The sequence below is a fragment of the Dendrobates tinctorius genome, unplaced genomic scaffold (genome assembly GCF_039654945.1).
Source record: "Dendrobates tinctorius isolate UK_male_01 unplaced genomic scaffold, ASM3965494v1 ptg000192l, whole genome shotgun sequence".
NCBI classification, from domain to species: Eukaryota; Metazoa; Chordata; class Amphibia; order Anura; family Dendrobatidae; genus Dendrobates; species Dendrobates tinctorius.
Window position 1 is genome coordinate 441,934 of NW_027361859.1, and position 72,089 is coordinate 514,022.

The 72,089-nt window shown below is 44.4% G+C and overlaps 2 pseudogenes; one reads left to right on the forward strand and one right to left on the reverse strand.

Annotated features, from left to right (window-relative positions):
- Window positions 1-2,160: 2,160 nt before the first annotated feature.
- Window positions 2,161-54,989, reverse strand: LOC141055924 (fibroblast growth factor receptor substrate 2-like; annotated as a pseudogene).
- Window positions 54,990-56,300: 1,311 nt separating this feature from the next.
- On the forward strand, window positions 56,301-57,176 carry LOC141055925 (uncharacterized; annotated as a pseudogene).
- The last annotated feature ends 14,913 nt before the right edge of the window (window positions 57,177-72,089 follow it).

Here is a 72,089-nt window from a genome sequence, read left to right on the forward strand (position 1 = left end):
AGAGGTCATGGATCTTCCAGCAGGACAATGACCCAAAACACACTTGAAAAAGCACTAGAAAATGGTTTGAGAGAAAGCACTGGAGACTTCTAAGGTGGCCAGCAATGAGTCCAGACCTGAATCCCATAGAACACCTGTGGAGAGATCTAAAAATGGCAGTTTGAAGAAGGCACCCTTCAAATATCAGGGACCTGGAGCAGTTTGCCAAAGAAGAATGGTCTAAAATTCCAGCAGAGCATTGTAAGAAACTCATTGATGGTTACCGGAAGCGGTTGATCGCAGTTATTTTGGCTAAAGGTTGTGCAACTAAGTATTAGGCTGAGGGTGCCAATACTTTTGTCTGGCCCATTTTTGGAGTTTTGTGTGAAATGATCAATGTTTTGCTTTTTGCTTCATTCTATTTTGTGTTTTTTCATTTCAGACAAATTAAATGAAGATAATAATACCAAAGAATTTGTGTTTGCAATCATTTTCAGGAAGAAACTGAGTATTATCTGACAGAATTGCAGGGGTGTCAATACTTTTGGCCACAACTGTACAGATGTCTGTCCAGCCTCTGTTTGAAGACTTCCATTGAAGGAGAACTCATCACCTATGTGGCAGCCTGTATCACTCGATCACTTTTCACTGTCAAAATGTTTTTTCTAATATCTAATCTGTATCTCCTCCTTTTCAGTTTCGTTCCATTGCTTCTAGTCTTTTCTTGTGCAAATGAGATGAAAGCTGATCCCTCTAAACTGACAGGGATCAGCTTTATTCTTATAATTCGGAATATTATCAGCTGAACTGAATCATGAAGATAAATCTTGGGGTAAGTTTGTAATTTCATATGCTGCCAAAGATGTTGATGCTCTAGAGAGATATTTTATTTACTGATTTTCCTCTTCTGTAGCCCTTTGTCTCATACACTCCTCTTTTTCAGCAAGTCTTCTATCTACTCCAGCTACTGTAAGTTACTGGGCCAGCCTGGCTCCCTCTGTAGCTGCAAAGAGATCTTGTCTTCTTCTATTTTCAAAGTCTGAAGTGCATCGACGTGTGCAATGTCAAATAGATGATCCAAATTGACTGAAAACTCTTCTCTACAACGCTCGAATACGTCATGCATTTTCTTTGCATATTTTTGCAGTCCCTCCAAACGTGATGCAAATTCACTAGCTTTTTTACACAATTAAGTAAATATTTTGTAAGTATTCTTGCCTTTCCCCAAAATATAATATACTCGCGAATAGCGAGAATTGCGCCTTCACTGAAAATTTACTTAACTTCATGAATATTATGAAATAAAACTGTTAGAAGTTGAAGCTTTGATGGTAGTTTTGATCCCGCTATTTGATAACTTACATCCCCCAATGCGAAATCCATTAGCATAATGTTTCACTGAAAACAATCTGTCCTCTATCAAAAACACTTACAGTATAATTAAGAGGTATGGCCGGGGACGCGCGCACGTGCTCCTAAGTATGCAAGTACTAACATGTTTCAGTAGAACTCTGGGTTAACGTACACTAAACATCATGAAATTTGACTTCTTTGTGTTTCAATATTAGATGAAAAAATTGAAGTTGAAAAATAAGAAACATCCTAATTTATATAGTGAACAACAATTCTAGTCAGCACTCAAAGTTCATGGTACTCATGTCATGGGTTGGCATCTTATTTCAAGTAGCACAAGAAGACCGTGTTAGGGTTGGCGGATTACACTAAATAAAAAAAAATAATAAAGTGTGATTTCAACCCGGGGTCCACCGTGCAGAGATGTTAACCTGCTGCTAGTGAGTAATGGTGGAACTTTGCGGCGAACGATCTCTAAAAATGGGGTTAAACGTCACCCCGTGTGGACAGAAAGGTAATTACCCAACTCTGATGACTTCTAAGAGGGGTGCACACGGAGATAAAGTCAGAACGATGCAGCTTGATGCCAAGTCAATAGGTATGGCACTAGATTCAATCCCCTGTTAACCTCAGAGGGAGATGCACTCCTCACACGGGGCAAGGAGGCGAGCAGTAAACACACTACAGTGAATGCACTCAAACAAACTCCTTTCCGAAGGTCCCAGAATTCTAAAGGCTAGATGCTTGCCCTGAATTCACACAATCTCTTCTCGGGAGGTGCCGGAATTCTAATGGCTTACTGCCGACCCTGAGCACATGCTGACAATTTCACACTGCTAATGAACTACTGTCTTCCTTCATGAAGGCCATATTTTGCTCAATGATAGATGGAGACGATGCCTTGCTATTAACACATCCTCATATATCAGGTGTTAAATTATCACTGCTTTGTGACTCGGAGCTACTGAACGAAACCAACATGCTCCGGGACCTAAGACACACTCCTGGAATAGCTGAAACATTTTCATACCCCATTCTTCTCTCACAGGAGGATTCATGACGGTAATCACTGTCATAACCAGTGTCCCATATGGCTCCATTTAAATCTCCAGATTGTATACTACTAAATGCTTTTATTTCTTCACTTTTTATTGTGTTCCCAACCACACAGGCTTGGCCAAGTCCAAGATGCTCGTCTACATTAAGATAGCTTTGCATAGACATGTGACTCATGCCACAATCTGAAAGCTTATGGTGTATCGGTAAATTGGATCTTTTCGTATTGTTAGAATCAGGAAAGTTGGAATTTTCTGATGTTCTTGTGTAAGATGAAGAAGTGGTACAAATGGTACAATCTCTGCTACTGCTACAATCCCTGCTTGCTGTCATCTAGTGCAATATTTCCTTTAATGGTATATAACAGTGCCTACTGAATGTTTGCTAAATTCATTTGTTGCATTGAACTCAATACTTACTGCTGTGTACCCATGTTGGGGCCAGCAGAGATGTTATCAGGTGCAAGGTGTTACTAGCATATGGATGTAGTCAGGCCCTGTGCCTTTGATTGTGTAACCTCCCCTGGTGTGCTAGGCAATTGGTAATTTATCCCAAATCAGTTCCCACAATCCCTCTTACCTGATCCTCTACTCAGTCCTATATATTTAAATGCCTCCTAAGGGGGGCACGTGTGTGCGTCAGGCACGTGTCTCCCTGCAGTAAAAGTATGGTGAAGATGCAGTTATTACAACGGCAGTTAGTCATGACAGGAGTCAGGACCCCACACTATGCATCTGTCTCTCTTGGGTATGTCTGCTAAGTAAGCACTTATTAATTGTATCTATCTTTTCGATTAACCCTCCTACTCCTTCACCATGTTTACATATACCCTCACAGTGTTTGCTCCATTAATCCTCACTCACCTTCGCTATCCCCAAACCTCAGCACCTTCTAACAAAATAATCATCTCCCCTTTCTTCTTTCCTCCCCACCTGACCTCCTCTGCTGAACTGCTCCTCAACCTCAAATCTGTCCTAATGAAACCTAAAACAAGCTGCCCACTCTCCTTCTCCCATCTGCTCTCCCTTTCTCTGCTTCTCATCACTGCTGGCGACATATCTCCCAATCCTGGACCACCACAGCTCATAACCCCCATTACTACCCCTTCCTACCGCTCCCTATCTAATAAAAACTACCACAATCTTTCCAACTTAAAACCCGTGCCATTGACACCCAACCCCCTGCTCCCTCTCTCTGGAGCAATTTGGAATGCAATACGCTTCATGTGATTTATTACCTCTTTCTCTCTCGCAATCTTGCTTTTCTCGGCCTCACAGAAACCTGGCTGACACCCTCTGACACCGCCTCCCCTGCTGCGCTGTGTTACGGCGGCCTTCACTACACCCACACTCCTCGCCCTGGCAACAGACACGGTGGAGGAGTGGGTCTTCTCCTTTCTTCCAACTGCACCTTCAGCACAATCCCACCTCTTCCCTCCCTAATACTCACCTCTTTTGAAGTTCACTCTGTCCACATCTACTCTCCCTCCAACCTCTAAGTGGCCATCATATACCGACCTCCAGGCCCGACCACTGCTTTCATTGACCAATTCTCTACCTAGCTTCTTTGCTTTCTTTGAACTGACATCCCCGCTATCATCATGGGTGACTTCAACATCCCCACTGATACCCTTCAGTCAGCAGCCTCCAAACTCCTGTCCCTTACTTCATCCTTTGGACTTACTCAGTGGTCCTCCTCACCCACCCACACAGATGAACATACATTAGACCTGGTCTTCACCAGCCTCTGCTCTCTTTCTAACTTCACCATCTCCCCTCTCCCTCTATCTGACCACCATCAACTCACTTTCTCATCCCTGTCCTCCTCTCCTGGCACCCATGTCCAGCAATATGCGCACCCCCCACAGAAACCTTGCACACCTAGACACCCACACGCTCTCTGACTCTATTCTACCACTGGCATCCATATCCTCACTCCAAGACACAGACAGTGCCACTGCTTTCTACAATGCCATTATCACATCAGCTGTTGACACGGTCGCCCCTCTCGTTCATGGCAGAATGCGACGTACCAACAGACAACCCTGGCACAATAACACCACTAAAAAGCTCCGGCAAGTGTCCAGGGCTGCAGAGCGGTGTTGGAAAAAAACAAATTCGCAAGATGACTTCACTGCATTCAAACAGGCAACACTCGCTTTCAAATTTGCCTACTTCACAACCCTCGTATCTTCCCTATCCTACAATCCCAAACAGTTATTCAAAACTTTCAACTTCCTCCTCCGCCCACCACTGCTCCCTCATCTCTGCTGAGGACTTTGCCACACAATTCAAAAGAAAGATCGACCAAACAAGTCAAGTCTTCATTATTCAACCACCACAACCCCTTTGTATACTAGACCAATGCCCAAACCCCATAACCTCCCTCTCCAACATCACTGAAAGGGTGCTTAATCGCCTCTTTTCCAAATCGCACCTCACAACCTGTGCACTTGACCTCATCCCATCCCACCTCCTCCCCAACTTCACCACCACACTTAACCCATGCCTAACCCACCTCTTCAACCTATCATTAATGTCAGGTACCTTCCCTTCTGCTTTTAAACATACCACAATCACGCCTATCCTTAAAAAGCCAACCCTCGACCCAACCGCTATGTCCAGCTATCGCCCAATATCACTGCTCCCATTCACTCCAAAACTCCTGGAGCTGCACATCCACACTGAACTTTCCTCCCACCTCTCATATAACTTGCTCTTTAACAATCTACAATCTGGTTTCCATCCCCATCACTCCACTGAGACAGCCCTGACCAAAATTACTAACGACCTACTTACAGCCAAAGCAAACTGACAATACTCTATACTTCTGCTTCTAGACCTGTCCTCTGCATTCGACAAAGTTGACCACTGCCTCCTACTACAGATCCTCTCCTCCTTTGGCATCAAAGACCTCGCCCTATACTAGATCTCCTCATACCTTTCAAACCGCACATTCAGCGTCTCCCACTCCTACACTACCTCCTCATCCCACCCTCTCACTGTTGGAGTCCCCCAAGGCTCTGTTCTAGGACCCCTACTCTTCTCAATTTATACCCTTGGCCTGGGTCAACTCATAAAGTCCCATGGATTCCAGTACCACCTTTATGCTGACGACACTCAGATCTTCCTCTCTGGCCCAGACGTCACCTCTCTGCTGTCCAGAATCCCGGAGTGTCTATCAGCCATTTCCTCCTTTTTCTCCTCTCGCTACCTCAACCTCAATGTGGACAAATCTGAACTCATCATCTTTCCTCCATCCCACAGATCTTCCTTACCTGACCTATCTATCACAATTAATGACATCATGCTTTCCCCAGTACCAAAAGTCCCCTGCCTTGGAGTAACCCTTGACTCTGTCATGTCCTTCAAACCACATATCCAAGCTCTTTCTACCTCCTGTCACCTCCAGCTCAAAAATATTTCCAGAATCCGTCCTTTCCTCAACCCTCAATCTTCTAAAATGCTTGTGCACGCTGTTGTGAGTTCATTCTCACCAGTTGTGAGTTCCCCTTCTGGACTCCCTCTGGTGGTGACGGGAGGTGGTGCGGCTGGTTTGATTGGTGGAGATCTGCAACATGAGAATGAGGATGACGATTGGATCTCAGGATTCTCAGATTGGATTTAAGACAGCCGACACCCTATTCAGTTGCTGGTGATTCCTTCTGGCTTGTCAGCTCTTGGTTTTCAGCTCTATTCCAATCATTTAAAGCTAAGTTTTTCTGATAATATTCACACTTGATTTTGTTGGTCTATTCAGTTTTTTGTGTGGTCTGCCAGCCCCGGCTGGGGGCTGAGCTGAATTTCCACTCTTATTTATCAGTTTTGCCAATGGGCTTTTTGTCCCTTACTAGTTCGGTCTCTTTTTGCTCTATCTCAGAATATTTCAGAGTTTCAGAGTGCTGATATAGTGGGAGAAGTCTAGTGACTTCAGGGTTAATTTTGCTATCAGAAGTGTTGGACATTATTTTTGTAGGGTTTTTTGCAGGTTGCAGACAGTGACTTGCCTTTCCTTTCCTGTCTAGTTAGTTTGGGCTGTTATGTGTTCATTTTCCCCTTCACCATTGAGGTCTGATGAACTCCCTCTTCTGGTGAAGGAAGGTAGTGAGGCTGATTACCAATCACCTGAGCTGGTAGAGGATGACTGGGTGATGGGAATTGCTGACTGGATATAAGGCAGCCGACACCCTTCTGCCTCGCTGGTGATTTCTCTGAGGGATTCTAGGAGACCAGTCTGATTCCTGCTCCTCAAAAGCTAAGTTTTCTGCCTTGCTTTTTGCATTTGTGTTTTGGTTTTATTTTGCCTTGCTTTTCTGGATTCTGCCATTCCCTTCTGGGGTGAGCTGAATTCCTTGGTGTCTTATTGCTCTGTCTTCAGAAAATTCCTGAGTACTGACATAGTCTTTTTGAAGCCTAGCGTCTTCAGGGCCTTTTTCCCTGTCAGTCTGTTGGCTCTTGTTTTGATAGGGTTTTTAGCGGATTGCGGACAGCAGCTTTTCTATCCTGTCCTATCTAGTTAGCTTGGGCCCCATCATTTGCTCAGTCTATCTTTCTATCTGTGTTAGTGTTTTTTCTTCTTGCTTCACCATCATTATATGTTGGGGGCTGCCTATTGCTTTGGGGTCTGCTCTGGGGCAGTTTAGATTTCCCTTTCTGTCTTTAGGCTATGTAGTTCTCCGGCTGTGATCGAGGGGTCTAGGGCACCGTAGGAACCCCCCACGGCTACTGCTAGTTGTTGTTGATAGGTTCAGAGGTCTGCAATCCGATAGCTGCCAACTTCTCTGGTTTTCTGGACTTAGCTGGCATTTCTGTTTTTGCCTCCTACGGTGACTCATTCATAACAGAATCACCAGCCATACCGCAGATCCTAGGGTACTGAATAGCAGGAAAGAATTGGAAAAAAAAAAAAAAGGTGTGTATATTTTTTCCTTTATATCCCTGAGGCAGTAGGGGGAATTTTTTTTTCTCTCAATGGAGATAAAGCAATTGTCTGATCGTGTGGAGCAGCTCGCTGTGGAAGTGCGGGGAATTTCCGCCTACCTTGCTCATTCACATGCTGCTGAACCAAAGATCCCTACTCCTGATGTGTTTTTTGGGGATCAGTCTAAATTTTTGAATTTCAAAAATAATTGTAAATTATTTTTTGCCTTGAAGCCTAACTCGTCAGGGAGCTCCACGCAGCAGGTAAAAATTGTCATCTCTTTGCTGCGTGGGGATCCCCAGGATGATAATGCCTTGGCAGCTCTCTTTCAGAAGGGTTTGTCAGAAGCCGTAAAAGATACTATGGTGGGATTTCCTGTTCCCTCTGGTCTTGACGATTCTATGTCATTAGCTATTCAGGTTGATCGGCGTTTACGAGAACACAGGACTGCACGAGAGGTGTTGCCACCTGTTGAACAAGTGTCTGAACCTATGCAATGTGATAGAGTTTTGTCCAGGGAGCAACGTCAGGAGTTCAGAAGGCGTAATAAGCTATGTTTTTTTGTGGAGATGCCTCGCATATTATTTCTGTCTGTCCTAAACGAGAGAAACGTTTTGTACACACGTTTTCTGTGGGTGGTGTTCAACCTAAGTATCTTCTGGCAATTACTCTGATCTGCTCCCTGTCCACATTTTCCGCCAAGGCTTTTGTGGATTCGGGAGCAGCCCTGAACCTAATGGACTTGGATTTTGCTAAACGTTGTGGATTTCCTATGACACCTCTGCGGACGCCTATCCCTTTGAGGGGGATTGATGCTACTCCTTTGGCAAAAAATAAACCTCAGTTTTGGACCCAGGTGGTAATGCAGGTTGCCCCACACCATCAAGAAAATTGCAGATTTTTGGTGTTGCATAATTTGCAAGATACCATTGTTCTGGGGTTTCCCTGGTTGCAAATTCATAATCCAGTTTTGGATTGGAAATCTGTGTCTGTGGTGAGTTGGGGTTGCACACCGCCCTTACTGAGGCTCCGGTTATTTCCACCTCTCCTCAGTCACATGATGTTCCTGACTATTTGGCGGACTTTTTTGATGTATTTAGTGAGAATGAGTCTGCGTCTTTGCCTCCTCATAGGAGTTATGACTGTACAATTGAACTGAGCCCGGGGTGTAAATTTCCCAAGGGTCGGCTCTTCAATTTATCTGTACCCAAGCACGAGGCTATGTGATCCTATATTAAGGAGGCGTTGGAGAAGGGTCATATTAGACCATCCTCTTCACCATTAGGTGCTGGGTTTTTTTTCGTGGCCAAAAAGGATGGTTCATTAAGGCCTTGGATTGATTATCGTGCCCTCAACAAATTTACTATTAAATATCAGTATCCATTACCCCTGATTTCGGATCTATTCTCCAGAGATAAAGGTGCTTGCTGGTTTACCAAGCTTGACCTCAGGGGGCGTATAATCTTATCCGCATTTAGCATGGGGATGAATGGAAGATAGCGTTTAATACTCCAGAGGGACATTTTGAGTACCTGGTGATGCCTTTTGGGCTCACTAATGCCCCTTCTGTCTTCCAGTGCTTCATGAACGACATTTTCCGAGACTTTGTGGATAAATTTTTGATTATCTATCTGGATGATATTTTGATCTTCTCCAAGGATTGGGATTCTCATGTGGAACATGTTCGGACTGTGTTCCGGATCTTGAGGGAGAATTCCCTGTATGTCAATGGATCGAAATGCCTTTTTGGGGTACAGAGGATTTCATTTTTGTGATTTATTTTGTCTCCGTCAACTATTGAAATGGACCCGGCCAAGGTACAGGCCATTTATGATTGGGTTCAGCCCACTTCTTTGAAGGCCCTTCAAAAGTTTTTGGGTTTTGCTAATTTTTATCGGAAATTTATAGCAAAATTTTCTAGTATTGTCAAGCCATTGACTGATCTGACTAAGAAGGGTGCTGATGTGTTGAATTGGTCTCCGGAGGCTGTTTCTTCCTTTCAGGAGCTGAAGCAAAGATTCACTTCTGCCCCGGTTTTGCGGCAACCTGATGTCTCACTCCCGTTCCAGGTAGAGGTGGACGCTTCTGAGATTGATGCAGGAGCTGTTTTGTCCCAAAAGGATCCTGTAACATCTAAAATGAATCCCTGTGCTTTCTTTTCCCGAAAGTTCTCCCCATCTGAACGTAACTATGATGTGGGGAATCGGGAATTGTTAGCCATGAAATGGGCATTTGAGGAGTGGAGACATTGGTTGGAGGGAGCTAAACATCAAGTCGTGGTCCTCACTGACCACAAGAATTTGATTTACCTGGAGTCGGCCAAACACTTGAACCCTATACAGGCTAGATGGGCCTTGTTTTTTACACGTTTTGATTTTGTAGTCTTTTCTTCCTGGCACTAAGAATGTCAAGGCTGACGCTCTTTCTAGGAGCTTCTTGGTTGATTCTATTGTGGTGACCAAGCCTGCTACCATCTTAGGCGAAGGGGTAGTTCTTTCTGTCATCTCGCCCGATTTGAGACGTGCTCTGGAAGAGTTCCAGGAGGACAAACCTGAGCGTTGTCTCAGTGGAAAGTTGTATGTTCCTGACCAGTGGAAGAAGAGAGTGATGTCTGAAGTTCATTGCTCTGCATGGGCTGGTCATCCAGGTATTTTTGGTACTAGAGATCTGGTGAGTCGGTCTTTTTGGTGGCCCACCTTGTCTCGTGATGTCAGGAATTTTGTGCAGTCCTGTGGGACTTGCTCCTGGTCTAAACCTTGTTCTCGCTCTAGTGGGTTGTTCATGCCTTTGCCGGTCCCCAGGAGGCCATGGACCCATATATCAATGGATTTCATCTCTGATATGCCTGTCTCTCAGAGAATGACTGTTATTTGGGTGATTTGTGATAGGTTCTCTAAGATGGTTCATCTTGTACCACTCCCTAAGTTGCCATCCTCTTCTGAGTTGGTGTCCCTGTTTTTGCAACAGGTGGTTCGCTTGCACGGGATTCCTGAGAACGTTGTATCTGACAGAGGAGTTCAGTTTGTGTCTAGATTTTGGAGGACTTTCTGTTCCAAGCTGGGAATTCAGTTGTCCTTCTCCTCTGCATTTCACCCTCAGACCAATGGGCAGACGGAGAGAACAAACCAGACCTTGGAGTCATATTTGAGATGTTTTATTTCCGCTGATCAGGATGATTGGGTTTCATTTTTGCCCTTGACCGAATTTGCTTTAAATAATAGAGCTAGTTCTGCCACTTTGATGTCACCTTTTTTTTGTAACTTTGGGTTTCATCCTCGATTTTCTTCAGGGCAGGTGGAGCCTTCTGCCTGCCCAGGTGTTGACACTGTGGTGGAGAGAATGCACCAGATCTGGGACCAAGTGGTGGATAAGTTATCTCTCTCCCAGGAAAAGGCCCAGCGGTTTTCCAACCGACATAGGACCATTGGTCCCCGGTTTAAGGTGGGTGATATGGTTTGGTTATCATCAAAAAATATCGCTATGAAGGTAGCTTCTCCTAAGTTTAAGCCTAGATTTATTGGACCTTACAAGATTTTGGAGATCATTAATCCGGTCTTTTTTCGGTTGGCTCTTCCGGACACATTTAAAATCCATAATGTGTTTCATAAGTCCTTGTTGAAGAGGTTTGTTGAACCAGAAGTTCCTGGGGTGGCACCTCCGGACCCTGTATTGGTTGAAGGTAACATGGAATATGAGGTAGAGAAGATACTGGATTCCCGTCTGGCTAGATGGAGACTCCAGTTTTTGGTTAAATGGAAGGGTTATGGTCAGGAGGATAATTCCTGGGTCTCTGCCTCTGATATTCATGCCAAAAGATTGGTGCGTGCCTTTCATCGGGCTCACCCTGATCGCCCTGGTGGCATGGATGAGGGTTCGGTGACCCCTCCTCAAGGGGGAGTTACTGTTATGTGTTCATTTTCCCCTTCGCCATTGAGGTCTGATGAACTCCCTCTTCTGGTGAAGGAAGGTAGTGAGGCTGATTACCAAACACCTGAGCTGGTAGAGGATGACTGGGCGACGGGAATTGCTGACTGGATATAAGGCAGCAGACGCCCTTCTGCCTCGCTGGTGATTTCTCTGAGGGATTCTAGGAGACCAGTCTGATTCCTGCTCCTCAAAAGCTAAGTTTTCTGCCTTGCTTTTTGCATTTGTGTTTTGGTTTTATTTTGCCTTGCTTTTCTGGATTCTGCCATTCCCTTCTGGGGTGAGCTGAATTCCTTGGTGTCTTATTGCTCTGTCTTCAGAAAATTCCTGAGTACTGACATAGTCTTTTTGAAGCCTAGCGTCTTCAGGGCCTTTTTCCCTGTCAGTCTGTTGGCTCTTGTTTTGATAGGGTTTTTAGCAGATTGCGGACAGCAGCTTTTCTATCCTGTCCTATCTAGTTAGCTTGGGCCCCATCATTTGCTCAGTCTATCTTTCTATCTGTGTTAGTGTTTTTTCTTCTTGCTTCACCGTCATTATATGTTGGGGGCTGCCTATTGCTTTGGGGTCTGCTCTGGGGCAGTTTAGATTTCCCTTTCTGTCTTTAGGCTATGTAGTTCTCCGGCTGTGATCGAGGGGTCTAGGGCACCGTAGGAACCCCCCACGGCTACTGCTAGTTGTTGTTGATAGGTTCAGGGGTCTGCAATCCGATAGCTGCCAACTTCTCTGGTTTTCTGGACTTAGCTGGCATTTCTGTTTTTGCCTCCTACGGTGACTCATTCATAACATTGGGCCCCATCATTTGCTCAGCCTATTTTCCTGCCTGTGTTTGTGCCTTCATCTTGTTTATACATGTGTGGGGGCTATCTATTCCTTTGGGGTCTGCTCTGGGGCAGTTAGTTTTCCCCTTTCTTGCTTTAGGCTTTTGTAGTCCCGTGACGAGGCATCTAGGAACATCGTAGGCACGCTCCACGGCTACTGCTAGTTGTGTGGTAAGATCAGGGATCTGCAATCTGCATAGTTACCAACCACTCTGTTTTCTGTGGCTTAGCTTGTTTGCTTTTTTCTCCACGGTGACCCATTCATAACAGCACGCCCTCACCATCTCCCACCTCGACTACTGCAACATCCTTTTCTATGGTCTCCCTGCTAACCCCCTCACACCTCTCCAGTCCATCCTTAACTCTGCTGCCTGACTAATTCATCTCCTCGCTACTCCTCCGCTTCTCCCCTCTGCAAATCTCTTCACTGCCTTCCATTCCCTCAGCGTATCTAGTTCAAATTACTAATACTGACCTACAAGGCCATCTATAACCTGTTTCCTCCATATGTCTCTGAACTAATCTCCCGATACCTACCCTCATGTAATCTATGCTCATCCCAAGATCTCCTTCTCTCCTCCACACTTATTCGCTCCTCACCCAACCGCCTCCAAGACTTCTCCCAAATAGCCCTCATCCTTTGGAATTCTTTGCCCCAACATGTCCGACTATCAACCACATTCGGATCCTTCAGACAGAACCTGAAAACCCACCTCTTCAAGAAAGCCTACAGCCTGCAATGACCCCACTACCTCCTCACCACTACCGGAGACATCACCTCAACCAACACTGAAACTGCTGCAACCCACCAACATACTGTCTCCTTCCCCTCCATCCTGTAGCATGTAAGCCCGAAAGAGCAGGGTCCTCTACCCTCTGTATCAGTCTGTCATTGTAAGTTTGTTTACTGTAAGTGATATCTGTAATTTGTATGTAACCCCTTCTTATGTACAGCACCATGGAATCAATGGTGCTATATAAATAAATAATAATAATAAGTGACAAATTCACTTCCAATAGGCTCTTGCCTTAGGGTAGATGAGATTAGTGAGGTTGCTGGGAGAGTGGGATAGGTGTCATACCGGTATGGGAAACTTTGTTCAGCATCTGCTACTGGAGAGTTTCCATCTCTATCAGAAATTACACTTATTCAATTGTTTTGCATGCATAGTTGTATCAAGTTAAAAAGCTCTTCTGTATGGTTACATCTGAACCCAAATATCCCTTCTCCAGTCTGGCATCTCCTGCCACAGACAAAGGAAAACAGATCAGTGTCATAGCCATATTTCAGAAGGCTGATGTAAGGCCATCTTACAATCCCTCCTCTCCTAATATAAAAAAAATTAGAGTAGTCTCTGTAAGCTCACCCTACAACAAAATCACAGCAATAGGATCTGTGTGCCATTCACTCGTGTTGTCCTCTTCAATACATTGCTCATGTGGTTTCCAAATGGGGGTTGAAATAGATAAATGGAGTCTAGAATGGGGGTTTAACTTATTCAACAGTGAGTTCAGATTGTATCTTGGTCGTTTGCTCTGTCTTTGGTCTTGTTTCCCATTGAGCACATGTGGGACATCAATGATGTCAGTTGCAAAGGGAGCTGCCAGCAGAGGATCTTGATGATTTGCTCATCTGCCTGCTGATGATTGATCAGCATCATACAGAGAGAAGTGCAAGCTATTGCTAACACCCATTTGAACTTAACAAAAATTTACTCATTAGGTGCCATATACTTTGATTGCTAATATCTCCACAACGGAGAGGCAAAATAAAAATATATATTTTATTACACTCTGCAGCTGCGATTACATTGTGTGTCCAGCTCGAGATGAAAAATTTGGTAGAACGTCCACTTTAAATACAACAATAAAAACATTTGCTTTACGCTTTTCACATAATGGATTGAAAGAGCAGATAATTGGGTAAGAGTCAAGAAAAAGCATTAATAATTATATGTATAAAATATGTATAAAGTAATATATTCGGATGTTTCAATAACAACTAAATAAATGAGATAAAAAACAATTATTTTGAAATTTATAACTGTTTGCACTTAGCAGAAGCATCTGATGGATTGGGGTGGAGAAGTGTGAATATATATATATATATATATATATATATATATATATATATACAGTATATACAGCAGCAATGCTGGTTATGGGCAGAGGATCCGCTGCACTCACTGACCAAAGGGAAGGGATCCTGGTGGAGAAGAAAGGAAGGTAATGATATCTATCTATTATCTATTTATTATCTATTATCTATATATCTATTATATATCTACTATCTATCTACTATCTATCTATCATATATCTATTTATCATCTATCTATTATCTCTCTATTATCTACCTTTATTGTATTTTTTACCTATCAGCAGTTTATTATAACAGTAATTTGCTCCTTATGGAATTTTCTTTGTTATAGGGAATCTGTCGGCACAATTCCCCCAATCTGTGTATATGGTCGTGTTGTGTCCTTTCAGTATTGTCACAGAGGAACACGACCATATACACAGTTGGGGAGAGGTTTGTGCTGACAGATTCCCATGAGGCATCTCCAGAAGATATTGCCCTGATTGGTTCGGGTGTTATGTCTCGTGTGATGAGTGATAACAGGCTCGGACTGTCCCATAGGGTAACAAGGGAATCCCCCGGTGGGCCCCTGTGCAGATCTGGCCCCGAAACCCACTGTATGAGAAGTACTTGGCATAATTCAATTGATCCTGTATAGAAAAAGGCAGCATCTCATCATTCATTAATCAAACTACCCAGTTTATTATTAAATAGTGATATAGGTAAATTTGTGAACGAGGGTAGTGTAATATTTGTATGCAAGTGGGCCCCCAAAGTCAGTGTTACTGGTGGGCCCTTGGCACCCCAGTCCGACACTGAGCGATAATGATAAATCTGTATGAAGTCATTCCACAGCAGATAGTGATGTCTTTATCAGTGGTGGGATACAACTTTATAATAACCGGTTCCTTTACTTGGAGACCTGTTTGCTGCACACTGTATTGGTAGATTTGTGGTAAATTGTCCCTGCCCCTCATATAAATTAAGAAAATATTAATATTCCACACATTTTCTGAGATTTCCCCAGCACCAATATTTTTGGATCCTGCTCCCATGAACTATAACTATGCAGCGTGCAGCTCATCTTACTCCAGCCGGCTTTATATAAATCCCCCCATAGTGTAAGCTGGAGCTACGTGTGATCACAGGAGCCCCCGATGTGCTTATTGTCCCCCCGTTAACGATCAGTAATGTGTGTAGAGAGTGTATTCCATTACTTACCAGCCACCTTCATCTGCCGTTTCCAGCGCTGCTCCAGTCTACTCCAACTCCACTCCACTTCTCTGTGGCCGGAGGTCACTTTTCAGTATTAGTCTATGAGACGCAGAACGAGGCAAAGAAAGCTGGAAATGGCAAAAGACAGTGACTGGTCAGTAATGTAATACACTCGCTACACACATTACTGATAACTAACAGGGGGACAATGAGCAAACAATGGCTGGAGAGCTCCTTTACCACAAGATCCTACTGCCCAGATACAGAGATTACATGGTCTGTTGTATTATTATTACTGTAGGTGACTCCTCAGAATGGAAGATGCTGCTGATGATGAATATAATTATTATTATGATAATCTGATCACATCTAATACAACTCTGAACTTCAGTTATTGGTAAGTTTATATTCCTAATTCTGTATTTCTCATGAGACATCAGAGCAGACTCCATTCTCATCTATATCTGAGCCTCCACCTCGATTACATCCATATACATGGGGATAAATCAGCTCTACCTGCAGCGATTATCCCTCCCATAATGATGGAAACTCTGGAGAACCCATCAAGTCCCTCTGCCCTCAGTATCACCCATCAGGAGTCAGTGGTGTCTGTGGGTCAGAGGATTCGGTTCTGCACTGTAGCTCCTGTATATAGTACTGTCCTGAGTGCTGCATATACATGATAGGAGACTGAGTGCTGTATATACATGATAGGAGGCTGGGTGCTGTATATACATGATAGGAGGCTGAGTGCTGTATATACATGATAGGAGGCTGAGTGCTGTATATACATGGTAGGAGGCTGAGTACTGTATATACATGATAGGAGGCTGAGTGCTGTATATACATGATAGGAGGCTGAGTGCTGTATACACATGAGAGGACGGTGAGTGCTGTATATACATGTTAGGAGGCTGAGTACTGTATACACATGATAGGAGGCTAAGTACTGTATATGCATAATAGGAGGCTGAGTGCTGTATATACATGATAGGAGGCTGAGTGCTGTATATACATGATAGGAGGCTGAGTGCTGTATATACATGTTAGGAGGCTGAGTGCTGTGTATACACATGATAGAAGGCTGAGTGCTGTATATGCCTGATAGGAGGCCAAGTGCTGTATATACATGATAGGAGGCTGAGTGCTGTATATACATGATAGGAGGCTGAGTGCTGTATATACATGATAGGAGGCTGAGTGCTGTATACACATGAGAGGACGGTGAGTGCTGTATATACATGTTAGGAGGCTGAGTACTGTATACACATGATAGGAGGCTAAGTACTGTATATGCATAATAGGAGGCTGAGTGCTGTATATACATGATAGGAGGCTGAGTGCTGTATATACATGATAGGAGGCTGAGTACTGTATATACATGTTAGGAGGCTGAGTGCTGTGTATACACATGATAGAAGGCTGAGTGCTGTATATGCCTGATAGGAGGCCAAGTGCTGTATATACATGATAGGAGGCTGAGTGCTGTATATACATGATAGGAGGCTGAGTGCTGTATATACATGGTAGGAGGCTGAGTACTGTATATACATGATAGGAGGCTGAGTGCTGTATATACATGATAGGAGGCTGAGTGCTGTATACACATGAGAGGACGGTGAGTGATGTATATACATGGTAGGAGGCTGAGTACTGTATATACATGTTAGGAGGCTGATTACTGTATACACATGATAGGAGGCTAAGTACTGTATATACATAATAGGAGGCTGAGTGCTGTATATACATGATAGGAGGCTGAGTGCTGTATATACATGATAGGAGGCTGAGTGCTGTATATACATGATAGGAGGCTGAGTGCTGTATATACATGATAGGAGGCTGAGTACTGTATATACATGTTAGGAGGCTGAGTGCTGTGTATACACATGATAGAAGGCTGAGTACTGTGTATACATGATAGGAGGCTGAGTGCTGTGTATACACATGATAGAAGGCTGAGTGCTGTGTATACATGGTAGGAGGCCGAGTACTGTATATACATGGTAGGAGGCCGAGTCCTGTATATACATGGTAGGAGGCTGAGTGCTAATGTATTTAAAACCTGAACATATGAACAGTGTCCAGACAGGCACTTCCTGGTGTGGGCACATGGTGTAAGACCGCTCTTTATGTGCATGTCACACGAGAGGGGTGGGGTCTCCCAAACCATGCATAAGCAAGGAAAAAATGGATTAACCCCTTTCCTACAATGGACATAATATTCCGCCCATGTAACCCTGGACCTAATTCCGATGGACGGAATATTACGTCATAGCGATCAGCGACGCCCACGTGGTGAGCGCCGCTGATCGCGTCCGGGTGTCAGCTGATTATCACAGCTGACACCCGGCACAGTGTCTCAGGGGTGGTCACGGACCACCCCCGACACGTTAACCCCTTGCACACCGCGATCAAACACGATTGCGGTGTACCGGGGGTTAAAGGGAAGCATCGGCAGGGAGTGGCTCCCTCCGTGCTTCCCTGAGCCCCCCACAGCAGCGCAATGTGCAGTGCTGCTGTGGGGGGCTCCATCCCTGCAGGTCCCCGGATCCAAGATGGCGACGGGGACCTTCGGGGGCCTGCAGGGAGATGGCTTCCTCAGTGCCTGCAAAGCTCAGGCACGAGGAAGCCTTGTGCTGTGCCTGTGACAGATCGCTGATCTGTCACAGTGATCTCTGATGTGACAGTTCAGCGATCTGTCACATGACAGTTATGTCCCCCCTGGGACAATATAATAAAGTTTAAAAAAAAAGTGTAAAAACAATTTTAAAAAAATCGCTAAATAAATAATAAAAAAAAATTCCCTAATAAACTCATTTTTTGGAAATAAAAAAAACAATAAAAGTATACATATTTGGTATCGCCGCATCCGTAAGGACCCGCCCTATAAAACTGTCCCATTAGTTAACCCCTTTAGGGAACCCCTTAAAAAATAAAAAACGAAGCAAAAAATAATGATTTATTATCATACCGCCGAACAAAAAGTGCAATAACTAGGGTTGAGCAATACCATCCGATATTCAAAAGTATTGGATTGGAATGGATCGACCCGATACACAAAAAAGTATCGCCGATTCCCATTCCAATACTGGAAGTCCCATTAAAGTCAATGGGACAGAAATATCGGAATTAAAAAAAAACCCCTTCGGGAGGGGGGAAGAGTGTGGGCGGACACTGTGCATGTCTGTGTGTGCGGGCGGGGTCTGTGCGGGTTGTCGGTGGTCTGTACGGGCCTGCCGGGGGCCTGTGCGGGCTGCCGGTGGTCTGTATGGGCCTCTCGGGGGCCTGTGCCAGCTGTCGGTGGTCTGTGTGGGCCTGCCGAGGGTCTTGTGTGTGTGCAGGTATCGTCTGATGGGACTACAAGTCCCATCGGGCGGTGCCTGCTACACTGACAGTGATTGACACATTTGCCAATGATGGGACAGTAGTAGTCCCATCATCCGGCTAATGTGTTGAATGTAAAAAAAAAAGATATATACATACTACATACATACTACATTACATACATACTACATATATACAACATACATACATACTACATACATACATACTACATTCATACAACATACATATATACTACATACATGCTGCATATATTTACTACATTCATACAACATACATATATACTACATACATGCTACATATATACTACATTCATACAACATACATATATACTACATACATGCTACATATTTACTACATTCATACAACATACATATATACTACATTCATACAACATACATACATACTACATACTACATACATGCTACATTCATACAACATACATATACACAACATACATACTACATATATACTACATTCATACAACATACATGCTACATATACTACATTCATACAACATACATATATACTACATTCATACAACATACATACATACTACATTCATACTACATACTACATATATGCTACATATATACTACATTCATACAACATACATATATACTACATACATGCTACATATATACTACATTCATACAACATACATATATACTACATACTTCATATATACTGCATACAATACATTCATACAATACATACATAGACATACAGTGTCATCTATGAAATAAATTAGAAAATAACAAACAAGCGATATACTCCATGATCCGCAGAAATCCACGAGGGTCCCATGCCGATTTCCCGTGGAGAACAGCAGCATCAGCTGATGCGACCGCTCTCTAGAGGGCTCCAGGAATCCAATGACAGAAGGTAGGTATCCTTCCGCACTGTATTCCTCCGCCTCTGTAAAAAAATAGTCCCTAGTCTCTCCCTAGTATGTTGTATGAATGTAGTATATATGTAGTATGTATGTAGTATATATGTATGTGGTATGAATGTAGTATATATGTAGCATGTATGTAGTATGTATGTATGTTGTATGAATGTAGTATATATGTAGTATATATGTATGTTGTATGAATGTAGTATATATGTAGCATGTATGTAGTATGTAGTATGCATGTATGCTGTATGAATGTAGCATATATGCAGTATGTATGTAGTATGTTTTTTTTTTTACATTCAACACATTAGCCGGATGTTGGGACTACTACTGTCCCATCATTGGCTAATGTGTCAATCACTGACATTGCAGCAGGCATCGCCCGATGGGACTTGTAGTCCCATCGGACGATGCCTGCACACACACAAGAACCCCGGCAGGCCCGCACAGACCACCGACAGCCGGCACAGGCCCCCGAGAGGCCCGTACAGACCACTGGCAGCCGACACAGGCCCCCAGCAGCCGACACAGACCACTGACAGCCGGCACAAGCCCCCAAGAGGCCCGTACAGACCACTGGCAGCCGTCACAGGCCCCCGAGAGGCCCGTACAGACCACTGGCAGCCTGCACAGGCCCCCAGCAGCCGGCACAGACCACTGACAGCCGGCACAAGCCCCCGAGAGGCCCGTACAGACCCCCCGCAGTCGGCACAGACCGCGCATCATGATGACATCATTTCAGCAGCCAATCACAGCCACAACAGTGGCTCATTGCATTATGGGGACTTCCGATACCGGTATCCGATATTGAAAAAATATCGGTACTCGGTATCAGAATTCCGATACAGCGAATATCGGCCGATACCCGATATTTGCAGTATCGGAATGCTCAACACTAGCAATAATGCGCGATCAAAAAGACGAATATAAATATCCATGGTACCTCTGAAAACATCATCTTGTCCCGCAAAAAACGAGCCTGCAATACAGCATCATCAGCAAAAAAATAAAAAAGTTATAGCTCGCAGAATAAAGCAATGCAAAAAATTTTTTATGTTAAATTGTTTTCATTGCATAAAAGCGCCAAAACATAAAAAAAATTACCTAAATGAGGTATCGCTGTAACCGTACTGACACGAAGAATAAAACCGCTTTATCAATTTTACCGCAGGCGGAACGGTGTAAACGCACCCCCCAAAAGAAATTCATGAAATGCTGGTTTTTGTTCATTCTGTGTCCCAAAAATCAGAATAAAAAGCGATAAAAAAAGTCACGTGCCCAAAAATGATACCCATAAAAACGTCAACTCGTCTCGCAAAAAATAAGACCTCACATGGGTCACAATATGGAAAAATTATAGCTCTCAATATGTGGTGATGCAAAAACTATTTTTTACAATAAAAAGCGTCTTTTAGCGTGTGACAGCTGCCAAACATAAAAACCGCCATAAATAGTGAATCAAACACCCCGTTATCACCCCTTAGTTAGGGAAAAATAATAAAATTAAAAGAAAATGCATTTATTTCCATTTTCCCATTAGGGTTAGGGCAAGAGTTAGGAATAAGATTAGGGTTAGGGGTGTGTTGGGGTTAGGGTTAGAACTGGGGGTTTCCACTGTTTAAGCACATCAGGTGCTCTCCAAATGCAACATGGCATCTGATCTCAATTCCAGCCAATTCTGCGTTGAAAAAGTCAAATGGTGCTCCTTCCATTCCAAGCTCTGCCATGCGCCCAAACAGTGTTTTACCCCCACATATAGGGTATCAGCCTACTCAGGACAAATTGCAAAACAACTTTTGGGGTCCAATTTCTCCTGTTACCCTTAGGAAAATAAAAAAATGGGGGCAAAAATATCATTTTTGTGGAAAAAAATGATTTTTTTATTTTCATGCCTGGGCGTTATAAATTTCTGTGAAGCACTTGGGGGTTCAAAGTGCTCACCACACATCTAGATAAGTTCCGTGGGGGGTATAGTTTCCAAAATGGGGTCACTTGTGGGGAGTTTCAATAGTTTAGGTACATCAGGGGCTCTCCAAACGCACATGACACCCGCAGACCATTCCATCAAAGTCTGAATTCCAAAACGTCACTACTTCCCTTCCGAGCCCCGACGTGTGCCCATGCAGTAGTTTTCTCCCACATATGAGGTATCAGCTTACTCAGGACAAATTGGACAACAACTTTTGAGGTCCAAGTTCTCCTGTTACCCTTGGGAAAATAAAAAAATGGGGACTAAAAGATCATGTTTGTTGAAAAGATACGATTTTTTTATTTTCACGCCAGGGCGTTATAAACTTCTGTGAAGCCCTTGGGGGTTCAAAGTGCTCACCACACATCTAGATAAGTTCCTTGGGGGGTCTAGTTTCAAAATGGTGTCATTTGTGGTAGGTTTTCACTGTTTTGGTACATCAGGGGCTTTCCAAACGCGACATGGTGTCCGATCTCAATTCCAGCCAAAAAAGTCAAATGGCGCTGCTTCCCTTCTGAGCTCTGCCATGCACCCAAATAGTCGTTTACACCCACATATGGGGTATCAGCGTACTCAGGACAAATTGCACAATAACTTTTAGGGTCCTGTTACCCTTGGGAAAATAAAAATTGGGGGTGAAAAGATCATTTTTGTGGAAAAAATATGATTTTTTAATTGTACCACTGTACGTTATAAACTTCTGTGAAGCCCTTGCAGGTTGAAAGATCTCACCACATATCTAGATAAGTTCCTTGGGGTGTCTAGTTTCCAAAATGGGGTCACTTGTGGGGGGTTTCCACTGTTTAGGTACATCAGGGGCTCTTCAAACGTGACATGGCGTCGGATCTGAATTCCAGCCAATTTTGCATTACAAAAGTCAAACGGCGCTCCTTCTCTTCTGAGCTCTGCCATGCGCCGAAACAGTGGTTCCCCCCACATATCAGGTAACAGCGCACTCAGGACAAACTGCACAATAAGTTTTGCAGTACAATTTCTCCTGTTACCCTTGTTAAAATAAATAAAATTGAACCTGAAGCATTTTTTTTGTGAAAAAAGTTAAATGTTCATTTTTTTTTAAATATTCTAAAAAATTCCTGTGACGCACCTGAAGGGTTAATAAACTTCTTGAATGTGGTTTTAAGCACCTTAAGGGGTGCAGTTTTTAGAATGGTGTCACTTTTGGGTATTTTCTCTCATATAGACCCCTCAAAGTGGCTTCAAATGTGATGTGGTCCGTAAAAATAAAATGTTGTTGCAAAAATGAGAAATCGCTGGTCAACTTTTAACCCTTATAACTACCTAACAAAAAAAATTTTCGTTCCAAATTTATGCTGATGTAAAGTAAATATGTTGGAAATGTTATTTATTACGTTTTTTGTGTGCTGTATCTCTGTGATTTAAGAGCATAAAAATTCAAAGTTGGAAAATTGCGAAATTTTCAAAGTTTTCGCCAAATTTCTGTTTTTTTTCAAAAATAAACACAAGTTATTTGAATGAAATTTTACCACTAACATGAAGTACAATATGTCACGAGAAAACATTGTCAGAATCACCAAGATCCATTGAAGCATTTCAGAGTTATTACCTCATAAAGGGACAGTGGTTAGAATTGTAAAAATTGGCCCGGGAGTTAACATGCAAACCACCCTTGGTAGTGAAGGGGTTAAAAACACATGTGACATGCACAAATGTGAACAAGTCAGTCGGACAGTGTTCACACCACCCACTGACTGAAACACAAAACGAAAACACAGAATGACAAATGTGCAAAAATACTCTGCAGTAAAAAATATAATAGTAGTCAGCAAGTGCTGGTAAAAAAATATAACAAATACAGGGTATTTAGTCGATATGTTTTTTGCAAAAAATGTATACCAAGCCACTCCACCTCGTCACGGTAAACCTTAGTGGAGCAGTCACTATCTAATGCATTTAAAACCTGAACATATGAACAGTGTCTAAATGAACAGGATTCAGACAGGCGCTTCCTGGTGTGGGCACGTGGTGTAGACGGCTCTTTATGCGCATGTCACACAAGAGATGGGTGGGTAGGACTTGTCTCTGCAGGAAATAACACAGTTATCTAGAGCCCCGCTTGCAGAACACATTACTTTTTTTTTTCCCCAACTTCTACATTACACCACATGAAGAAAAAAAGGCAACATAGTATCACTCTACACAGTATCAGGACTACCCCCCATTTAAAACAGCATACTCAAAATACATCACTGCAGTAATAATATCCCTTAATTAGCCCCTATGGTAATAATATCCCCAATCCTGGCCCCCGTGTGTCTCATTCCTGGCTTCAGCCATATGTTCTCCTATCCCACCCTTATGAGTTATCCATTCTGCCCCATATGATCTCCCCATCCTGTCTCATCTGTGTCCATCATATCCATCCTGCCCCATGATCCTGCATAATCTGTCTCCAATCCTGCCCCCAGTGTCTCCAATCCTGTCCCAGTGGCTCCAATCATGCCCCCATGTCTTTCTTCCTGCCCCGTGCCTCCAATCATGCTCCGTGTCTCCATTCTGCCAACAGTGTCTCCAATCCTGCCCCCAATCCTGCCCCATCTCCATTCTGCCCCATCTCCATCCTGCCCTGTCTCCATCCTGCCGGGCCTGGCTTGCCGGCATTGCCGCTTTCAACTAAACCCCCCCCCAAAAAAAAAACAACCTTTCATCTCACCTGGCTTGCCGTGCTCCATCGGCGAGCGATCCTCACCCCAACAAGAAAGCGCGCACTCACCGGCGACTGACAATGATGTCAGACACCGGCGACAAGTGCGCTGACGTCAGCTGCCAGCCTCTGATTGGCTGGCAGCTTTAACTATGGCCATGCGGCTGCACACGGCAATAGACTAACTGAACCTATGTCCTGGACGCAGGTTCAGTTTGATCGGCAGAATCCTGCCGCTGGGGACCGGGCAGTGGGGCTCGATGGGTAGAGGTGACAGGGCCCGATGCAGGCCCCCTCTGCTGATCGGGCCTGTGATAAAACACTCCGGGATCGGCTTTGCCGGGGTCAAAGGTCACGTGAGTTCAGCATGAAACTCAGGCGCAGAGCTGGGATTCGGGTGTAACTGACCCTGGGTCAGGTTTATTAATGGTGAAAGCAATGCAAAAGGAAATAAAACATAAAACAAATCCTTGCCTGTCCGGCACTAACTAAACAATGGACAACCTAACTACCAACTGGCGGGCTTCTCCCGTCCAGCCAAACCACAGTTGCAGTGGGCACTGCTTCCACTCACGTGTGTCTCTCACACAGACAGGCTCTCTGTGTTCCCAGGCTGAGACACTCACACAACCACCTGGCATCCTTTTATATCCACCTCCCATTATTCATTAGCAAGCAGGTGCGATACTGACCAGACTAGGCCACATAGGAAAGGAATCTGGGCGAGATATACTACCCTCATCCACTATTCCCACATGATTCTCACAGGCTCCATATGCCAGTCAGGGCTGTAATGCCCCGATCACGGCCCTGCACACACTGCACCCATACAATCACATCCCTTACACACATTGCACCCATACAATTACATACTGTACACACTGCACCCATACAATCACATACTGTACACACACTGCACCCATACAATCATATACTGTACACACACAGCTCCCATCCAATCACATACTGTACACACACTGCACACATACAATCATATACTGTATACACACAGCTCCCATACAAACACATACTGTACACACTGCTACCATATAATCACACACTGTACATAAACTGCACCCATACAATCATATACTGTACACGCTGCTCCTATACAATTACACACTGTACACACACTGCTCCCATACAATCACATACTGTACACACACTGCACCCATGCAATCACATACTGTACACACACTGCACCCATACAATCACACACTGTACACACACTGCACCCATACAATCACACACTGTACACACACTGCTCCCATACAATCACATACTGTACACACACTGCACCCATACAATCACATACTGCACACACACTGCTCACATACAATCACACACTGTACACACACTTCTCCCATACAATCACACACTGTACACACACTGCTCCCATGCAATCACATACTGTACACACACTGCACCCATACAATCACATACTGTACACACACTGCACCCATACAATCACATACTGTACACGCTGCTCCTATACAATCACACACTGTACACACACTACTCACATACAATCACATACTGTACAGGCTGCTCCCATACAATCACATACTATATACATACTGCTTACATACAATCGCATACTGTGTACACACACTGCTCCCATACAATCACATACTGTACACACTCTGCTCCCATACAATCACATACTGTATACTCTGTTCCCATACAATCACATACTGTACACACACTGCTGCCATACAATCACATACTGTACACACACTGCTCCCATACAATCACATACTGTACACGCTACTCCTATACAATCACACACTGTACACACACTACTCACATACAATCACATACTATACATGCTGTTCCCGTACAATCACACACTGTACACACACTGCACCCATACAATCACATACTGTACAAACACTGCACCCATACAATCACATACTGTATACACTGCTACCATATAATGACACACTGTACATAAACTGCACCCATACAATCACATACTGTACACGCTGTTCCCATACAATCACATACTGTACACACACTACTCACTTACAATCACATACTGTACACGCTGTTCCCATACAATCACATACTGTACACACACTACTCACATACAATCACATACTGTACACGCTGTTCCCATACAATCACATACTGTACACGCTGTTCCCATACAATCACATACTGTGCACACACTGCTCCCATACAATCACATATTGTACCCGCTGTTCCCATACAATCACATACTGTACACACACTACTCACATACAATCACATACTGTGCACACACTGCATCCATACAATCACATACTGTACACACACCGCACCCATACAATCACATACTCTACACACACTGCTCCCATGCAATCACATGCTGTACACACACTGCTGCCATACAATCACAGACTGTACACGCTGCTCCCATACAATCACAGACTGTACACGCTGCTCCCATGCAACTCACATTTTGCATGATTTTAATTAGCAGGAGACTGCAAAGTAAGGGGTCTAGCCCTTTTTCTGCTCTCACTGAAGAGCTGGAGCAAGTTGAGTTTCAGTACTCCTTTCATTTGGTGTGGGTGCTGTATGGCGGCCATTTTTGCTTTGGTTTTGTGCTGGCGGGGCGGCGCGGTCTGGAGTCCTGGGGACTCAGTCTTGCAGCATGGGTGCTGTGGGGCACCAGGCCATCGGCCCTGCCGATGCATTGCCGCTGTGGCAATGGTCAGCACACGGCTCCTCTCCGTTAGGGCGCTAAGACCCACTACGAGGTTTGCCGTGATGTGGCAGTGGGCGTCATACAGTCTGATCAGAATGTTAATCTAAGAACTTCATGTTCAGTTAGATATTTCTGCCAAGAGGCATTAGATCATTGTATGATTTTTGGAGGTGCTGTCCTCTCGCGCTTTTCAGCAAATCACATACTGTACACACACTGCACCCATACAATCACATACTGTACACACACTGCTCCCATACAATCACATACTGTACACACACTGCTCCCATACAATCACATCCTGTACACACACTGCTCCCATACAATCACATTCTCTACACACACTGCTCCCATACAATCACACACTGTACACACTGCTCCCATACAATCACATTCTATACACACACTGCTCCCATACAATCACATTCTGTACACACACTGCTCACATACAATCACATTCTGTACACACACTGCTCCCATACAATCACATTCTCTACACACACTGCTCCCATACAATCACACACTGTACACACACTGCTCCCATACAATCACATACTGTACACACCCTGCACCCATACAGTCACATATTGTACACACACTGCTCCCATACAATCACACACTGTACACACACTGCACCCATACAATCACATACTGTAAACACACTGCTCCCATACAATCACATACTGTACACACACTGCACCCATACAATCACACACTGTACACACACTGCACCCATACAATCACACACTGTACACACACTGCTCCCATGCAATCACATACTGTACACACACTGCACCCATACAATCACATACTGTACACACACTGCACCCATACAATCACATACTGTACACGCTGCTCCTATACAATCACACACTGTACACACACTACTCACATACAATCACATACTGTACAGGCTGCTCCCATACAATCACATACTATATACATACTGCTTACATACAATCGCATACTGTGTACACACACTGCTCCCATACAATCACATACTGTACACACTCTGCACCCATACAATCACATACTGTACACACACTGCACCCATACAATCACATACTGTACACGCTGCTCCTATACAATCACACACTGTACACACACTACTCACATACAATCACATACTGTACAGGCTGCTCCCATACAATCACATACTATATACATACTGCTTACATACAATCGCATACTGTGTACACACACTGCTCCCATACAATCACATACTGTACACACTCTGCTCCCATACAATCACATACTGTATACTCTGTTCCCATACAATCACATACTGTACACACACTGCTGCCATACAATCACATACTGTACACACACTGCTCCCATACAATCACATACTGTACACGCTACTCCTATACAATCACACACTGTACACACACTACTCACATACAATCACATACTATACATGCTGTTCCCGTACAATCACACACTGTACACACACTGCACCCATACAATCACATACTGTACAAACACTGCACCCATACAATCACATACTGTACACACTGCTACCATATAATGACACACTGTACATAAACTGCACCCATACAATCACATACTGTACACGCTGTTCCCATACAATCACATACTGTACACACACTACTCACTTACAATCACATACTGTACACGCTGTTCCCATACAATCACATACTGTACACACACTACTCACATACAATCACATACTGTACACGCTGTTCCCATACAATCACATACTGTACACGCTGTTCCCATACAATCACATACTGTGCACACACTGCTCCCATACAATCACATATTGTACACGCTGTTCCCATACAATCACATACTGTACACACACTACTCACATACAATCACATACTGTGCACACACTGCATCCATACAATCACATACTGTACACACACCGCACCCATACAATCACATACTCTACACACACTGCTCCCATGCAATCACATGCTGTACACACACTGCTGCCATACAATCACAGACTGTACACGCTGCTCCCATACAATCACAGACTGTACACGCTGCTCCCATGCAACTCACATTTTGCATGATTTTAATTAGCAGGAGACTGCAAAGTAAGGGGTCTAGCCCTTTTTCTGCTCTCACTGAAGAGCTGGAGCAAGTTGAGTTTCAGTACTCCTTTCATTTGGTGTGGGTGCTGTATGGCGGCCATTTTTGCTTTGGTTTTGTGCTGGCGGGGCTGCGCGGTCTGGAGTCCTGGGGACTCAGTCTTGCAGCATGGGTGCTGTGGGGCACCAGGCCATCGGCCCTGCCGATGCATTGCCGCTGTGGCAATGGTCAGCACACGGCTCCTCTCCGTTAGGGCGCTAAGACCCACTACGAGGTTTGCCGTGATGTGGCAGTGGGCGTCATACAGTCTGATCAGAATGTTAATCTAAGAACTTCATGTTCAGTTAGATATTTCTGCCAAGAGGCATTAGATCATTGTATGATTTTTGGAGGTGCTGTCCTCTCGCGCTTTTCAGCAAATCACATACTGTACACACACTGCACCCATACAATCACATACTGTACACACACTGCTCCCATACAATCACATCCTGTACACACACTGCTCCCATACAATCACATCCTGTACACACACTGCTCCCATACAATCACATTCTCTACACACACTGCTCCCATACAATCACACACTGTACACACACTGCTCCCATACAATCACATTCTATACACACACTGCTCCCATACAATCACATTCTGTACACACACTGCTCACATACAATCACATTCTGTACACACACTGCTCCCATACAATCACATTCTCTACACACACTGCTCCCATACAATCACACACTGTACACACACTGCTCCCATACAATCACATTCTGTACACACACTGCTCACATACAATCACATTCTATACACACACTGCTCCCATACAATCACATTCTCTACACACACTGCTCCCATACAATCACACACTGTACACACACTGCTCCCATACAATCACATACTGTACACACCCTGCACCTATACAGTCACATATTGTACACACACTGCTCCCATACAATCACACACTGTACACACACTGCACCCATACAATCACATACTGTAAACACACTGCTCCCATACAATCACATACTGTACACACACTGCACCCATACAGTCACATACTGTACACAGACTGCGCCCTTACAATCACACACTGTACACACACTGCACCCACACAATCACATACTGTACACACACTGCACCCATACAATCACATACTGTACACGCTGCTCCCATACAATCACATACTGTACACACAGTGCACCCATACAATCACACACTGTACACACACTACTCCCATACAATCACATACTGTACACACACTGCTCCCATACAATCACACACTGTACACACACTGCTCCCATACAATCACATACTGTACACACACTGCTCACATACAAACACTGTACACACACTGCTCCCTTACAATCACATATTGTATACACACTGCTCACATACAATCACATACTGTACACGCTGCTCCTATACAATCACACACTGTACACACACTACTCATATACAATCACATACTGTACACGCTGCTCCTATACAATCACACACTGTACACACACTGCTCACATACAATCACACACTGTACACACACTGCTCCCATACAATCACATACTGTACACACACTGCTCACATACAATCACACACTGTACACACACTGCTCCCTTACAATCACACACTGTACACACACTGCTCCCATACAATCACATACTGTACACACACTGCTCACATACAATCACACACTGTACACACACTGCTCCCTTACAATCACATACTGTACACACACTGCTCCCTTACAATCACATACTGTACACACACTGCTCACATACAATCACATACTGGACACGCTGCTCCTATACAATCACACACTGTACACACACTACTCATACAATCACATACTGTACATGCTGCTCCTATACAATCACACACTGTACACACACTGCTCACATACAATCACACACTGTACACACACTGCTCCCATACAATCACATACTGTACACACACTGCTCACATACAATCACACACTGTACACACACTGCTCCCATACAATCACATACTGTACACACACTGCTCCCTTACAATCACATACTGTACACACACTGCTCCCTTACAATCACATACTGTACACACACTGCTCACATACAATCACATACTGGACACGCTGCTCCTATACAATCACACACTGTACACACACTACTCATACAATCACATACTGTACATGCTGCTCCTATACAATCACACACTGTACACACACTACTCATATACAATCACATACTGTACACGCTGCTCCCATGCAATCACACACTGTACGCACACTGCTCCCATACAATCACACACTGTACACACACTGCTCCCATACAATCACATACTGTACACACACTGCTCACATACAATCACACACTGTACACACACTGCTCCCATACAATCACACACTGTACACACACTGCTCCCATACAATCACATACTGTACACACACTGCTCACATACAATCACACACTGTACACACACTGCTCCCTTACAATCACATACTGTACACACACTGCTCACATAGAATCACATACTGTACACGCTGCTCCTATACAATCACACACTGTACACACACTACTCATATACAATCACATACTGTACACGCTGCTCCCATGCAATCACACACTGTACGCACACTGCTCCCATACAATCACATACTGTACACACGCTGCTCACATACAATCACACACTGTACACACACTGCTCCCTTACAATCACATACTGTACACACACTGCTCGCATACAGTCACATACTGTACACGCTGCTCCTATACAATCACACACTGTACACACACTACTCATATACAATCATACTCTGTACTCACACTGCTCACATACAATCACACACTGTACACACATTGCTCCCATACAATCACACACTGTACACACACTACTCCCATACAATCACATACTGTACACACACTGCTCCCATACAATCACACACTGTACACACACTGCACCCACACAATCACATACTGTACACACACTGAACCCATACAATCACATACTGTACACACACTACTCCCATGCAATCACATACTGTACACACACTGCTCCCATACAATCACACACTGTACACACACTACTCCCATGCAATCACATACTGTACACACACTGCTCCCATACAATCACACACTGTGCACACACTGCTCACATACAATCACACACTGTACACACACTGCTCCCTTACAATCACATACTGTACACACACTGATCACATACAATCACATACTGTACACGCTGCTCCTATACAATCACACACTGTACACACACTACTCATATACAATCACATACTGTACACGCTGCTCCTATGCAATCACACACTCTACACACACTGCTCCCATACAATCACACACTGTACACACATTGCTCCCATACAATCACATACTGTACACACACTGCTCCCATACAATCACACACTGTACACACACTGCTCCCATACAATCACACACTGTACACACACTGCTCACATACAATCACACACTGTACACACACTGCTCGCATACAATCACATACTGTACACACACTGCTCCCATACAATCACATACTGTACATGCTGCTCCCATACAATCACGCACTGTACACACACTGATCCCTTTCAATCACATACTGTACACACACTGCTCGCATACAATCACATACTGTACACACGCTGCTCCTATACAATCACACACTGTACACACACTACTCATATACAATCATATACTGTACACACACTGCTCACATACAATCACACACTGTACACACATTGCTCCCATACAATCACATACTGCACACACACTGCTCCCATACAATCACATACTGTACACACACTGCTCCCATACAATCATACTGTACACACACTGCTCACATACAATCACACACTGTACACACACTGCTCCCTTACAATTACATACTGTACACACACTGATCACATACAATCACATACTGTACACGCTGCTCCTATACAATCACACACTGTACACACACTACTCATATACTGTACAATCACATACTGTACACGCTGCTCCCATACAATCACACACTGTACACACACTGCTCCCATACAATCACACACTGTACACACACTGCTCACATACAATCACACACTGTACACACACTGCTCGCATACAATCACATACTGTACACACACTGCACCCATACAATCACATACTGTACACACACTGCTCTCATACAATCACACACTGTACACACACTGCTCCCATACAATCACACACTGCTCACATACAATCACACACTGTACACACACTGCTCGCATACAATCACATACTGTACACACACTGCTCCCATACAATCTCATACTGTACATGCTGCTCCCATACAATCACACACTGTACACACACTGCTCCCTTTCAATCACATACTGTACACACACTGCTCGCATACAATCACATACTGTACACACGCTGCTCCTATACAATCACACACTGTACACACACTACTCATATACAATCATATACTGTACACACATTGCTCCCATACAATCACATACTGCACACACAGTGCCCCCATGCAACTCACATTTTGCATGATGTTAATTAGCAGGAGACTGCAAAGTAAGGGGTCTAGCCCTTTTTCTGCTCTCACTGAGAAGCTGGAGGAAGGTGAGTTTCAGTACTTCTTTCATTTGGTGTGGGTGCTGTATGGCGGCCATTTTTTGCTTTGGTTTTGTGCTGGCGGGGCGGCGCGGTCTGGAGTCCTGGGGTCTCAGTCTTGTAGCATGTGGGCTGTGGGGCACCAGGCCGTCGGCCCTGCTGGTGCTGCTGTGGCAGTGGTCGGCACGCGGCTCCGCTCCGTTAGGGCGCTCGGACCCAGTACAAGGTTTGCCGTGATGTGGCAGTGGGCGTCATACAGTCTGATCAGAATGTTAATCTAAGAACCTCATGTTCAGTTAGATATTTCTGCCGAGAGGCATTAGATCACTGTATGGTTTTTGGAGGTGCTGTCCTCTCTCTCTTTTCCCAAATCACGTACTGTGCACACACTGCTCCCATACAGTCACATGTACTTATATGTGTACTGTATATATTTATTAGATTTTATTGCTATGGGAACATTATATAAAATACATTATTTACTTTCTACTTTATTGTTTGTGCTATTGAAATTATTGTTAATACATAAATCGTGAGAAAAGGTGATTTTTACCTGTTATGAGGGGATTAGTGGAGGGGATGTTTCTATTTCTGATGTTTGTCTATTAGGTAGGGGAGAGTAATGACAGAGCTGGAGTGGCTTGAGAAGTGCTGGCAGTCCTCATCTGTGTGATGTCTGTGCTGTGTCTTCTCCTGTGGTCACCTAGTGGTTGTGATGTGTACTGCAGCCTGTCAGGGATTTTCTGGCCTGGTGCAATATTCTATTACATTTATATTGTAGAATCTTTAACTCTTTCACGCCGCAGCCCATTTTGCTTTTTGCGTTTCTGTTTTTTGCTCCTCTACTTCCCAGAGCCATAACTTTTTTATTTTTCCATTAATCTTGCCGTATGAGGGCTTGTTTTTTGTGGGACCAGCAGTTGTGCTTATGAAGGACACCACTGATTTTTGCTGAAAAAAAATCAAAGTTTGTAAAGAAAAAAGTCGCCATTTTTCGTGATCTGGGGTTGGGTGAGGGCTTATTTCCTGCTCGCAGAGCTGACAGTTTTAGTGTTACCATTTTGGTGTAGATACAATCTTTTTATCTCCCGTAATGGCATTTTAATGCAATGTTGCGGCAACCAATAAAACATAATTCTGATGTTTTGATTTTTTTTCTTGTTACGATGTTTACCGATTGGATTAATTCTTTTTAACTCTTGATAGATCGGGCGATTCTGAATGCAGCGATACCAAGTATGAGTATTTTTAATTTTTTTTAACTGTTTTATTTTGAATGGGGTGAATGGGGTGAACGAGAGGTGATTTGAATTTTTTAAAAACATTTTCTTTTTACTTTACACTGTCTTCAATAGTCTCCATGTGAGACTAGAAGCTGCGATCATCCGATCGCTTGTGCTGCATAGAACAGGTCCGCTGGGCGGTGCTCATAGCAATCTGGCAATGACAACCACAGGGGTCTCCTGTAGACCCTGGGTGGTCATGCTAAACCATCGGCGACCTGCAGTCATGTGATATTTCGCCAATGGGCAGGATTGGTGACACATCCAGCGCAATCACATTAAATGCCGCTGTCAGAGAATGACAGTGACATTTAACATGCTAACAGCTGCGAGTGGATTGTGATTAGACCTGCAGCTGTTAGGAGCACATATCAGCAATAATAATCAGCTGACATGTGCCAGGAAAGATGTGGGTTCATCGCTAGAGCCCACATCAATGGGAGAGACACAACATGCGCCGTACATGTACGGCACATGTCGTAAAGGGGTTAAAGTTTATAGAAAGTTAAGCATGGAGACATTTGTAGGTACGAGCTCTTATATGTCACTCTGGATTATGGATGTATGGTTACCAGCCATCTTGGATTCGGCAGGAAGTCCCGAATACTGTCACATCACAGTTTTTCTCCAAGCTTCTATACGCAGGTTTCCTCGCTCCCTCTACACGGCTCCTCCTCGGGGACGGGGCTGCTCTCTGCATAAATGAAATTGCAGATGACCAATCACATTATTTCCTGAAATTGGGTGAATATTGCAGATCACACGGTGTGATCGGGTCTCCACAGGGAACAAACTCACCGCTCTGCACCCTGGATGTTGCTTTACCACTGAGCTACAGCCCACTATGATGGAGGGAGGAGAATATGGTTATCTTGTCCTGTACAGCAGACAATGAAGCCAGAAGCAGCTTATCCACGTTCATAGAGATACATTGTGTATAACTATGTATATTTATGGTCCCTGTATACTGAGGTGAAGAATAACATTTTTGATCCTATAAAAGTAGTAAAAATAATAAGCAATTACAAATAAAATGAACTTATGTTTTCATGGAGTCTCCTGGTGTCAAACCCAGAGGAATATGACATCTCACACAGGCTTTTATGCTGCTGAACCACAAGCTCTGATAGGGTCAGAGAGAATTCTGTGTCCTTGATCCGTACTACAGGCAGATTATACTGATAGAAAGACACTGCTGTGTATAATGGATGGATTTGTATTCTAGTGGGGGAAAAATAATTTTTTTCATCCTATGAAATTACTAAAAAATAATGATGAAAAACGTGAAACTGAAAAAAAAAAGTAATTTTAATGCTTTTTTTAACATAATAAACATCACTATTCAGCACATAACACAGATACATTTGGTTTCACTGTAATTGTGACGACCCGCACATCACAGCGATCAGATTATTTACGGGGATCAGTAACTGACGTGATTGATATCTTTCTCTATTAAACCCATAAATATTGTAATGCTGAGGCCGTGTTCACATGTAGCGTAAATGCTGCCTTCTTTCCGCAGGTTTCCGCACCACAGAGCGCAATAACAATCTTTTCTGATTATTGCGTGTTTGCTGCATTTCTTTTATGTGTTTTCCCCCTTATATGAGGCAATTTTGGGGCAGATATGAAGCAGAGTTTTTAACGCTTTTCTAATAGTACAGAAAAGCTTTGATTCTGCCCCTAAAAATCTAAGTCTATGTGCACACACTGCAGATTTTGATGCGGATCCGCAGCGTTTTTGGACGCTCAGAATTGCATGAAATCTGCAGCTTAGCGCCCCACCAATGTTAGTCAATGGGAATTTGAGAATTGGTGTGCACATCCTGTGGAAAAATGCGTGCGGATTTCTAGCGTTTTATTTTCTGCATGTCAATTTTTTTTTGCGGATCTGCAGTATTTCTGCACCCATTGACTTCCATTGAGTCACTCAAATCTGCAGCAAAACCACAGGTTTAAAAAGATCTGCGGTTTTGCTGCGGAGTTTCGTGCGAGAAACGCTGCAGATAGGGAGGAGAATGAATGTGTGGGTGGAGACTATGTGTGTGCGGTGAATATATACAGTGGGGAAAAAAAGTATTTAGTCAGTCAGCAATAGTGCAAGTTCCACCACTTAAAAAGATGAGAGGCGTCTGTAATTTACATCATAGGTAGACCTCAACTATGGGAGACAAACTGAGAAAAAAAAAATCCAGAAAATCACATTGTCTGTTTTTTTTTCATTTTATTTGCATATTATGGTGGAAAATAAGTATTTGGTCAGAAACAAAATTTCATCTCAATACTTTGTGATATATCCTTTGTTGGCAATGACAGAGGTCAAACGTTTTCTGTAAGTCTTCACAAGGTTGCCACACACTGTTGTTGGTATGTTGGCCCATTCCTCCATGCAGATCTCCTCTAGAGCAGTGATGTTTTTGGCTTTTCGCCTGGCAACACGGACTTTCAACTCCCTCCAAAGGTTTTCTATAGGGTTGAGATCTGGAGACTGGCTAGGCCACTCCAGAACCTTGAAATGCTTCTTACGAAGCCACTCCTTCGTTGCCCTGGCGGTGTGCTTTGGATCATTGTCATGTTGAAAGACCCAGCCACGTTTCATCTTCAATGCCCTTGCTGATGGAAGGAGGTTTGCACTCAAGATCTCACGATACATGGCCCCATTCATTCTTTCATGTACCCGGATCAGTCGTCCTGGCCCCTTTGCAGAGAAACAGCCCCAAAGCATGATGTTTCCACCACCATGCTTTACAGTAGGTATGGTGTTTGATGGATGCAACTCAGTATTCTTTTTCCTCCAAACACGACAAGTTGTGTTTCTACCAAACATTTCCAGTTTGGTTTCATCAGACCATAGGACATTCTCCCAAAACTCCTCTGGATCATCCAAATGCTCTCTAGCAAACTTCAGACGGGCCCGGACATGTACAGGCTTAAGCAGTGGGACACGTCTGGCACTGCAGGATCTGAGTCCATGGTGGCGTAGTGTGTTACTTATGGTAGGCCTTGTTACATTGGTCCCAGCTCTCTGCAGTTCATTCACTAGGTCCCCCCACGTGGTTCTGGGATTTTTGCTCACCGTTCTTGTGATCATTCTGACCCCACGGAGTGGGATTTTGCGTGGAGCACCAGATCGAGGGAGATTATCAGTGGTCTTGTATGTCTTCCATTTTCTAATTATTGCTCCCACAGTTGATTTCTTCACTCCAAGCTGGTTGGCTATTGCAGATTCAGTCTTCCCAGCCTGGTGCAGGGCTACAATTTTGTTTCTGGTGTCCTTTGACAGCTCTTTGGTCTTCACCATAGTGGAGTTTGGAGTCAGCCTGTTTGAGGGTGTGCACAGGTGTCTTTTTATACTGATAACAAGTTTAAACAGGTGCCATTACTACAGGTAATGAGTGGAGGAAAGAGGAGACTCTTAAAGAAGAAGTTACAGGTCTGTGAGAACCAGAAATCTTGATTGCTTGTTTCTGACCAAATACTTATTTTCCACCATAATATGCAAATAAAATGAAAAAAAAAACAGACAATGTGATTTTCTGGATTTTTTTTTCTCAGTTTGTCTCCCATAGTTGAGGTCTACCTATGATGTAAATTACAGACGCCTCTCATCTTTTTAAGTGGTGGAACTTGCACTATTGCTGACTGACTAAATACTTTTTTTCCCCACTGTATGTGTCTCTGCCTGCGGGTGACTGTGTGTGCGGGTTTGTGTGTAGGCAGGCATCGTCCGATGGGACTACTAGTCCCATCCGGCTTTGTTTGCTACAGTGACAGCATTAGCCGATGATGGCACAGTAGTTGAATACAAAAAAACATACACACATACAGTACATACTCACCATACAGCTAATCCCCAATGCCCTCGATCCCCTGCAAAGAAAAAAAACCACCAACAGTATACTCCCTGTTCTGACGTAATCCATTTAATACCGAGTGTCCCACGACAATCTCCCATTGAGAGCTGTCACATCGGGAGATGTTACCGCTCTCCAGGGGCCGCAATTTTTTCCCCCTTTTTTTAATTAAACAGATATTGCGTTTAAGACCGGGGGCACACTTGCAAGAAACTCGCACGAGTGTCGCACCTCAATTCCTGGCACTGCCGCCTGCACTCGGGACCGGAGTGTGCGGCTGCATGTTTTTCTATGCGCTCCGGTCTGAGTGCTGGCGGCAGTGCCGGATATTGAGGTCCGAGACTTGTGCGAGATTCTCGCAGGTGTGACCCTGGCTAACGCAGATTTTTTTCTATCTATAGATAGATATGTCTATAGATAGATAAAGTAGATATGTCTATAGATAGATAGATATGTCGATAGATACAGACAAAAAAAGAGCACAGCAGCACCAGGTTTTCTGTATATTTAGGGTATGTGCACACGTTGTGGATTTCAGTGTGGATTTTTCCGCATCCACAGGTAAAATGACCGGCGTTTTACCTGCGGATTTTCTGCAGTTTTTGTGGGGATTTCGCCTGCGTTTTTACACCTGTGGATTCCTAAAATGGAATAGGTGTAAAAAGCTGCGGATTCCGCACAAAGAATTGACATACTGGGGAAAAAAACGCTGCCTTTCTGCGTGGAATTTTCCACAGCATGTGCACAGTGGATTTTGTTTTCCATAGGTTTACATGGTACTGCCAAATCCGCAACGTGTGTACATACCCTAAGCAATTGATTCTGGCTGCCTCCAGCCTGATTTTGCACTCCTCCCATTGACCTGCAGGTGGCGTAATCAGCTTTACCTGTCCATAAATTGTAGGCTAAGCCTGGGATTGACATGAGTGTCCATAACAGTAGGCTGATAGAGCCAGAGAGGCATATACAGTAGAGCAGGACCCATCAGAACCTTCATTTTCATCTATTACTGTAAGTTAAAAAAAATGTGAAAAAAATATTTTTGAGTAGTAAAATATAAATTAAATGTTTTAATGTTTTTCTGTGTTTTCACATGGCCTAGATTCATGCATAGTGCTGCTGTGCCCTTCTTTTGTCTATATAATACAGTTTGGCAGCTTGCACGTGTTCACATTAGGAGGTTCTGGTCAGATTTGTTTGTATATAGATATACTGTATATCGATAGATAGATTTATCTATTAGTGTTGAGCGAACGTGCTCGCAACTACTCGTTACTTGGCTGAGTATCACGGTACTCGTTGTTCTCAGCGAGCACCGAGCATTTCCGGTATTACTCGGTGGGAACTCGGGTCTCCACCCAGCTTTTTGGCTGACTTCAGAGGCCCAATCATGCTGCAGGGATTGCCTGCCAGGCCATGAAATGCCGCAGCCATCTTTGTTGTGGTCGTGCAGTGATTGGCTGGCCGCACAGCATCAACTGGGGCATAAGAGACAGGGCGCCGCCATGCTCGGCGCATTCTGCTCCGGATAGAGATCGTGTAGAGAGAGCTGCTGCCGAGATAGGGTCAGATTTGGGGATTTATTAGTCAGTGTGGGGTCTACCATCATAAACTACTCAAATCCAGATAAACAAACAGCCCTTCTAAGGACTAATTCCAGAGTATATACGTTCCAGTGTTAGGTAGGCAGGGTAGTGTACGTCGCTCTATAAACATCTGTGCAAGGCCTGCAGGCTCTGTATATGTGTATATAGATCATTACAATCATCAAGAGGGCCCATCCCTTCCTGTGTTCTGGTGCTGCTGCTGCTATTTGTAGGATATATTGGCCGTATATACCTAGGCCCAGGTGTAATTGGCTTTGAAATGTTTTTTGGCCAGGGCTAATAGAGCTTTTTTTATTGCAAAGCAATCCAGAGCCCTTTTTTCCCCGAAATGCTTATTGACAGTGCACAATACAGCCAGATCCTTTTCCTAGCACAGCATGAAAATCCAGCAATTTTAAAGGGGTCCCAAACATCCCTTTAGAGTCCGCAGAGAAATATTTAATTTTTATGTGGTACGGTTGAGTAGATTTTTTTTTTTTGAGTGTCTTACACAATTTCTTGACACTATTTTCCTGACCCCCCCCTACCAAAAAAAAAATACATACAGGCCACATATTTTACAGTGTGGTATATCTGTGACACACCTCATCCATCCGTCTGCAAAAAATTTTGGTATTTTTAGCCCAAAATTCAATTTTATTTTTGCTGTATCTATCACTCTATCACTGTACTTAAATACAGCACTATTTAGCCAAAAAAAGGCCACACATTTGCCGTAGTGGTATCTCCATGCCAGGTAATATCTGTGCGTGCTCAAAGTTTGGCCAGTTTAGGCCAGTTTTCCTTTTTTTTTGTCCTGGATGTCACAGTACTTATATACAGCACTAGTTAGCCAAAAAATAAAAATACAGGCCACACATTTTTCATTGTGCTATCTCCCTAAGAGGCCTCATTTATCATTGCCAAAAATTTGGCCATTTTAGGCCTACACATTGTATTTTTTTGCAGTCTGTTAACGTACTTATTAAATCTGATAAGGCAAAACACATTTTTACCTAAAGTCCAGATAGGTAGAAGTGTGGTTTTCCAGCACACGTATCACATACAAGTTGCTTCCCAAATCACTTTTTTGCAGTGATCGTGTATAATATTCTAGTCCATTTACAATGAGCAAGGCGCGTGGCAAGAATGGGGAAGTGGACGTGATGGTGCAGGCTGAGGCCGTGGGCAAGCTGAAATTGGCCCACCAAAAACACCCACATCTTCTTGCTGGACCTTAGTGTTTGAAGTCCTAGGGGACAGCGGCAAGACAGCACTGTTGAAGCCTGAGCAGTGTGAAAAGGTTGTTGGTTCCAGTTACTCATCCACCAGCACCCTGTCTTCAACACGGTCAAGTCACAGTAGCAGTGAATCTGGACCACATATTCCTTACCCTGATCCTCCTTCCTCCCAACATGCTGAGTTCCCTGAGCCAACTGATCACACACTCGGACACTCCGAAGCGCTGTTCAGTTTTCCATTTGGAGACTTGTGCCTCTCGCCCGGTCCACTTGAAGCGGGGCAAGATGATATTCCATGTAGCGATGCACAAATCTTTGAGCAGCCACATTCACAAGAGGAGGACAATGATGAGATCCAATTGTCGGAAAGTCAGGAGGAGGACCAGGGTGGGAAAGTGGAAGTTGAGGTGGTGAATGATCTAGTAACAGACCCAACCTGGCAGGAGGACATGCAGAGCGAGGACAGCAGCACACAGGGGGATGTAGGCATCACACCACTTCAGGCAGGAAGAAGCAGTGTGGTGGCTGCAGACAGAAGGTGTAGAACCATTCTCCGTAACACCAACCTGTCGGAAGTTGCCAGTACGATTGTTAGGTCTTCCCGAGTCTGGATATTTTTTAAAAACTCTGCAGATAACCCCAAACAGGCCGTTTGCAACACCTGTCATGCCTGCATCAGTAGGGGTAGCAAAACTACCAGCCTTACCACAACCAGCATGATCAGGCACATGGCAGCAAAGCACCCGACTTACTGGGCCCCAGCCCATGCTGCAGGAACAGTGTCTGCGGGTGACACCACAGCTTCTTCCAGTGTTGTGCGTGCAAGCCAATCCCCTGTCCATGGTGCATGCAAAGATGCCTCCTGCCCTGCACCTGGCATTGCCCACAGTCAAATAGCACCATCATCAAGAAAATCCATGTCCTTGTCCCAGCGCAGCCTTCAGTTGTCCATACCTCAGTCATTGGAACGTAAGCATAAATACGCAGCCAACACCCTACAGGCCACAGTACTCAATTCTCATATTTCTCGTCTGCTTGCGGTCGAAATGTTGCCTTTTAGGCTCGTGGAGACAGAAGCTTTCCGCCACTATTTCTTCCGCTGTGCTGTCCTGGCATTACACAAGCACGTGTTCCTCAACATTACCCATGCCCTCAACAATGCATTTACTGGGAAGGTACACCTAACCACGGACACATGGACAAGTGCTTGTGGCCAGGGACAGTACATCTCGATGGGTTAACATAGTGGAAGCTGGGCCCCAGTCAGAGTTTAGGATGCAACTCGTTCTTCTGATGCCAAGGATTGTGGGCCCTACCTCAATCAGGGTTGCCCCCACTGTGTACATCTCCCGCACCACCTCCTCCTCCTCTTCAGCCTCCATGTACAAAATGAGCACATCACTCACAAGCTGGAGGCAGTGCAGCACTGCCAAGCAAAGCGGCAACAGGCTGTGCTGAAGCTAATTTTCTTAGGTGACAAACCGCACAATGCTAAAGAGTTGTCGACAGCTCTGAAAGAGCAGGCAGATGTGTGGCTGACACCACTGAATCTCTAGCCAGGCATGGTTGTGTGTTATGATTGAGTCACCGTAGGAGGCAAAAACAGAAATGCTAGCTAAGTCCAGAAAACCAGAGAAGTTGGCAACTATCAGATTGCAGACCCCTGAACCTATCAACACAACTAGCAGTAGCCGTGGGGGGTTCCTACGATGACCTAGACCCCTCGATCACAGCCGGAGAGATACATAGGCCTAAAGAAGGAAAGGGGAAATCTAACTGCCACAGAGCAGACCCCAAAGCAATAGGCAGCCCCCCACATATAATGACGGTGAAGCAAGATGAAAACACTTACACAGACAGAAAGACAGGCTGAGCAAAGACGGGGCCCAAAAACTACCTAGATAGGAACGGATAGGAAGGCTGCTGTCTGCAATCTGCCAAAACCCTATCAGAGACAAAAGCCAACAAGCTGATATAAAAATGGCCCTGAAGCAACTAAGCTTCAAAAACTAAATCAGCACTCAGGTACTTTCAGAAGACAGAGCTCACGGAACACTGCACACTCCAGCAGGGAGTGGCAGAATCCAAAAAGCAAGAAAAACAAAAACAAATCTTAAATGCAAAAAGGCAAAACAGAAAACCTAGCTTTAGGAGAGCAGGAATCAGACTGGTGTCCAAGAGTCCACAGAGAAATCACCCGCAGGGCAGAAAGGGCGTAGGCTGCCTTAAATCCAGTCAGTGACTCCACTCAGCCAATCGTCTTCATTAGTCCCAGGTGCCTGATAATCAGGCTCACTACCTTCCTTCACTAGAATAGGGAGTTCACCAGGCCTCCGTGACGGAGGGGAAAATGAACTCACAACAGTTGTGTCTGACAATGGCAGAAACCTGGTGGCAGCTCTGATGCGAGGCGAACTGGCACACATATCATGACTGGCCCATGTGCTGAACCTCGTTGTTCAATGTTTTTTAAAAAGCTATCCGGAGCTGCCGTATCTGCTGGTTAAAGTACGACGCCCGTGTGCACATTTTAGAAAGTCAGCTACAGCTTCAGCCGCCATGCCGTGCTTCAGCAGCGATTGCAGATTCCAGCTCACCGACTGGTGTGTGATGTCCCCATGCGTTGGAACTCTACACTGCATATGTTAGAAAGGATTTGTGAGCAGAAGCGGTCAGTTGTTGAATACCAACATCAACAAGGCTGTCGTTTTTCAGGTTTGCCTCAACACATAAGACCTCAGGAGTGGACATGGAAGTCAGACATATGAAGCATCCTCCAAAACTTTGAGGAGTCCACCAAGATGGTGAGCGGCGATGAGGCCATAATTAGCATCACTATCCCACTCATCTGCATTCTGAAAAGCTCTCTGCTCGCAATGAAAGAGGATGTATTGCAGGCGGAACATGAGGATATGGATCAAGGAACCATACAGGGTGATTTCACACAGCCCAACCTCATGTCATCCAAACGTGGAGGAGGACACCTTGGTCAGTTTACCTGTTGGTGAGGACACGGAAGGCTTGCCTGTTACAGTCTGGCACGAATGGCTGACTGTTATGAGTCACCGTAGGAGGCAAAAGCAGAAATACAAGCTAAGTCCAGAAAACCAGAGAAGTTGGCAACTATCAGATTGCAGACCCCTGAACCTATCAACACAACTAGCAGTAGCCGTGGGGGGTTCCTACGATGCCCTAGACCCCTCGATCACAGCCGGAGAAATACATAGGCCTAAAGAAAGAAAGGGGAAATCTAAACTGCCCCAGAGCAGACCCCAAAGCAATAGGCAGCCCCCAACATATAATGACGGTGAAGCAAGATGAAAATACTAACACAGACAGAAAGATAGACTGAGCAAAGACGGGGCCCCAAAACTACCTAGACAGGAAAGGACAGGAAGGCTGCTGTCTGCAATCTGCCAAAACCCTATCAAAGACATAAGCCAACCAGCTGATATGAAAAAGGCCCTGAAGCAGCTAGGCTTCAAAAACTGAATCAGCACTCAGGTATTTTCAGAAGACAGAGCTAAATGAATTCAGCACACCCCAGTAGGGAATGGCAGAAATCCAGAAAAACAAAGTCAAAGCACAAAAGCAAAAGGCCGAGCAGCAAACTTAGCTTTGGAGGAGCAGGAATTCAGACTGGTCTCCAAGTATCCCAAAGAGAAATCACCCGCAGGGCAGAAGGGCGTCGGCAGCATTATATCCAGTCCGTAACTCCACTCAGCCAGTCACAATCATCAGCCTCAGGTGTTTGACAATCAGGCTCACTACCTTTCTTTACCAGAAGAGGGAGTTCCTCGGGCCTCAGTAATGAAGGGGAAAATGAACTCACAACAGTACCTCCCCCTTGAGGAGGGGTCACCGAACCCTCAACTATGCCACCAGGGCGATCAGGGTGAGCCCGATGAAAGGCACGCACCAATCGTTTGGCATGAATATCAAAGGCGGAGACCCAGGAATTATCCTCCTGACCATAACCCTTCCACTTAACCAAATACTGGAGTCTCCGTCTAGCCAGACGGGAATCCAGTACTTTCTCTACCTCATACTCCATGTTACCTTCAACCAATACAGGGTCTGGAGGTGCCAACCCCGGAACAACAGGTTCAACAAACCTCTTCAACAAAGATTTATGGAACACATTATGGATTTTAAATGTGACAGGAAGAGCCAAACGAAAAGAGACCGGATTAATAATCTCCACAATCTTGTAAGGTCCAATAAATCTAGGCTTAAACTTAGGAGAAGCCACCTTCATAGCAATATTTTTTGATGATAACCACACCATATCACCAACCTTAAACTGGGGACCAATGGTCCTATGTCGGTTGGAAAACCGCTGGGCCTTCTCCTGGGAGAGAGATAACTTATCCACCACTTGGTCCCAGATCTGGTGCATTCTCTCCACCACAGTGTCAACACCTGGGCAGGCAGAGGGCTACACCTGCCCTGAAGAAAATCGAGGATGAAACCCAAAGTTACAAAAAAAAGGTGACATCAAAGTGGCAGAACTAGCTCTATTATTCAAAGCAAATTCGGCCAAGGGCAAAAATTAAACCCAATCATCCTGATCAGCAGAAATAAAACATCTCAAATATGACTCCAAGGTCTGGTTTGTTCTCTCTGTCTGCCCATTGGTCTGAGGGTGAAAAGCAGAGGAGAAGGACAACTGAATTCCCAGCTTGGAACAGAAAGTTCTCCAAAATCTAGACACAAACTGCACTCCTCTGTCAGATACAATGTTCTCAGGAATCCCGTGCAAACGAACCACCTGTTGTAAAAACAGGGGCACCAACTCAGAGGAAGACGGCAACTTAGGGAGTGGTACAAGATGAACCATCTTGGAGAACCTATCACAAATCACCCAAATAACAGTCATCCTCTGAGAGACAGGCATATCAGAGATGAAATCCAATGAAGTATGGGTCCATGGCCTCTTGGGGACAGGCAAAGGCATCAACAACCCACTAGAGCGAGAACACGATTTAGACCGGGAGCACGTCCCACAGGACTGCACAAAATTCCTGACATCACGAGACAAGGAGGGCCACCAAAAAACCGACTCACCAGATCTCTAGTACCAAAAATACCTGGATGACCAGCCAAAGCAGAGCAATGAACTTCAGACATCACTCTCTTCTTCCACTGGTCAGGAACATACAACTTTCCACTGGGACAACGCTCAGGTTTATCCTCCTGGAACTCTTCCAGAGCACGTCTCAAATCGGGCGACATGGCAGAAAGAACTACCCCTTCGACTAAGATGGTAGCAGGCTTGGTCACCACAGGAGAATCAGCAAGGAAGCTCCTAGAGAGGGCGTCTGCCTTGACATTCTTTGTTCCAGGAAGAAAAGAAACCACAAAATCAAAACGTGTAAAAAAACAAGGCCCACCTAGCCTGTCTAGGGTTCAAGCGCTTAGCCGACTCTAGGTAAATTAAATTCTTGTGGTCAGTGAGGACCACAACTTGATGCTTAGCTCCCTCCAACCAATGTCTCCACTCCTCAAATGCCCATTTCATGGCCAACAGTTCCCTATTCCCCACATCATAGTTACGTTCAGATGGAGAGAACTATCGGGAAAAGAAAGCACAGGGATTCATTTTAGATGTTACAGGATCCTTTTGGGACAAAACAGCTCCTGCACCAATCTCAGAAGCATCCACCTCTACCTGGAATGGAAGTGAGACATCAGGTTGGCGCAAAACCGGGGCGGAGGTGAATCTTCGCTTCAACTCCTGAAAGGAAGAAACAGCCTCTGGAGACCAATTTAACACATCAGCACCCTTTTTAGTCAAATCAGTCAATGGCTTGGCAATACTAGAAAATTTTGCTATAAATTTCCGATAAAAATTAGCAAAACCCAAAAACTTCTGGAGGGCCTTCAAAGAAGTGGGCTGAACCCAATCGTGAATGGCCTGTACCTTGGCCGGATCCATTTCAGTAGTTGACGGGGACAAAATAAATCCCAAAAAAGAAATCCTCTGTACTCCAAAAAGGCATTTAGATCCCTTGACATACAGGGAATTCTCTCTCAAGATCCGGAACACAGTCCGAATATGTTCCACATGAGAATCCCAATCCTTGGAGAAGATCAAAATATCATCCAGATAGATAATCAAAAATTTATCGACAAAATCTCGGAAAATATCGTTCATGAAGCACTGGAAGACAGAAGGGGCATTAGTGAGCCCAAAAGGCATCACCAGGTACTCAAAATGTCCCTCCGGAGTATTAAATGCCGTCTTCCATTCATCCCCATGCTTAATGCGAATAAGATTATACGCCCCCTGAGGTCAAGCTTGGTAAACCAGCAAGTACCTTTAACTCTGGAGAATAGATCAGAAATCAGGGGTAATGGATACTGATATTTAACAGTAATTTTGTTGAGGGCACGATAATCAATACAAGGTCTTAATGATCCATCCATTTTGGCTACAAAAAAGAAACCGGCACCCAAGGGTGACGAGGATGGTCAAATATGACCCTTCTCCAATGCCTCCTTAATATAGGATCGCATTGCCTCGTGCTCGGGTACAGATAAATTGAAGAGCCGACCCTTGGGAAATTTACACCCCGGGCTCAGTTCAATTGCACAGTCATAACTCCTATGAGGAGGCAGAGACGCAGACTCATTCTCACTAAATACATCATAAAAGTCCGCCAAATAATCAGGAACATCATGCGACTGAGGAGAGGTGGAAAACACCGGAGCCTCACTAAAGGCACACCGACAACCCCAACTCACCACAGACACAGATTTCCAATCCAAAACTGGATTATGAATCTGTAACCAGGGAAACCCCAGAACAACAGTATCATGCAGATTATGCAACACCAGAAATCTGCAATTTTCTTGATGGTCTGGGGCGACCCGCATTACCACCTGGGTCCAAAACTGGGGTTTATTTTTAGCCAAAGGAGTAGCATCAATTCCCCTCAAAGGGATAGGCGTCTGCAGAGGTGTCATCGGAAATCCACAATGTTTAGCAAAATCCAAGTCCATTAGGTTTAGAGCTGCTCCCGAATCCACAAACGCCTTGGCGGAAAATGTGGACAGGGAGCAGATCAGAGTAATAGCCAGAAGAAACTTAGGTTGAACACCCCCAACAGAAAACGTGTGTGCAAAGCGTTTCTCTTGTTTGGGACAGACAGAAATAATATGCGAGGCATCTCCACAGAAAAAACACAACTTATTACGCCTTCTGAACTCCTGACGCTGCTCTCCGGAAAAAACTTTATCACATTGCATAGGTTCAGACATTTGTTCAACAGGTGGCAACACCTCTCGTGCAGCTCTGCGTTCGCGCAAACGCCGATCAACCTGAATGGCTAATGATATAGAATCGTCAAGACCAGAGGGAACAGGAAATCCCACCATAGTATCTTTTACGGCTTCTGACAACCCCTTCCGAAAGAGAGCAGCCAAGGCATTATCATTCCAGGTAGTAAGTACTGCCCACTTTCGGAATTTTTGACAGTACAATTCTGCAGAATCACGACCCTGGCTCAATGCCAGCAGGGTCTTTTCAGCCTGATCAATGGCATTAGGTTTGTCATACAACAACCCCAAAGCTTGAAAGAATGCATTCACATTAGTCAGAATAGGATCATCTGGTTTCAAAGAAAACGCCCAATCCTGGGGATCGCCACGCAGCAAAGAGATGACAATTTTAACCTGCTGCGCGGAGCTCCCTGACGAGTTAGGCTTCAAGGCAAAAAATAATTTAGAATTATTTTTGAAATTCAAAAATTTAGACCGATCCCCAAAAAATACATCAGGTGTAGGAATCTTTGGTTCAGCAGCATGTGAATGAGCAAGGTAGGCGGAAATTCCCCGCACTTCAGCAGCGAGCTGCTCCACACGATCAGACAATTGCTTTATTTCCATTGAGAGAAAAAAAAAAATTCCCCATACAGCCTCAGAGATATAGAGGAAAAAATATACACACTTTTTTTTTTTTTTACAATTCTTTCCTGCTATTGAGTACCCTAGAATCTGCGGTATGGCGGGTGATTCTGTTATGAATGAGTCACCGTTGGAGGCAAAAGCAGAAACACAAGCTAAGTCCAGAAAACCAGAGAAGTTGGCAACTATCAGATTGCAGACCCCTGAACCTATCAACACAACTAGCAGTAGCCGTGGGGGGTTCCTACGATGCCCTAGACCCCTCGATCACAGCCGGAGAAATACATAGGCCTAAAGAAAGAAAGGGGAAATCTAAACTGCCCCAGAGCAGACCCCAAAGCAATAGGCAGCCCCCAACATATAATGACGGTGAAGCAAGATGAAAATACTAACACAGACAGAAAGATAGACTGAGCAAAGACGGGGCCCCAAAACTACCTAGACAGGAAAGGACAGGAAGGCTGCTGTCTGCAATCTGCCAAAACCCTATCAAAGACATAAGCCAACCAGCTGATATGAAAAAGGCCCTGAAGCAGCTAGGCTTCAAAAACTGAATCAGCACTCAGGTATTTTCAGAAGACAGAGCTAAATGAATTCAGCACACCCCAGCAGGGAATGGCAGAAATCCAGAAAAACAAAGTCAAAGCACAAAAGCAAAAGGTCGAGCAGCAAACTTAGCTTTGGAGGAGCAGGAATTCAGACTGGTCTCCAAGGATCCCAAAGAGAAATCACCCGCAGGGCAGAAGGGCGTCGGCAGCATTATATCCAGTCCGTAACTCCACTCAGCCAGTCACAATCATCAGCCTCAGGTGTTTGACAATCAGGCTCACTACCTTTCTTTACCAGAAGAGGGAGTTCCTCGGGCCTCAGTAATGAAGGGGAAAATGAACCCACAACAGCTGACTTTATGTTGTGCTGCCTTTCCCGTGACCCTCATAATGTCAAAATAATGGGTACCAGTCATTACTGGCTAGTGACAGTTGTAGACCCACGCTACAAGGATAACTTTCAATCTCTTGTTTCAGAGGCAGACAGGTGTACCAAAATGGTGCAGTACCATAGGGTCATTGTTGCAGAATTATTAAAAAAAATTCCCTTGTCAAAATGCTGGCGGCAGAGATGACAGTTCATTGGCCAACCAAGCAGGACAGGCGAAGCAGACACAAATTCACTCCAGCAGAGGCAGGGGAGCACTGGCAAAGTTCTCGGACAGTTTTCTAAGACCCTCCCATCGCCCATGCACTGTGGCGTGGGGTAATCTCACAAGGAATGCAATGTTTTCTAAGATGCTGAGGGAGTACCTTGCTGACCATACCAACATCCTCCGTGATTCCTCTGCACCTTTTAATTATTGAGTATCCAAGCTGAACACGTGGCATGTGCTGGCTCTCTACGCCTTGGAGGTTCTGGCCTACCCTACCGCTAGTGTTTTGGCTGAGAGGGTTTTTAGTGCTGCTGGTGGCATTACCACAGATAAGCGCATTTGCCTTTCTATGGAAAATGCAGACAGGCTGGCTCTTATAAAAATGAACAAGGGATGGATTGGGCCTGACTTTTCTCGACACCACCAAATGATGACAGCGAAGCATAAACTCCAATGTAGTGTTTTTTTCGGAGGTGTATTCCCATGCACCTCTTCACAACCAAACATGGGTATACGCTTCCTGATTTTGTCTGTTTGTCGTCGTCCTCCTCCTCCTTATCCTCACCGTCCACCACCACTTGAACACCTGGGTGAACGTATTCAGACATGCTCCGGCCACTCTATGTTTTGGCAAGGGTGTTATGATGCCCATCACCAAAATACAAAAAACATGTACATCCCCAAGGGGTGCGTCGTAATTCTTGGCAGCCCATCCACTCACTGCATAGGCTATATCAGTTTAGTAGACCCACTGTTTAATAATGGCCCTTTAAGGGCTCATACTCACTGGTGCGAAAATCGGATGAGTGTAATCTGATTAAAAATCGTATTGCACTCTGACCAATTTTTTTTTTTCTCAGCTGAAATCGGATTGAGAAAAAAAATCGCAGCATGCTGCGATTTGCTGCGATTTTCAGGTGAAAATCGCCAATGCAAGTCAATGGGTGCGATAAAAAATCTGACAGCACTCACACCATGCGAGTGCTGTCCGATTGATACGCACCGGTGTCCTTTGAAAAAGCAGACAATTCATATGCGGCTACTGTACAATCACACTGACATGTTAGAATAGATATATACACATAGAATACACAGATACAGTTGTGGCCAAAAGTATTGACACCCCTGCAATTCTGTCAGATAATACTCAGTTTCTTCCTGAAAATGATTGCAAACACAAATTCTTTGGTATTATTATCTTCATTTAATTTGTCTTAAATGAAAAAACACAAAAAGAATTGTCCTAAAGCCAAATTGGATATAATTCCACACCAAACATAAAAAAGAAGGTGGACAAAAGTATTGGCACTGTTCGAAAAATCATGTGATGCTTCTCTAATTTGTGTAATTAACAGCACCTGTAACTTACCTGTGGCACCTAACAGGTGTTGGTAATAACTAAATCACACTTGCAGCCAGTTGACATGGATTAAAGTTGACTCAACCTCTGTCCTGTTTTCCTTGTGTGTACCACATTGAGCATGGAGAAAAGAAAGAAGACCAAAGAACTGTCTGAGGACTTGAGAAACCAAATTGTGAGGAAGCATGAGCAATCTCAAGGCTACAAGTCCATCTCCAAAGACCTGAATGTTCCTGTGTCTACCGTGCGCAGTGTCATCAAGAAGTTTAAAGCCCATGGCACTGTGGCTAACCTCCCTAGATGTGGACAGAAAAGAAAAATTGACAAGAGATTTCAACTCAAGATTGTGCGGATGTTGGATAAAGAACCTCGACTAACATCCAAACAAGTTCAAGCTGCCCTACAGTCCGAGGGTACAACAGTGTCAACCCGTACTATCCATCGGCGTCTGAATGAAAAGGGACTGTATGGTAGGAGACCAAGGAAGACCCCACTTCTTACCCCGAGACATAAAAAAGCCAGGCTGAAGTTTGCCAAAACTTACCTGAAAAGCCTAAAACGTTTTGGAACAATGTTCTCTGGTCAGATGAGACAAAAGTAGAGCTTTTTGGGCAAAGGCATCAACATAGAGTTTACAGGAGAAAAAAAGAGGCATTCAAAGAAAAGAACACGGTCCCTACAGTCAAACATGGTGGAGGTTCCCTGATGTTTTGGGGTTGCTTTGCTGCCTCTGGCACTGGACTGCTTGACCATGTGCATGGCATTATGAAGTCTGAAGACTACCAACAAATTTTGCAGCATAATGTAGGGCCCAGTGTGAGAAAGCTGGGTCTCCCTCAGAGGTCATGGGTCTTCTAGCAGGACAATGACCCAAAACACTCTTCAAAAAGCACTAGAAAATGGTTTGAGAGAAAGCACTGGAGACTTCTAAGGTGGCCAGCAATGAGTCCAGACATGAATACCTGTGGAAAGATCTAAAAATGGCAGTTTGGAGAAGGCACCCTTCAAATATCAGGGACCTGGAGCAGTTTGCCAAAGAAGAATGGTCTAAAATTCCAGCAGAGCATTGTAAGAAACTCATTGATGGTTACCGGAAGCGGTTGATCGCAGTTATTTTGGCTAAAGGTTGTGCAACTAAGTATTAGGCTGAGGGTGCCAATACTTTTGTTTGGCCCATTTTTGGAGTTTTGTGTGAAATGATCAATGTTTTGCTTTTTGCTTCATTCTCTTGTGTTTTTTCATTTAAGACAAATTAAATGAAGATAATAATACCAAAGAATTTGTGATTGCAATCATTTTCAGAAAGAAACTGAGTATTATCTGACAGAATTGCAGGGGTGTCAATACTTTTGGCCACAACTGTATATATGTGTGTGTCACTGACGTGTGTGTATATATATGTATTCTATGTGTATATATCTATTCTGTCTATTCTTTTTTGAGCTGTCAGTGTGATTTTACTGTCTAGCTGCATATGAATTGCCGGCTTATCTATCGATCTATCTAATACATATATATGTTTGTTTGCGTCACTGACATGTATGTATGTATTTTTGTTAGATAGATAGATAAGCTGGTAATTCATATGCGGCTAGACATTAAAATCACACTGACATGTTCTAATACAAAAGATATACTACATGTATACACATAGAATAGGTGAATATATATATATATTAGAGCGATACATAGCAGAATAGGTGATAATTCATTTGTCGGATTTAGTAAAATAACACTGAGCTCACAAAACACTAGATATATACTCAGAGTACATTCATATGCATTCATATGTCAGTGACACACACATATATATATAAAATATATACATTATATATAATATATGTAATGTATACTGTATAATTATATATATATATATATATATATTAGAAACATATAATATATATATTTATATATGTAATAAAGAATATATATAATATATATCTATATATCTATCTACCACATTACCACACATAATCCCACCCCCACCACATTACCACACATAATCCCGCTCCCCACCACATTGCTACACATAATCCCGCCCCCCACCACATTACCACACATAATCCCACCCCCACCACATTACCACACGAGGATGCATACCCCCACATTAACACACGAGGCTCCGTCCCCCCACATTACCACACAAGGCTCCATCCCCCCACATTACCACACAAGGCTCCGTCCCCACACATTACCACATGAGGCTCCATCCCCACACATTACGACACGAGGCTCCGTCCCCACACATTACCACACGAGGCTCCGTCCCCACACATTACCACACGAGGCTGCGTCCCCACACATCACCACACAAGGCTCTGTCCCCACACATCACCACACGAGGCTCCGTCCCCACACATTACCACATGAGGCTCCGTCCCCACACATTACCACATGAGGCTCCGTCCCCACACATTACCAAATGAGGCTCCGTCCCCACACATTACCACATGAGGCTCCGCCCCCCCACATTACCACACGCAGCACTTCCTTTCAATGTAATTCAACCACTTCAGCCAAGGTAAACGTACATTTAATTGCATCCGCATTCTCCCAAACAAAATGAGCCAAGAAGAGACGCCAGGTCCATCTCACAGGCCGCAGGAAAATCCGGACAATGATGCAGTCGCTACTCCACAACAACATCGACAAAATCGTAGGATTGGTTATCAACAACGAACACCTGAGCAGACTGATAAGGACAGAGAGAGATATCACAAGGTTTATATCAACCGAGTGACAGAAAATAGGGAAGCTGATATATATAACCAGCGTCATCGAAGAAGGAATTTGACACCTGCGGAAGTTGAAAACAACAATGCCCGTCGACGTAAACTGCCACCACCTTCGAGGTTTTCAGCAAGAAATCCAGAGAATATACCCAGTGAACACCACGTGGGAAAGCAAGACGTTACGTGTAGTGATTGCGGTGCATCTCACTTTTGGAAAGAAAAATTACACAGTGCAAAGTTTGCGTCATGCTGCAGAAGTGGTACCATACACTTACGTGAAGTAAATGCATATCCTCAGCAGTTTCAAGCATGGTTAACTGAAGATACGTACGAGGCAAAAAAATTTTGAAAGAACATCAGAAAGTACAACAGTGCTTTTGCCTTTGCATCCTTTGGATTTCAGTCAATGAAATTTTCCAGTGGCCCACCCGTTTTAGTCATTCATGGACAAGTGTACCACTGTACATCAACTTCTCTAAGGTAAAAGACCTGAATACAATTAAATATACGTTTTTAATTCATTCCTACTCTTTTTTTAATAATTAAAAATATATATTTGTGCTTTCTTTAGATCTGATATTCCTTCATATTCACAACTCTACATATTGGACCCTGAGTATATAAACATTCAACGATTAAATAACGAGCAAAATGAAGGATGCAAGAGGGACATAATGAATAATATTGACTGTTTACTCAGAGATATCAACCCATTTGCTCAGGCTTTCAAGATGATGAAGGATTTGATTGATCAGGGTGGCTACGACCAGCATAAAATCAAAATGTGGATAACCAAGGATAGACAACACGACCCTCACCGATACAACTTGCCAACAGCCAATGAAGTTGCAGCTGTGTTTGTCTCTGATGATGGAGAGCCGCTGATCAAAAGAGACATTACCGTTCATCCCATTGGGCAGCGAGGACTACAGAATATTGTGTACCATAGCCCAAACTGTGATCCAATGGTCTATCCACTCCTCTTTCTGTATGGTGAACACGAATGGCAACCTGGAATATGGAAGCAAGGGAGAACTGCAAAAAGGAAGTCATGAAATGGAGGAAGGTGACGATGAAGGACAGGAAGATATCAGTCACGATGCAGGGGAACAAGAAAAAAAATAAACATAAATGTGTCGATGAGGGAATTCTATGCGTACCACCTTCAGGATCGACAATCCTTCAGCCCGCTGTCACATTCTGGCAAACTGACACAATACATAATTGATGCCTACCTAAAGGTTGAAGCGCAGCAACTGGACTGGAACATACAAAACCAAAAGAAGCTCAGAGTAGAATTATATGTCAGGCTTATAGATTATATCAACAGTAGGGCTGAACAACAAGATCTGAGACCGGGTCGCATCGTCATACTTCCCTCTTCTTTTACCAGTGGAAAACGTGCCATGACACAGAATTACCAAGATGCGATGACTTTGGTAGCAAAATTTGGAAAGCCGGATTTATTTATTACAATCACTTGACCCCTAAAGTGGGAAGAAATTCAGTCTGGCCTTTTACAACATGAAACAGCAATAGACCGCCCAGATTTGGTATCTACCATATTCCACTTAAAGCTACAAGAGTTACTAAATGACTTGACTGCAAAAAAATGAGGAGTGATGGGACAAGTAAAGGCATACACCTACGTCATTGAATTTCAAAAAAGAGGTATTACGTACATTCATCTGAATGTTCGTAACAGTAATGTTAAGAATGGAATGATTAATAATGCACATTTAATGCATCCTTTTATTGTTTCAGGTCTTCCTCATTGCCATATGCTCTTAATTCTGGACGACGAAGACAAGTTTCGAGAAGCTATCGATTGTGACAATGCTGTTTGTGCAGAAATTCCTGACCCGGATATTAACAAGGAGCTTTATGATGTTGTCACCAGCTGCATGATTCATGAGCCCTGTGGAGAACACAATAGAAATTCACCGTGTATGGAAGATGTAAAAGGAATCCGGACATGCTCCAAAAAGTTTCCCAAAGACTTCAGCGAAGAAACAAATATTAATGTGGATGGTTATCCAGTATACTGCAGAGAAAAAGATGGCATTAAGCTCAAGATTAGGGATGTGGAAGCTGACAGCCGTTGGGTTGTACCATACAACCCCTACGTCTCTCAGAAATACAACGCACACATAAATGTGGAAATCTGCTCTTCCATCCAGACCGTCAAATATATTTTCAAGTACATGTACAAAGGACATGATGCAGCCGTTGTTCAAGTGAATGAAGTCAGCAACACCGGCACCTACCACTGGGACGAGATTAAGACTTACATCGATACATGATATTTGGCAACGCCTGAAGCAATGTGGCGGCTGTGAAAATTTGAGATGTCTGCACGTTCCCATGCTGTAGAAAGACTTCCGGTGCACCTACCTTTCCAACAATCAGTTTACTTTGAGGATGGAACGGAGCAGCTTTCTGTGGAAAAAGCTCAGCGTAATGGCACAAAACAAAACTTGCGAAATGGTTTGTTCTAAACCAAACTGATCCATCAACTCGTCAGTATTTATATTGTGAAATACCCTACCATTATGTCTGGACAAATAAGTTTTGGAAGACAAGAAAAAGAGGTGCTGACAAGATCATTCCAAGAATGTACTCTGTCTCTCCACAAGATATGGAAAGATTTTCCCTGCGCCTACACCTAATGCATAGCAAGGGTAAGTTATATTCATCTAATTGTACGTTATTAGATCATCCTGACTTTTTTATAATTTTTAATTATTTTCTTTATGTTGTTTACAGGTGCTACATCATTCGAAGATCTGAGAACAGTGGAAGGACACACATATGAAACTTATATTCTGGCAGCAAAGGCCATGGGTGTTGTGAGTTCATTTTCCCCTTCACTACTGAGGCCCGAGGAACTCCCTCTTCTGGTGAAGAAAGGTAGTGAGCCTGATTGTCAAACACCTGGGGCTGATGATGATGACTGGCTGAGTGGAGTTAATGACTGGATATAAGGCTGCCGACGCCCTTCTGGCCTGCGGGTGATTTCTCTGTGGACTTCTAGGAAACCAGTCTGATTCCTGCTCATCTAAAGCTAAGATTTCTGCTTTGCCTTTTTGCATTTGTGTTTTGTTTTCCTTGCTTTTCTGGATTCTGCCATTCCCTGCTGGGGTGAGCTGAATCTCCTTTTGCCTGTTGCTCTGTCTTCAGAATATTCCTGAGTACTGACATAGCCTTTTTTGAAGCCTAGCGTCTTCAGGGCCTTTTTTACTGTCAGTTTGTTGGCTCTTATTTCCATAGGGTTTTTCACGGATTGCAGACAGCAGCCTTCCTGTCCTTTCCTATCTAAGCTAGCTTGGGCCCCATCTTTGCTCAGTCTATCTTTCTGTCTGTGTTTTGTTCTTTCTTCTTGCTTCACCGTCATTATATGTGGGGGGCTGCCTTTTGCTTTGGGGTCTGCTCTGGGGCAGTTTAGATTTCCCTTTCTGTCTTTAGGCTATTTAGTCCTCCGGCTGTGATCGAGGGGCCTAGGGCATCGTAGGAGCCCCCCACGGCTACTGCTAGTTGTGTTGATAGGTTCAGGGGTCTGCAATCCGATAGCTGCCAACTTCTCTGGTTTTCTGGACTTAGCTAGCATTTCTATTTTTGCCTCCTACGGTGACTCAATCATAACAGAATCACCCGCCATACCGCAGATCCTAGGGTACTCAACTGCAGGAAAGAATTGTACAAAAAAAAAAAAAAAGTGTGTATATTTTTTCCTCTATATCTCTGAGGCCGTAGGGGGAATTTTTTTTCTCTCAATGGAGATAAAGCAATTGTCTGATCGTGTGGAGCAGCTCGCTGCGGAAGTGCGGGGAATTTCCGCCTAACTTGCTCATTCACATGCTGCTGAACCAAAGATTCCTACACCTGATGTATGTTTTGGGGATCGGTCTAAATTTTTGAATTTCAAAAATAATTGTAAATTATTTTTTGCCTTGAAGCCTAACTCGTCAGGGAGCTCCGCGCAGCAGGTTAAAATTGTCATCTCTTTGCTGCGTGGCGATCCCCAGGATTGGGCGTTTTCTTTGAAACCAGATGATCCTATTCTGACTAATGTGAACGCATTTTTTCAGGCCTTTGGGTTGTTGTATGACGAACCTAATGCCATTGATCAGGCTGAAAAGACCCTGCTGGCATTGAACCAGGGTCGTGATTCTGCAGAATTGTACTGTCAAAAATTCCGAAAGTGGGCAGTATTTACTACCTGGAATGATAATGCCTTGGCTGCTCTCTTTCGGAAGGGGTTGTCAGAAGCCGTAAAAGATACTATGGTGGGATTTCCTGTTCCCTCTGGTCTTGACGATTCTATGTCTTTAGCCATTCAGGTTGATCGGCGTTTGCGCGAACGCAGAGCTGCACGAGAGGTGTTGCCACCTGTTGAACAGATGTCTGAACCTATGCAATGTGATAGAGTTTTTTCCGGAGAGCAGCGTCAGGAGTTCAGAAGGCGTAATAAGTTGTGTTTTTTCTGTGGAGATGCCTCGCATATTATTTCTGTCTGTCCTAAACGCGAGAAACACTTTGCACACACGTTTTCTGTTGGTGGTGTTCAACCTAAGTTTCTTCTGGCTATTACTCTGATCTGCTCCCTATCCACAATTTCCGCCAAGGCTTTTGTGGATTCGGGAGCAGCTCTAAACCTAATGGACTTGGATTTTGCTAAACGTTGTGGATTTCCGATGACACCTCTGCAGACGCCTATCCCTTTGAGGGGGATTGATGCTACTCCTTTGGCTAAAAATAAACCTCAGTTTTGGACCCAGGTGGTAATGCGGGTCGCCCCAGACCATCAAGAAAATTGCAGGTTTTTGGTGTTACATAATCTGCATGATACTATTGTTCTGGGGTTTAACTGGTTACAAATTCATAATCCAGTTTGGGATTGGAAATCTGTGTCTGTGGTGAGTTGGGGTTGTCGGTGTGCCTTTAGTGAGGCTCCGGTGTTTTCCACCTCTCCTCAGTCGCATGATGTTCCTGATTATTTGGCGGACTTTTATGATGTATTTAGTGAGAATGAGTCTGCGTCTCTGCTTCCTCATAGGAGTTATGACTGTGCAATTGAACTGAGCCCAGGGTGTAAATTTCCCAAAGGTCGGCTCTTCAATTTATCTGTACCCGAGCACGAGGCTATGCGGTCCTATATTAAGGAGGCGTTGGAGAAGGGTCATATTAGACCATCCTCGTCACCCTTAGGTGCCGGGTTTTTTTTGTAGCCAAAAAGGATGGATCATTAAAACCTTGTATTGATTATCGTGCTCTCAACAAAATTACTGTTAAATATCAGTATCCGGTACCCCTGATTTCTGATCTATTCTCCAGAGTTAAAGGTGCTTGCTGGTTTACCAAGCTTGACCTCAGGGGGGCGTATAATCTTATTCGCATTAAGCATGGGGATGAATGGAAGACGGCGTTTAATACTCCGGAGGGACATTTTGAGTACCTGGTGATGCCTTTTGGGCTCACTAATGCCCCTTCTGTCTTCCAGTGCTTCATGAACGATATTTTCCGAGATTTTGTCAATAAATTTTTGATTATCTATCTGGATGATATTTTGATCTTCTCCAAGGATTGGGATTCTCATGTGGAACATATTCGGACTGTGTTCCGGATCTTGAGGGAGAATTCCCTGTATGTCAAAGGATCTAAATGCCTTTTTGGAGTACAGAGGATTTCTTTTTTGGGATTTATTTTGTCTCCGTCAACTATTGAAATGGACCCGGCCAAGGTACAGGCCATTTACGATTGGGTTCAGCCCACTTCTTTGAAGGCCCTCCAGAAGTTTTTGGGTTTTGCTAATTTTTATCGGAAATTTATAGCAAAATTTTCTAGTATTGCCAAGCCATTGACTGATTTGACTAAGAAGGGTGCTGATGTGTTAAATTGGTCTCCGGAGGCTGTTTCTTCCTTTCAGGAGCTGAAGCGAAGATTCACCTCCGCCCCGGTTTTGCGGCAACCTGATGTCTCACTTCCATTCCAGGTAGAGGTGGATGCTTCTGAGATTGGTGCAGGAGCTGTTTTGTCCCAAAAGGATCCTGTAACATCTAAAATGAATCCCTGTGCTTTCTTTTCCCGAAAGTTCTCTCCATCTGAACGTAACTATGATGTGGGGAATCGGGAACTGTTAGCCATGAAATGGGCATTTGAGGAGTGGAGACATTGGTTGGAGGGAGCTAAGCATCAAGTCGTGGTCCTCACTGACCACAAGAATTTGATTTACCTAGAGTCGGCAAAGCGCTTGAACCCTAGACAGGCTAGGTGGGCCTTGTTTTTTACACGTTTTGATTTTGTGGTTTCTTTTCTTCCTGGAACTAAGAATGTCAAGGCTGATGCCCTCTCTAGGAGCTTCTTTGCTGATTCTCCTGTGGTGACCAAGCCTGCTACCATCTTAGGCGAAGGGGTAGTTCTTTCTGCCATCTCGCCCGATTTGAGACGTGCTCTGGAAGAGTTCCAGGAGGACAATCCTGAGCGTTGTTCCAGTGGAAAGTTGTATGTTCCTGACCAGTGGAAGAAGAGAGTGATGTCTGAAGTTCATTGCTCTGCTTTGGCTGGTCATCCAGGTATTTTTGGTACTAGAGATCTGGTGAGTCAGTCTTTTTGGTGGCCCTCCTTGTCTCGTGATGTCAGGAGTTTTGTGCAGTCCTGTGGGACGTGCTCCCGGTCTAAATCGTGTTCTCGCTCTAGTGAGTTGTTGATGCCTTTGCCTGTCCCCAAGAGGCCATGGACCCATATTTCAATGGATTTCATCCCTGATATGCCTGTCTCTCAAAGGATGACTGTTATTTGGGTGATTTGTGATAGGTTCTCTAAGATGGTTCATCTTGTACCACTCCCTAAGTTGCCGTCTTCCTCTGAATTGGTGCCCCTGTTTTTACAACAGGTGGTTCGCTTGCACGGGATTCCTGAGAACATTGTATCTGACAGAGGAGTCCAGTTTGTGTCTAGATTTTGGAAAACTTTCTGTTCCAAGCTGGGAATTCAGTTGTCCTTCTCTGCTTTTCACCCTCAGACCAATGGGCAGACAGAGAGAACAAACCAGACCTTGGAGTCATATTTGAGATGTTTTATTTCTGCTGATCAGGATGATTGGGTTTCATTTTTGCCCTTGGCCGAATTTACTTTAAATAATAAAGCTAGTTCTGCCACTTTGATGTCACTTTTTTTTTGTAACTTTGGGTTTCATCCTCGATTTTCTTCAGGGCAGGTGGAGCCCTCTGCCTGCCCAGGTGTTGACACTGTGGTGGAGAGAATTCACCAGATCTGGGACCAAGTGGTGGATAAGTTATCTCTCTCCCAGGAAAAGACCCAGCGGTTTTCCAACCGACATAGGACCATTGGTCCCCAGTTTAAGGTTGGTGATATGGTGTGGTTATCATCAAAAAATATTGCTATGAAGGTGGCTTCTCCTAAGTTTAAGCCTAGATTTATTGGACCTTACAAGATTTTGGAGATTATTAATCCGGTCTCTTTTCGTTTGGCTCTTCCTGTCACATTTAAAATCCATAATGTGTTCCATAAATCTTTGTTGAAGAGGTTTGTTGAACCTGTTGTTCCGGGGGTGGCACCTCCAGACCCTGTATTGGTTGAAGGTAACATGGAATATGAGGTAGAGAAAGTACTGGATTCCCGTATGGCTAGACGGAGACTCCAGTATTTGGTTAAGTGGAAGGGTTATGGTCAGGAGGATAATTCCTGGGTCTCTGCCTCTGATATTCATGCAAAAAGATTGGTGCGTGCCTTTCATCGGGCTCACCCTGAACGCCCTGGTGGCGTGGTTGAGGGTTCGGTGACCCCTCCTCAAGGGGGAGGTACTGTTGTGAGTTCATTTTCCCCTTCACTACTGAGACCCGAGGAACTCCCTCTTCTGGTGAAGAAAGGTAGTGAGCCTGATTGTCAAACACCTGGGGCTGATGATGATGACTGGCTGAGTGGAGTTAATGACTGGATATAAGGCTGCCGATGCCCTTCTGGCATGCGGGTGATTTCTCTGTGGACTTCTAGGAAACCAGTCTGATTCCTGCTCATCTAAAGCTAAGATTTCTGCTTTGCCTTTTTGCATTTGTGTTTTGTTTTCCTTGCTTTTCTGGATTCTGCCATTCCCTGCTGGGGTGAGCTGAATCTCCTTTTGCCTGTTGCTCTGTCTTCAGAATATTCCTGAGTACTGACATAGCCTTTTTTGAAGCCTAGCATCTTCAGGGCCTTTTTTACTGTCAGTTTGTTGGCTCTTATTTTTATAGGGTTTTTCACGGATTGCAGACAGCAGCCTTCCTGTCCTTTCCTATCTAAGCTAGCTTGGGCCCCATCTTTGCTCAGTCTATCTTTCTGTCTGTGTTTTGTTCTTTCTTCTTGCTTCACCGTCATTATATGTGGGGGGCTGCCTTTTGCTTTGGGGTCTGCTCTGGGGCAGTTTAGATTTCCCTTTCTGTCTTTAGGCTATGTAGTCCTCCGGCTGTGATCGAGGGGCCTAGGGTATCGTAGGAGCCCCCCACGGCTACTGCTAGTTGTGTTGATAGGTTCAGGGGTCTGCAATCCGATAGCTGCCAACTTCTCTGGTTTTCTGGACTTAGCTAGCATTTCTATTTTTGCCTCCTACGGTGACTCAATCATAACACATGGGATTATTGCATGACGATTCAGAGTGGGACAAAACAATGGAAGAAGCATCTTTATTTAGAATGCTCGGTGAGCTTCGACAGCTATTTGCTGTAATCCTGAACCACACCAACATCATAAGTGGACTTGATTTATACAACAAATATAAAAATAACATGATGGAAGACTTCCTCCTGACTCATAACGAATACATGGCCGAGCAGCAAACACTTGCCGATATACAAGACCACTTATGACAGTTTGCTAAAGATTGCAAAAGTTGTGGACTACCTTCCTCATCAGATGCGTATAAAATGAGTGACATTGTTGATGTGGAAAGGGAGAAACATGAATCTGAACGACTGCAGTTTCTGATGAACCTAGAAAAACGAGGCGCCTTTGAAACAATCATGAATGCAGTTAATAATCCAACCATATCACAAAAATGCTTTTTTTTATCTGGTGCAGGAGGTTGTGGAAAGACTTTCGTGTGCAAGGCTTTGACATCTACTATACTTGGGAATGGTGGCATTGTAAAAACAGTTGCTCCTACCGGTTTGGCAGCTACATTACTAAAAGGTAATTTTAATTAGATTACAGAATACTGAAAAATGTAAATTTAAGATGTCTGTATTGAAGATTTTTTTTGTTTGTTTTACACAGGCAGTAAAACAGTCCACTCCGGATGTGGAATTTCAATTCATTTGAATGAGAGAACTGTATCAAGTATTAAAGAAGGAACCTCAGTCTGCCGAGAGCTTCGGGATACTAAACTTATTATATGGGATGAAATTTCAATGTCTCACGTTCATCTTTTCAATGCCGTTGATAGAAGCTTACATATTCTCCTTCACAATGAAGAACCTTTTGGTGGGATCCCGATTGTTGTTGGAGGAGAATTTTGTCAGCAAGCTCCAGTTGTACTTCATGGAAATCGCGTTAGTATTGTAGAGGCGTGTGTCAAGAGCAGTCCAGTCTGGAAATCCTTCAAGGAACTGGGTCGCCCTCCCAGGGCCGTGGGGTACTTGGTACCGGGCCAGTGTCAGGGGGATGTGTCACAGCAGCGGTGACCCGGTCCATGGCCCTGGGTGCCCAAATCAATGGTGGAATGTAGTTAATGGAATAATAGTTTGTGACGCCACCTGTGGTGTTCGGCAAGTGAGATGTGAAGCCGACGCTGCATGCAGATCCTCTAGGGCTGGTGGTGTGTTGCAGCCTAGATGGTGTAGCTCCCCACAGGTGAAGCTGTGGCCCCAGGGCAGTGTAGATGTGGTTGGCAATGGATGTAGCAGTGCCGACAGGGTAGGAAGCAGACAAGACACAGCGGGGTGCAATTTCTGTACCTTTACTTGGTAACTGCAGTCCAGGGTCCTGATTACAGATGGTAACGGAGCAGGCTAGCCTGGAAGCAACTCAGGGATTCTCTCTCTCACAGACGGGCTGTGCAGTCTCCTTCCTAGCGCCTTGTGGTGTGAAGCACTCCAGTACTTAGTTACTCTAGAGTTCTTTCTGTCAGGTGTTCCCAAGAACCTTACTTGCACGGCTGACAGCTGTAGCCTCTCTCGGGGACTCCTCTCTCTTGAGTCCTGGCTCACTATCCAAGCTGCTGTTGTGCCTCAAGTCTTAAATGGGAGTAGGACATTTACAGTCTCCTACTCCTCTGGTATCTGTTGCAGGACCTTTAGTATCCGTACAACCGTGGAGACCAGACTCCAGTTCTTGCTCTCTCAAGCTGAGGGAGCTCGTCTTCTGCAGCTCAACCTCCAGCTTCTCCTTACATGTCTGCACTCTTCACCCTCCGCAGACTAACTGACCACTCCTTCCTCTTGGCCCTCAGAGAGCACTCCTCCCCTTAATCATGGTTCAGAGTTCCCCCTGCTGGCCTGGAGTGGAACTGTGTTGCATGTATGGATTGACTGCGAGAGAGACCCATCATTGCCTCCAAGCCTGGCATTACCCTCCCCTGGAGGAAGGCAAAGCCAGTGTGGCGGCCATACTCCTGGGGGCGCCACATAACTGAAATTAATCAGGAACATGAGAGTCAATCCTGATGAGGTTGAATTTTGTGTGTTGCTGCTAACTGTTGGATCAGGAGTTGAAGGTGGGAATCTGGTGGATTTTGTGAAGCTGAGCAAAGACATTCTGACTCATGACGTCTTGACGAGCATATTTGGGAATGACCTGAACTCTCTCACTCCTGCTGATCTTGCTTCCAGAGCAGTACTATGCCCTAAAAACTGTGACACGCTGACAGTCAATGAACAAGTGTTGAACATGCTTAGAGGTCAGACTAAATCATACTTCAGTGTCAACAATATTTCATCCTGTGAGACAGAAGAAGAAAGAGCTCAGTACCCCATCGAATTTGTACATTCCCTAACTCCTATGGGCCTCCCTCCTCATATGTCAAGCAAATGTCCTGAATATTTTTTTCACCACCTCAATAATGATTATGAAAATCCCATATCCACCACCAATAAATGGCAGAAAGAGAGGCATAGAATAAAATTACAACAATGTTTATTACATAACAATTTTCACAAAATTCATATTCAACAAGGTAAGTACACATAAATTAGCGCCATGGATACATATAAAGAAACACTGTGAGGAGAAAATTGTATACAGGACTAATACCAAAAATTTCTCAATGAGATTGGAAAAATTGAACAAAAAACTTCAATCTCATTGAGAAATTATTGGTATTAGTCCTGTATACAATTTTGTCCTCACAGTGTTTCTTTATATGTACCCATGGCGCTAATTTATGTGTACCTACCTTGTTGAATATGAATTTTGTGAAAATGTAATAAACATTGTTGTAATTTTATTCTATGCCTCTCTTTCTGCCATTTATTGGTGGTGGATATGGGATTTTCTCCCTCCTCATATGCTGAACCTTAAGAAAGGCTGCTGTGTCATGCTACTCCGCAATCTAAATCCAAAGAAAGGACTGTGCAATGGTACTCGATTAATTGTAGAAACTCTTGGTACAAATCTCATCGACTGCAGTATTTTTTCTGGGGAGCGTCGTGGTCAAAAGGTTCTCATTCCAAGAATACTATTGGACACTAGCGAAAATTGCGATATCCCGTTTAAGTTAACAAGAAAACAATTCCCACTTCGTCTGGCTTATTCCTTGACAATTACAAAATCGCAAGGACAAACATTCGATAAGATTGGCGTTCTCCTACTTGATCCTGTATTCACACATGGTCAATTATGCACTGCATTCTCTAGAGTAACAAGTTGGAAAGGTCTTTCAGTTCAAATTGTACCTGGTAGAAGTCAAGGAAAGATCTTTGAAAATGATGAAAATGACTATACATTTAATTGTGTTTACAGAGAAATTTTACCTTAATTTATGTTTCGTTATGAAATTTGTTTAGATGCTGGAATGAATAAAAAACACACATCTTAGGCTACTTTCACACATCAGGTTTTCGGCGTCAGGCGCGATCCGGCGTCGTGCCGGAACGCCGGATCCGGCAAATGTTTAGTAAAACCGGATGTGACGGATCCGGTTTTCTGCCGGATCCGTCTTTTTCTTGACAGACAAAACCGGATCCGTCTCATCCGGTTCATCCATTTTTCTATCCGTTTTTCGACGGATTACGCCGGATCCGGTTTTTAAAATTGACCCTTGTGGCCTTCCGAACGGGATTGGCTACTGGAAAACTATATATAGCATGTTCCTACAGCCCTTCTTTGACAGGTTGTAGAGGAGAAAGTGCAGGTTGGAGAGAAGAGCAAGTTTACTGGCGAAGATGGATGTTGTCATTGGAAATATTTTGAAGAATTTGGCGGATTTTACAGCGGAGGCAAATCGTTTGAGGGTGATTGTTCTGGAGAAGGAGAGAGCGAGACAGCAGCGCATCAGGCATCGTAGACAACGTTTGTGGATCCACCCCATCACAGCCAAGAGAATGACGCGTGGGGTCTATTCTACACTATGCATGGACCTTCGACGAAACCCGGATAAATTTTTTGGATATGTTAGGATGAAAATGGAGAATTTTGATTACTTGGTGGAGCGCATTGCACACCTCATAAGAAAAGCGGACACCTATTGCCGCTTCTCCGTTTCACCCGCAGAGCGTCTGATGGTGACTTTAAGGTAAGCCACATTTATTGGATATGATCGCATCAGAGCACACTTTCACTGCAATCTTGTTGGTGGTAATTTGTATCTCCAAGTGTTAGGTCAGTTTTGGTATGTAATGCTGTGATTTAAAACTAATTTATTGTTTGTTAATTCCCCACAGATTTCTTGCAACTGGAGAATCCCTTTCGTCACTGCATTTCCAGTACAGACTCGGGATTTCCACCATATCTGGAATTGTGAAGTACACATGCCGTGCACTGTGGGACTCCTTAGCTGAAGAGTTTTTACCAGAGCCCACAACAGAGAGGTGGATTGAAATTGCTGACAAGTTTCAACAGATATGTCAGTTTCCAAACTGCTTGGGCGCTGTGGACGGGAAACATATCCGCATTGTAAAGCCAGCTGGATCTGGATCGGAATATTTCAATTACAAGAAATATTTTTCAATTGTCCTCATGGCCATCGCTGACGCGGAATACAAATTTATTGCGGTTGATATTGGGCCTATGGCCGCTCCAATGACTCTCAAGTTTTCAAACTGTCTGCCATGGGGCGTAAACTGTATGGAAACACCTTCCAGTTCCCACCACCTAGACCGCTGCCGCAAACATCTGGTCCACCTATGCCATTTGTCTGTGTAGGGGATGAAGCCTTCCAGCTGTCAGAACACCTTTTGAAACCGTACTCTAGCAGAGGATTGACAAGACCAAAACGCATTTTTAATTACCGCCTCACAAGAGCAAGAAGAATGGTTGAATGTACCTTTGGTATTCTGACAGCCAAATGGCGGGTCCTATTGACTGCGATCAACCTCAAGACAGAAACTGTGGACGAGGTGATCAAAGCGTGCGTGGTACTCCACAATTTTGTTATATGCAAGGAACCCATTTCCATTGAGGACACCTCTGAAGAAACCACCTTGCAAGATTACCATGACATTACCACTAGAAGTTCTGTGACGGTTTCAGTAATGAGGGACAATTTTGCACTATACTTTATGTCACCTCAAGGCAGAGTACACTGGCAGGATGACAGAGTGTGAAAGATTTGTGCCCAACCAAACTTGTGTACCTTCTGTACCAACAGTATATACCTTTGCCAACCAAAGTTGGCTATCTTGTCATGGTCTCTATTTTTAGCTTTAGGCCACAGGTGTGTACCTGGTTGTGTTTTATGCAAAGTATTTCACCTTTTAACAAAAGTTGTGTACATTGTTCGGAAATCACCAACAATAAACACAACTTTTTAGGTGAAATACTTTGCTTCAAACACAACCAGGAACACAACTGTGGCAAAAAGCTAAAATTTACCCACAGTTATATACCTAGTTTTGAATACCATTTCACCTTTTAAATACCCTGTATTTAACCTTTTTCGCCGCAGAAAGAAATGACAGACAACCAGTGTAAAATAATTTAACTTTTATTGAAAAATGTTTTTTTTAGTAAACTTTTTTAAAATTTTAATAAGCATGTTTAATAAAAATTTGAAACTATAAAACTGAAACCATAAAACTGGTCATTTTTATTTAAATACACACATTATAATTCTGTGTAGTGTGTGGTGGAAATACTGCTGTAGGGGCTGCGGGACACTTCGACACTGGGAGTGTGGAGAGAGGACTGGGATCGTTGTGGGGAAGGAACAGTTAGAGGTGAAGGTGTGGAAAAAACTACTGAATGGGTGGACATGTGGGAAGCAGAAGAGGTGGTGGGTGGTGGAGTGGAGGGTTGGGCAGGGACTGTAGGAGCAGATGATGTTGATGGCAAGTTGTATGGGGAAGGAGTTTGGTACGGGGCAGGTTGCTGGAAGTGGGGAGATGTCTGGTACGGGGCAGGTTGCTGGAAGTGGGGAGATGTCTGGTACGGGGCAGGTTTGCTGGAAGTGGGGAGATGTCTGGTACGGGGCAGGTTGCTGGAAGTGGGGAGATGTCTGGTACTGGGGAGGTTGCTGGTACTGGGGAGTTTGCAGGTACTGTGGAGGTTGCTGGTACTGGGGAGGTTGCTGGTGCTGGGGAGGTTGCTGGTGCTGGGGAGGTGGCTGGTGCTGGGGAGGTGGATGGTGCTGGGGAGGTGGATGGTGCTAGGGAGGTGGATGGTGCTGGGGAGGTGGATGGTATGTAATAGGAGGGGGAGGATGGAAAGTGGCTGGAGGTGGATGGTATGTAATAGGAGGGGGAGGATGGAAAGTGGCTGGAGGGGGTGTAGATGTAATAGGAGGGGGAGGATGGAAAGTGGCTGGAGGGGGTGTAGATGTAATAGGAGGGGGAGGATGGAAAGTGGCTGGAGGGGGTGCAGGTGGAGGAACTACTGTGGTGGGAGGAGGAGGAGGAGGTTGGGAGGTAACTTGCTGGAGAGCAGCGTGGCATGAATGCATTACATGCATCTGCTGGGCAGGAGAGAGCGTTTCCATGCGCTCCACAACAGACCTGAAAAAGGTGTGGTTTGGCGAAGATCTTGCTTCTGAATGCATGGTTTGCAGAAGTGTCTTCACCTCCAGAATGCTGGAGTTGATCTGCTGATAGCCTGCGGAGATTTGCTCTGACAAGACTTTTAGACAGTTCTGGAAAGATGCATTCAGATGCAAGAACTCTGGCGCATAAGTCTTTTCCTGACCCCTCTGCCGCTGCCGCCCAGTACACGCAGGTGTACTAGAGGTGGCAGGGGCAGAAGGGTGGGGTAAAGGGAAAGCGATCTCCTCACCAGCAGCTTCATGTAATGTAGGCGGCCACGATGCTCCTGTGCTGGTGGATGGGACAGATGGGTCGAATGTGTTGGAAGGCTGGGAAGGTGCAGATGTACCGGGGCGGTCGAAGTGTCCCTCGGTGCCGGTCTCCTCAGGGATCGCCTCAGAAGGGTCCAATCGTGCCGGCTCCCGAGTGCTGCTCACCGTGCTGTGGAATAAAGAGAAAAAAAAAACAATTAAAATACTGACATGGTATGGCCCTGGCTGAAAAAAAAATTTACATCTAACATTTTTTTTCACATGTGGTGTGTAATATTTACCTTCTGGTGACCATTGTTTCCCGGAGGAACGACAGGGCTTCTGCGTACTTGTACTTGCTCCTGCGTCCTCCAGATCCACTCGGTGCCCGCATCTCTTTATTGAACTCCTTCTTGAAACGATCTCTCACAGACCGCCACCGATTCACAATTCTGTTCCCTGAAACGAGAAAGGAGTGGTTAGTATACAACATCAGTGTTTCCCAAACTCCAGTCCTCATGGTCCCCAGGGGTCATGTTTTCAGGATTTCCATAGTAAATAGAAATCCTGAACACATGATCCGTGGGGACCACGAGGACTGGAGTTCGGGAAACACTGGTTTAAATCAAGCAACCGGTACTGTATATACTTACGCTCTGTAATCTGGGCCCGAACATCGAGGTCCTCCCAGCGGCCCACAAGGAGCGAACAGATTTCCTCCCAGAGTCGTCGGGTAACGATCAGGTCAGCGTGGCGGCGGTCAGCCATATTCCAGAGCGGCTCCCTTTCTCTGACGAGATCGATGAGGCGGTCCACATCAATCCCTCCATCCTCAACGTCAGAGTCGGGAGCACGCTGTGAAGGCTGTTAAAGAAAAAGACAAAAATAACATAATTAGCCTCCACAAAAGAAATGAAATAAAAAGTGCAAAAAAACAAAGCAAAAATATTTATACTTACACGCTGGTGACCGCCGCGTTGCTGTCGCCGACGACCCTGGGAGGCACTGCGAGCACCTCTTGGCCAAGCACCAGATTGGGAAGACTAGAGAAGAAAACAAAAAAAGTTATGTCTTTGGATGTAGGCATTTGTTTGCTGTGTGTGGTCTGCAGAACATTGTTTTCTATGTGTTGTGTGTAGTGTGATGTTGTGTTTCTGCGTTTGATGCAAAAAACTTACCAATTGTGAGCCCACTCCAGGTGTCTGTCCACCCCTTCCTTCTTCTTCTGGGAGCTCCTCTTCATCTTGTGATTCCTGTTTTGAAATAAAAGGCCATGAATAGACATATATTACAGAGAAGATGGATTTTGGAAATAAAAACTTACCGTCAAACGCTGACGATGCGAGGGAGGGCTCCCAGAAGATGATGTGCTGTCTTCCTGGTGGCCACACTCCATGCCTGTGGGTGGTGTTCCAGCTGCTGCCATTGCTGCTGCTGCTGCATCTATTGGGCGGCTGTTGAATAAAGAGAAACAAAGGGCCAATGAATATCTTGATATTCAATAGCCCTAGTTTGGAGGAATGGGTGATTTGATAATTACCGTCTCTCATCTGCTGCTGGACTCCCCTCCCGTTGTTCAGCATGCTGCTCCAATTGGGGTGGTGCTGATGGCGCCTGGTTGCTGTCTTGGGTGGCATGTTGGGTGTGGCTGTGGGTCCCACTGTCTTGCTTTTATATATGTCTTGTGGGCAGAGCTACTGAGCATGCTCAGACCAAAAAACCGGATCCGGCCGCCGGATCAGGCTTTCGCCGGATCCGGCGCATTGCGGCGCTCATAGGCTTTCATTGTGTGAAAAAGCCGGACACGCCGGATCCGGCGTGTCCGGCTTTTTCGCCGGAGACAAAAAACGTTACAGTAGACGTTTTTTCCAGACGCCGGATCGCGACACATTGCGACACATTGCCGGATCCGGCGAAAACCGGATGAAACGCATGGCCATCCGGCGCGATCCGGCGCAAATGCAAGTCAATGGGGGGGAAACCGGATCCGGCATTGCAT